The sequence below is a fragment of the Cupressus sempervirens genome, chromosome 5, assembly GCF_028749045.1.
Source record: "Cupressus sempervirens isolate cs-2001-9-10 chromosome 5, ASM2874904v1, whole genome shotgun sequence".
Taxonomy (NCBI): domain Eukaryota; kingdom Viridiplantae; phylum Streptophyta; class Pinopsida; order Cupressales; family Cupressaceae; genus Cupressus; species Cupressus sempervirens.
This window is the reverse complement of record NC_143122.1, coordinates 980647000-980719088: the sequence shown is the minus strand read 5'-3', so window position 1 is coordinate 980719088 and position 72089 is coordinate 980647000.

Sequence of the window (72089 nt, the reverse complement as noted above, 5' to 3'; positions counted from 1 at the left end):
GGCTCCTAGGATCCCTAGAGAAATATTAGAATCGTTCTTGTGGATCAAAGGGGGTCATAGGTTGACCTATGACCCCCTTTGACCTATTAAATGATGACATATGTCCCTAGGGGTCCTCTTAGGGGTTGTAGGACCCCTAGGGGCATATTAGAATCGTTCTTATTAGTCAAAGGGGGTCATAGGTTGACCTATGATCCCTTTCAACCCATTACATCACGAAATATGTCCCTAGGGGTCCTAGGACCCCTAGGGACATATTAGAATCATTCTTGTGGGTCAAAGGGGATCATAGGTTGACCTATGACCCCCTTCAACCCATTAAATGATGACATATGTCCCTACGATCCTAGGACCCCTAGGGACATATTAGAATCATTCTTGTGGGTCAAAGGGGGTCATAGGTTGACCTATGACCCCCTTTGACCCATTAAATGATGACATCATTTTTGTGGGTCAAATGGGGTCATAAGTTGACCTATGACACCCTTGACCCATTAAATGATGACATATGTCCCTAAGAGTCCTAGGACCCCTAGGAACATGTTAGAATCGTTCTTATGCGTCAAAGGGGGTCCTATTACATGATGGCATATGTCCCTAGGAGTCCTAGGACCCCTAGGGACATATTAGAATCATTCTTGTGGGTCAAAGGAGTCAAAGGAGGTCATAGGTTGATCTATTACCCCCTTCGATCCATTACATGATGACATATGTCCCTAGGGGTCCTAGGACCCCTAGGGACATATTAGAATTCTTCATCTAGGTCCAAGGGGGTCATAGGTTTACTTATGACCCACTTCGACCCATTAAATGATGACACATGTCCCTAGGGGTCTTAGGACCCCTAGGGACATTAGAATTGTTCTTGTGGGCCAAAGGGGTCATAGGTTGACCTATGCCCACCTTCAACCGATTACATGATGACATATGTCCCTAGGGGTCCTAGGACCCCTAAGGACATATTATAATCATTCTTGTGGGTCCAAGATAGTCATAGGTTGACCTATGAACCCCTTCGACCCATTAAATGATGACATATGTCACTAGGGATCCTAGGACCCCTAGGTACATATAAGAGTCATTCTTGTGGGTCAAAGGGGGTCATAGGTTGACCTATGACCCCCTTCGAACCATTACATGATGACATATGTCCCTAAGGGTCCTAGGACCCCTAGGGACATATTAGAATCAGTCTTGTGGATCAAAGGGGGTCATAGGTTGACCGATGACCCCCTTCAACCCATTAAATGATGACATATGTCCCTAGGGGTCCTAGGACCCCTAGGGACATATTAGAATTGTTCTTGTGGGTCAAAGGGGGTCATAGGTCCCTTCAACCCTTTAAATGATGACATCGTTCTTATGGGTCAAATGGGGTTATAGGTTGACCTATGACCCCCTTCGACCCATTAAATGATGACATATGTCCATCAGGGTCCTAGGATCCCTAGGGACATATTAGAATCATTTTTATAGGTCAATGGGGGTCATAGGTTGACCTATGACCCCCTTCAACCCATTACATGATGACATATGTCCCCAGGGGTCCTAGGACCCCTAGGGACATATTAGAATGCTTCATATGGGTTAAAGGGGGTCATAGGTTCATCTATGACCCCCTTCGACCCATTATATGATGACATATGTCCCTAGGGGCCCTAGGACCCTTAGAGACATATTAGAACCCTTCTTGTGGGTCAAAGGGGGTCATAGGTTGACCTATGACCCCTTTCGACCCATTACATGATGACATATGTCCATAGGGGTCCTAAGACCCTTAAAGACATATTAGAATCATTCCTGTGGGTCAAATGGGGTCATAGGTTGACCTATGACCCCCTTTGACCCATTACATGATGACATATGTCCTTAAGGGTCCTAGGACCCCTACGAACATATTAGAATCATTCTTGTGGGTCAAAGGGGGCCATAAGTTGACCTGTGACCCCCTTCTACCCATTACATGATGACATATGTCCCTAGGGGTCCTAGGACCCCTAGGGACATATTTGAATCGTTCTTGTGGATGAAAAGGGGTTATAGGTTGACCTATGACTCCTTTCGACCCATTAAATGATGACATATGTCCCTAAGGGTCCTACGACCCCTAGGGACATATTAGAATTGTTCTTGTGCTTGACCTATGACCCCCTTTGACCAATTACATGATGACATATGTTCTTAAGGTTCTTAGGACCCCTAGGGACATATTAGAATTGTTCTTGTGTGTCAAAGGTGGTCATAGGTTGACCTATGACCCCCTTTGACCCATCACATGATGATATATGTCCCTAGGGTTCATAGGAACCCTAAGGACATATTAGAATCATTCTTGTGGGTCAAAGTGGGTCATAGGTCGACCCATTACATGATGACATATGTCCCTAGGGGTCTTAGGACCCCTAGGGACGTATTAGAATTGTTCTTTTGGGTCAAAGGGTGTCATAGGTTGACCTATGACCCCTTTCAACCCATTAAATGAAGACATATGTCCCTAGGGGTCCTAGGACCTCTAGGGAAATATTAGAATTGTTCTTGTGGGTCAAAGGGGGTCATAGGTTGACCTATGACCAACTTCAACCTATTAAATGGTGACATCGTTCTTGTGGGTCAAATTGTAAGGAAACTCAAGTGCGGAAATAGCTTGCTACACTAATCTCATAAGAAAAGTATGATGCAAATCCTGTTAAAATCTTCTACACTTATAGATTCAATATCATGTAAACAATAATATTGCAGCCAACCATGCATACGGGAAATAGATAGAGAAAGAAACACATAACACAAAGATTTGTCGATGGGGAAAAACCTTTCGGTAAAACAACCCCACCCCTTCAGAACTTGTAAAATGTATTATCTTCAACAAAAGGTTACAATACACTTGCAGTGCAAGCTCAACAGTGACAACAAAAGACTCCAATAGCAACTCATAGTACCAACAACACACTCTCTCGTATCATCTCTCTTCGCAACCCTAAAATTCTTATAACATGCGCTTCACTTTAGGGCTACTTCGAAAGGTAAACTGTATTAGGGTTTTACCCCACTATTGGAGTAGAGTGTATAGTACTCAAATATCTTAGTTGCCACATGTCTTCAGCTATCATTGAATCTTCCTAACATAGCTCTTAGTTTTCATAGGAATCCGTCATAGCCGTTTTAGCCATGATCTCCTTACACACAATTCAAGATGTCGACACATCAAAATTATTTGCAAGAAATACATTTTACAAAACAAATAATAAGAATAGGAATTATACAAGGTTGAGACACCTTATTCCTAACACAAATGGGGTCCCATCAAATGATGACATATGTTCTTTGGGGTCCTAGGACCCCTAGGGACATATTAGAATCATTTTTATGGGTCAAAGGGGGTCATAGGTTGACCTATGACCCCCTTCAACCCATTACATGATGACATATGTCTCTAGGAGTCTTAGGACCCCTAGGGACATATTAGAATTGTTCTTGTAGGTCAAAGGGGTCAAAGGGGGTCATAGGTTGACCTATGACCCCCTTCTACCCATTACTTGATGACATCATTCTTGTGGGTCAAAAGGGGTCATCGATTGACCTATGACCCCCTTCGACCCATTACATGATGACGTATGTCCCTAGGGGTCTTAGGACCCCTATGGACATATCAGAATCATTCTTGTGGGTCAAAGAGGGTCATAGGTTGACCTATGACCCACTTCGACCCATTAAATGATGACATATGTCCCTAGGGGTCCTAAGACCCCTAGAGACATATTAGAATCATTCTTGTGGGTCAAAGGGGGTCATAGGTTGACATATGACCCCCTTCAACCCATAAAATGATGACATCATTCTTGTGGATCAAATGGGGTCATAGGTTGACCTATGACCCTCTTCGACCCATTAAAGGTTTATATATTTCTTTAGGGGTCCTAAGACCCCTAGGGACATATTAAAATCATTGTTATGGGTCAAAGGGGGTCATAGGTTGACCTATGACTCTCTTCGATCTATTACATGATGGCATATGTCCCTAGGAGTCCTAGGACCCCTAGGGACATATTAGAATGTTTCATATGGGTCAAACAAGGTCATAGGTTGACCTATGACCCCTTTCAACCCATTGCATGATGACATATGTCCCTAGGGGTCCTAGGACCCCTAGGGACATATTAGAATCATTCTTGTGGGTCGAAGGGGGTCACAAGTTGACCTATGACCCCCTTCGACCCACAAGAATGATTCTAATATGTCCCTAGGGATCCTAGGATCCCTAGGGACATATTAGAATATTCTTGTGGGTCGAAGGGGGTCATAGGTCGACCTACAACCCCCTTTGACCCATTAAATGATGACATATGTCCCTAGGGGTCCTAGGATCCCTAGGTACATATTAGAATCATTCTTGTGGGTTAAAGGGGGTCATAGGTCCCTTCGACCCATTACATGACAAAAAATATTCTTAGGGGTCCTTGGACTCCTAGGGACATATTAGAATCATTCTTGTGGGTCAAAGGGGGTCATAGGTTGACCTATGACCCCCTTCGACCCATTAAATGATGGCATATGTTCCTAGGGGTCCTAAGACCCCTAGGTACATATTAGAATTGTTCTTGTGGGTCAAAGGGTGTCGTAGGTTGACCTATGACCCCCTTCAACCCATTACATGATGACATATGTCCCTTGGGGTCCTAAGACCCCTAGGGACATATTAGAATGCTTCATATGAGTCAAAGGGGGTCATAGGGTGACCTATGACCCCCTTCGAACCATTAAATAATGATATTTGTTCCTAGGCATCCTAGGACCCCTAGGGACATATTAGAATCATTCTTATGGGTCAAAGGGGGTCATAGGTGGACCTATGACCCCCTTCGACCCATTACATGACTACATATGTCCCTAGGGGTGCTAGGACCTCTAGGGACATATTAAAATTATTCATATGTGTCAAAGGGGGTCATAAGTTAAGCAATGTGGGAAAGTGCCTGAGGGACACGTATCCCAGTGGGCCTAGCCAAGGTATTAGCATGATGGAAGTGCGATTAAGGTCGCGATTTCCTGTGACCTTCATGATTAGAGTTTGAGGAGTTGGTGCAGTTAGTAAAGAGGGACGTGGTCAAACTCGGGAAGACCCTGCTGAGTGGGAAAATGAAAAGAGATTGTTGGTCCACGTGGCTCATCCTAGTGCTAGGGTTATGTTGACTTGCTGACCCTGCTGATTCACAAGCTAGAAATAGAGGGATTTTAGTTTTTTGCATGAATCTAATCTTATGATCAATTCCAACCACCTTCAAATGAATGTTGAATGCAAGAAAACACTCCACCATCTCTAATCCAATCCATCTACCTGGTCAAAGTGATTTAATGGCGTTGTTTCTGTCTTCTCAGGGCCCTATTCCAACAAAGATTAGATATTATTGCATATGGATCCCCATGATTATTCTTTGCAGGACTTAATGGTAGTAGTTGTGAAGTAACTTCAATTAGAGGAAATCTCAGTTATTCCTGAACTATAAAGGCAGATTTTGTAAATTTTGTAAAGGTCAGACTTTCTCTGATTTCTCTAATATTGCTCTGTAATTTTTAGTGTAATTTCCCTCTACCTGTGAACTGTATCACATTCTGCCTTATCTCCTTCAGCCATTATGCATCACATCCAGGCATGAGTCTACTTTTTATATCTATAATTATATTAAAAAATATATTATCATTTGATTTTGATTAAGGTGGTCAAACATACAGCTACTTTTTATTTTCGCCCTGAAATTTTTGTAGTACTGCATTAAAATCCAAACTTTTGACTGATCAATTATTTTTCTCTCCTGATAAGGCCTAGTTGTTTAGAAACTACATTCAATTTCCTACAAATTATTTTCTTACAACTTTTTGATATAAAGTCCATAACCACTTTAAAATTATGTGTCAAGTTGACATAACCCTGATTTGCTAATTTTTCACTGCCACTTAAGGCTATAGTTTGGTACACCATGATCCTGCACATACCCCTAGATGATATGTCATTGCACAAAAAATCCACAAGTTTCAAGTGACACATAAAAGCACATTCCACATCATCATGACATTTCCCTAATGCATCTTTATGACTAAACATTTCCACATACAAGAAAACTTACATTCATGAAACAAAATTCTTTCACAATGAGGCTTTTGAATCTTCCAAAGATTTGTCTTGGTTAAACTATGTTCACATAGGTTTGGAGCTTGTTTCCCCCACAAAATTTTCCATGGTTCCACTTCTTGCACATTAAACTCGAGCATTAGTAGTCCAAGGAGGTCATGTAAAATATATATCATAAATGCATATAATTTCAATGTTACATAATCCATATTGATATATTTCAATTAAATTTCCTTTCCTAATCATTTCAAATAATTCATTCAAAATGTTAAAATATCAAAATCTGTATATCATAAATCATCATAATCAAATTAACATTCATCTGCATATCATAAATCATCGTAATCAAATTAACATTTATTTGCATATCATAAATCATCATAATCAAATTAACGTTTTGCATCACATCATAATCTAATTCTATCATGTAATAAAGTTGCATCCATATGTGTTCGATCATTCCATTCACAATATCAAGTTCTTAGTATATATCATAGATGCAAAACACTATTGTAATGTCAAAATCAATAGAGAAGACAAGCCACTATCCATTTATATCTCAAATAGGTGCCAAAATATCAAAGTCTTGAATATCAAAATGCAAGTAAAAACATCTATGCTATGACAGGTCAAGATGAGGCCTCGCATCCTCCTCCCTAGGCATGAAATTCCTCCTAGAGTTCATCAAAAAGGTATGGGTACTAAGTTTTCATCTACATTGCATCCTCCCATGAAGCCATGACCTCATCATAATAATCACACTAGAATCTAACCTGATTCAGCTCTCTGCTTCAAAGTGTGAGGGTTCGTCGAGCCAAAATGTGAATGGGCTCCAATGTTATCTATCCATCTAACTCCACCTGTAAAGCATCCAAATCTATGATGTGAGACTCATCATAAATATGCTTTCTTAATACATATACATGAAATACATCATGGATGTGTGACAAGCTAGGTGGCAGGGCTAAACAATAATCAACTAGCCCTATCTACTCCAAAATCTCCAAAGGACCCATGAAGCGAGGTGCTAACTTAAAGCCTTTTCCAAATGTATTGGGCTCTTATGTGGTTGCACTCTCAAGAATACTCTCTCACCAACCATGTACTCCCTATCCACCCTCTTCGCATCTACATATTTATTTTGTCTATCTTTGGCTTCTCTAAGGCATTGTCTGATCAGTACCACCTGCTACTCCATATCCTTGACCAGCTGTAGCCCTATAGATATCACATCTTCAATCTTATCCCAACTTAGGGGTGTCCTGCAAGGCCTACCATATAAGGCTTGATAGGGTGGCATGCCTATGGAAGTGCGATGCCCATTATGATAGGAAAATTCTACATGATGAAGGTACTCCTCCCACTTGGACTGGTGGTCCATCACATACATTCGTAACATATCCTCTAGGGTCTAGTTAACTCTCTCTATTTGCCCATTTGTTTGAGGATGACAAGCCATGCTGAAGTTGAGCTTGGTACCTAGTGATGTCTGTAATTCCCTCCAAAATGATGAGGTAAATAAGGAATCTCTATCCGAGATTATCTTATGAGGAATACCATGGAGTCTAATAATGTCTTGCAAGAACACATGTACTACTACAGGTGTTCTGAAGGTAGTGTGAATGAGTGAAAAGTGAGAAACTTTGGTCAAAATGTCAACTATCACCATGATGGCATCATGACGATGAGAAGGCATTAGAAGACCAACAATGAAATCCATAGAGATAATGTCCCACTTCCATTTAGGTATCTCATGCGGCTGTAAGAGCCCACCTAGATGTCTGTGTTCTACCTTAACTCTTTGACACTCTAGGTATTTGGCATTAATGCAGCAATCTGCATTCTCATTCCTGGCTAATGATATAACTATGTTAAATCTACATGAAGTTTCTTGACACCTAGATGTGCTACAAAGGGTTTTCTATGAGCCTCCAAAATGATGAATTCACGTAAGTCTCCCGAGGAAGGTACATAAATACACCCTTTATGGCATAGTAATCCATCCAAACCTAATGAAAAATCAGAAAATCTTCCCTCTAGGGGTCTCTGAGAATGGACTAACTGACAAACTTCTGCATAAAATACATCTTTGGGAAGGTGGTGTAGTATCCACTTTCTTAAATCTGTCTCAGTAATCATAGAAGATATCCCATGAGATCTCCTACTCAAGGCATCTACAACTACATTCTCCTTTCCCTTAATGTAATGTACATTGAAATCATATTCACATAAGAACTCCATCCATCTCCTCTATTGGGCATTCAGGTTTGGCTATGTGAAAATATACTGCAAACTTTGGTGATTTGAATAAAGCTCAAAGTGATGTCCTAGAAGGAAGTGGGGCCATCTTGCTAAGCCATGAACTACTGCTGCAAGTTCCAAATTATGGGTGTGATAGTTGAGCTCATGAGTCTTAAGTTTCCTAGACTCATATGCTATGACATGACCATTCTACATGAGAATGGCTCCAATACCATCCAGTGAAGCATCTATGCATACTACAAAATTTGATGAAGGATCATGCACTACTAGGATTGGTGCACTAGTGAGTGCCCTCTTGAGTCTTGGAAGGCCCTCTCACACTTGTTTGTCCATTCAAACTTCTTTCCTTTCCTCTGAAGGGAAGTGATCTGATGAGCTACTCTGGAAAATCCTACCACAAACCACCTATAATATCCTGCTAATCCCATGAAGCTTCTTACTTTTGAAACATTTGTTAGTGCTAACCAATCCATGATGGCCTAGATCTTGGATGGATCCAATGTGATTCCATCTCCTGATATCACATGACCTAAATAATGCACTTCCTTTTTGAAGAGGGCACACTTGGACAAACTACCATATAGTTGATTTTCCCTTAAGCATTGTATTACCTCTCTCAAGTGTTATTCATGTTCCTTCTCATCACATGAATATATCAATATATCATCTAGGAACACTACTAAAAACTTATCCAAAAATGTACAAAACACCCCATTCATAAGACTCATGAATACCGCTAGGGCATTTTTAAGACCAAATGGTACCACTATGAACTCAAAATGACCATACCTAGTATAGAATGCAGTCTTATGGATGACACTTTTTACAATCTACAATTGATGATACCTAGATTTCAAATCTATCTTGGAGAATACTTGGGCACCCTACAACTAATCAAATAGGTCATCAATTCTAGGGAGTGAGTATTGATTCTTGATAGTTACCTTATTCAATTCTTGGTAATCAATACACAATCTGATTGATCCATCCTTCTTCACAAAGATCACCGGTGCACCCCAAGGTGATACACTAGGATGGACATGTCCTTTCTCCAAGAGTACCTCCAACTGAATCTTAAGTTCATTAAGTTCAAGTGTAGCCATCCTATATGGAGATCTAGAAATGAGCTCAGCTCCTAGCACTAGATCTATGTGGAAATCAACCACCCTAGGCAGTCGCATAACCAGAAGCTATGAGGCAAACACATCCTTAAATTATTGTAGTATCAGGTAGTCACCTAGAGAAGGTTCCCCCTCATCTTCTTCCTCCTTGTTATTGATAGATACTACAAACAACTGACATCCCTTTCGTAGACACTGCTTGAGCTGCATGGCAGAGATCATATGAAGAGACACTGGTCTTTGCACCCCTAAAATCACCATAGGAGCACCACAATCATCAAAACACTCAACCTTCTTCTACCTGCAGTCCATCTTAGCATTATGTGTACATAGCCAATCCACACCAAAGACTGCATCATATGATCCTAGGGGGGCAACTTGAAGATCTGAGGTTGTACTCAAGTCTCCAATTTGAATCTAACAATCATAAATAAGGGAATTAACTATCACCTTAGCCCCAAAAGCCAATTCAACTTCCCAATTATCATTCTACCTAGTTGCCACTAGCCCATAAAACTCCACTAAAAAAGGAGATACAAAAGAATCGGTGGCTCTAAAATCAAACAATATACAAACCTTAATACCTTTGATTATACCTGTAGCCTTAATAATTGTGCCTTGATGCTCAGCTTGGTGGTTGTTGACTATTGATAAAACCCTATAGGATCTTCCCATGTCTCCTACCATGGGCTCTGAAGTGGCTCCCCACTAATTACTAATTATCAATCCCTGTGGGCACTCTCTGGCTATATGACCCATGTCACTGCAAGTATAACATGGCCCATGAGTCTGAATCTAAACTCCCTATGGCCTAGACTATTGCTGACCATTTGTCCTATTGGCCAATTGTAACCACCACGGGAGAACTCTTGAGCCCTAGTTAGTTGTGCATATGGAGCTTGTGGCCTCCGATCTCATCGGGGCCCTTGTGACTACCACTGATTGGGTTTAGAGCCCGAATACCCCCGTGCTGACTTTTGCCTATTATCTTATTATGACTTTTGTTGTACCTGTGGGGCCTTAGAGGACCTTCCTAACTAACCTTGATTACTCTTCCATGAGGGTTTATGTTGCCCTAAATTCTACGAGTAATTCTAGTTGTGGGACTCATCTCAAGATTCTTGTTTGTTGCAAAGTTCTTCCACAACCAATGTTGTCTCAACTACCTCCCTGAAGGTGCTTGAAAAAGCTAGGTGTACTGAATTCTAAAGAGACAAGTTAAGACCCTTGGTAAATTGATAGATTTGTAGCTTCTCATCCTTCATGTACTCGACATAAGGAAGGAGCTCTAGAAATCTACTCTCATACTATGCTATAGTAAGGCCCCTCTACTAAAGATCATGGAACTCCTCAATCTAACTCTGTCTGAAATGCTCTAAAAGATACCTATCTCTTAACCTGGCCACACATGCCTCCCAGGTAATAGTGTCTACTCTCACTCTACCTATGGTCTCCTCCTATTTCCACCAATTGGAAGCATTATCTCATAATAAGTGGATAGCAAGTTGTGCCTTCAGATTGCTCCCATATGACCACAACCTGAAGCACCTCTCTATGCTCTATAACCATGCCTCTTCCTATGTACCATTTGTGGTTTTGATGAAAAGAAGTGGGTTGACTCAAATCAATTCCATAATCTCATTCCCTATGTCTCTAGGTGCTCTCACTACTACTAGTGACTCTATGACTGGTGGTGGTTCAATCTAATGAACTGAGGCCTCTTCCTGGTTACCTTGTCCCTCTACATCTCTAGGTGCAGGACTCATACTTCTTTCCCTATTATCAACTCTATGTTCCCCTATTCCTTGTTGTTCAGGCTATGGGATTACGGGTGGCATTCTCTCTTGAACTACTCTGATAAGGTTTTGAATAGCTACAAAGAGTTGATTAAGATCTTGAGGTTGCTCAGGTGGAGACCCACCAATTCCATGTCCTACCCCTCTAGATACCACTTGTACACCCCTAGGGACTCTAGCCCTCTAATGACCATTTTGGGTAACAACAAGCATCCTACACACAAGTTATAGTTTTAGTGAGTTAAGTGTAATGTGCTAGACTCTAGTGTTGTAATCAATTGCTCTGATACTAGAATGTCATGCCCTAAATTTAACAAGGAAAAACACAACCAACCAATTTTTTTGAAAGGTGAACTAAAGATAATATGTATAGAAATATACTTGTTACAAATGTTTTATCAAACTATGAGGGGTCTGGATAACAATTCATATTTCCTCGAGGATGTTATAAAATAACTAATTCGATCATTGAGTTTGGAGATGATCAAGTTAGTTGGTGTAAAGGAATTTTTTTCATTTGAAATCATGTACTTCAAGTTTCCACGATTGTGCCAATTTATTTCCTAACATTTATTGAAGATCTAGGTTATAACATAAGAGGTGGGTTAGGTTATCATTTTGATTCTATGTCCAATCCTCAAAATAAGACATTTCATGTGTAGATGTGAAGTACAAATTGTATATCAATGAGGCTGCAATAATTCCATCGCTTCCAAATGTGACTTTGTTTATAATTGTCCTAGATGTTTTGACCTTAAGTCGTAAAACCTTACTCAATATGTTATATGTTCAATACTAATATGGTATGGTTATTACTATTTTAATGACATACTTACATTTTATCCTTTATTAGTTTTCAACTAAGTTGATGTCTTAGACCTAGGTATTTAATTATTTATTCTCCAGATTTCTTTAATGTGCTACCTTCTCATAACCCATTTATCCATAATTGTTATTCCCATTTTATTTTTAATTTCTAAATTTTGATAATTCCTAAATAATCAATAACTAAAGATGCCATAACAATCCCCATGTTCTGTCTAAGAGCCATACTCAAATTATATATGTATATACCTTTATATACATCCACAAAGTGTTATACATATTAGCTAATATTTTTACATGTCTTAGCTGACTTTTCTTTTTTTTGTCATATTTTACTTTCTCACATAATCCAAGTATACTATGTTCATTGGTTGTAACTTGTGGGAAGGATTAAGTATAATACATTATTTAACATATAGATATATAAAAGCTCTCATTGTCTCTTAAAATTGAGTATATTATTTATATGAAAGAAAATAATTAAATGAAGTAAAACATAAGAATGATGTGCAATACATTCTCTAAACCCAAAATTTAATTATAATCCCACTAATTTAATACTTCCATGGATCTTAACTATTAATTCAAGTCTAATGTGTTTCTCAAAAATAATCTACCTAGTACACACACTTAGGTGTTAAAAGCTAACATCTAATCTGACCTTCCTAACCCCCCCCTTAACACATGATTCAATATATGTTAATCTACCCCAAACTAAACCTAACTAGCCTTTTTATAACCTAATCTACCCATCCTTCCCTCACTTTTCACCCACTTCCCCTAACAACTTTTACCCATGCTAAAGTATTAAATGTAATAAACCCCCAACATGGTTTCCTAACACCCTTACCCCCCTTAACACCTAGACTATCTTCTTTTTCCCTAGGTGACTAAGTCTTGGTCCACGTGCTTCACTTATCTCCCAAGATGTGGGGTGGTTGGTGGAGTGTTAGAGCCTAATTTTTTTGCTTATTTTCAAATGTGTGTTGCCTAGGTAGTGGGAAGGGGAGGCTCTAACTTATCAAAACAAAAAGGGGTCATGTGCCCACCTTCACCCCTTCTAAGGTGATGTGGACTTGTTCCCATCATCCTCTTTTTTGGTGGCTAAAGGGAATTGGGTGGCAAGCTTTAAGAGAATTCAGTTTGAGGTGAGGTGGCCTATGGTTATGAACTGGCATATGTCAGTTGGGAGTTCCCCATGTCGAGCACCTAACGACTTCCACTTGGGGAAGTGCTTAGGAGGGTGGGGGCCATTGTCCCCTTCCCCATGTAATTTCATCTTAATCCATGCACTTAGGTGTGTTAATTTTAGATTTTTCTTTGTTTGAATTTTATTATTAATTGATGGTGATTTCCTTTGAGTATTACCTAGGTCTAATGGATAGATGTCCTTGATTTTACATAGTCTTAATTTTTCTATATATATATATATATATATATAGTGTTGTTTTCTAAAATAGTGACACAAGGGTCACATGATTTATAAGAGTCCTCTCTTACAATAATTTAGGAACTAGGTGTTTATTATTGTTTTGAGTCTTTTTCTTAGCACATGCATTACTTTATTACAAGAAGATCGAGGAGGAAAGCCAAGAAAATTACATGAACACAACACACATTCACACCATCACAACACAATACCAAAATGTACAATGTAAAGATTCACAATACAATGCATGATCCCATGAACAATACTCCATGCTTGCAGATTCTTTATGCAATACTAAAATAAATAAAATGATCATGGTTTGAACAGCAACCTTGGTCCAAGCTAAAGGAAATGATAGTTGTTGTGGAGCTCCCTTCATGTTCCTCCAAACCCTAACTATCTCTAAACTTATAGAGTGGGTAAACAGCCCACTAGTTTGTCCAAGACTCTCTAAAAAGGCTTTCCCACTAACTATTTTAGCAAAGACACCAAGCGACTTCTTCTTACAAACTTGTCTCCCCCTAATTTTTCTATTTTTGACTTAGTGGAAATATGGAAGAGAACTCATGAGACAACTCTAATTTCGAATTGGTGGAAGAAGGCATTAGTAAAGGGGGCCCCTAGACTATCTAGGCATTAACATGGTCAAAATTAGGTCCCTAACATGTTATACTATCATATGTGTAGCTCATTTTCACATAAAAGACACTTTGGGACCACCTAATGACCCCTCAAAACCCTAGCCAAGTCCAATTTCGAATTTCTTTTGATTGTGACCCATTTTACCCCTTGTCAAGTGGGTTTACTTACTCATAAACAAGGTAAGTATTTTTAGGGTAAAATGCCACCATGACAAAAACCCTAGATGAAATGTCATTGCACACAAAATCCACAAGTGATAAGTAACACATAAAAGCACATTCCACATCACCATGACATGTCCCTAATGCATCTTTATCATCAAATATTTCCACATACAACAAAACTTATATTTACAAAGAAAAGTACTTTCACATCAAGGCTTTTGAATCTTCCAAAGATTCACCTTGGTTAAATTGTGTTCACATAGGTTTGGAGCTTATTTACCCCCAAAATTTTCCATGGTTCCACTTCTTGCACATTAAACTTGAGAATTAGTAGTCCAAGGAGGTCATATAAAATATATATCATAAATGCATATAATTTCAAATGTTACATAATCCATATTGGCACCCCGCCAAGGGATCCAAAGGAATTAACCTAAAGTTTTACTAAGTTTGCTAAACATTTTTTTTTTTAACGTAAGGAAGTATAACATACACATCAAACACATAGTAGTGGAAGCAATAACATGTAATCATAAACAAACATACATAATAGGTTACATTCCTTAAGGATCCCAAGACATTGAGTCACATTTAAATTTAATCATTTCTATGTCTAACAACTACCACATACACATGAAAGAATAATAAGAAAGTCCAATGTCCATATAATATACATTTTTTCCGAATGCCTCTTCGCAAATTAATTCGGAATGCTCATTTATCCACACTACATGTCACAGGGTATGAAAGGCCTAAAAGAATATACATATGTAGAAATAAAGATACATCATCCTCATCGGATCCATGATACACGTGCAATAAAATAAATGAAATCATTCACCATACATTATACATCCATTCATCCATAATGATAAAACATCTATCATAAAATCTAACCATCCATCATAATAATACATGAATGGAATGAAGGTATATGTCATCAAGAATATTCTAGCCACGGTGTCTCGGATGGATCTCAATGGTAAGAGTGAAAAAGCACTACCACCCGACCGCATGGAACCTAAATGGCCCACTCCCACCACGCTAAGGAGATAGTCTCAAGTCCCAAATAGGATATCAAACCACATAACACAAGTACTCTCTAAGTCCAGGAAATACTAAAAGTATACTAACTCAAAGGTTCCAACATAGATAGACATCTAGACCCAAAGGCACACAAGACACATAGGAAACCTACTATGCAACTGGGAAAGTGTCATCGCACAAATCACATTGGAAGTTACCTAAGCAATCCCTCAAGAATCTCAGGTCCCCAGTAATCCTGCGGCCACTAGCATCCTCTCGTACTGACGAGGCATACTATGGAATGTAAGGTCACAACAAAGCATTCTCTCAACTCCCATCCTAGTCTGTACTAGCACTCGAGGCATGGGTGAGAACATATAATTATCTTATTAGGTTCATTTAAGTTAGTATTTAGGTGAGATGTTTTCACTTATTAAAACAAACAACTTAGAATGAGTCATCCCCAGAGCCACTTTTGGTCTCATGTTCCTCATTGCAAGCCACTTCCTAACACTACACATAGATAACCTACCCTAGGCTCATGAAATCACAAAAAAAATCACCTCAGCCCTATACAAGCGACTGAAAGCACCCAAAGATAAGCCACAATAGTCACATTAGTTCTCCACGAGAAACTGGAAACCATCAAATGATAATCATAATGATCACAAATGTTCTCTATCAGCAACTGAAGGCATCAATGATAAGTCACAATATCCAATGGTTCTCCAATGAGCAACCAACAAGTATCCCAATAATAGATCCCAATACTAATCGAAGACTCAAAAAAATAGTTAAGTCAGGTATCTCATAACCATACACCTCATCTTTACGCAAGGAAACTGGAAAGCAATAACAAACAATAAATACATCCATATCATAGAGCATATCAACACATCACCATGGTTGGGTTTTAAAAGATCAAGACCAAAACATCATATTACCACAATCGCATAACCCCCAAGCCTCTGGTAACAACCTAAGATTGTTCAACATCTAATCAACCCCAAAGCATAGACAATACAAACAGAATAGTACAGTTTCATGTTTTGGTTTGTTTTCGAAATCACATGGTTAAGTTATATATGAGATTTCAATTTTTGTTTTCAGTTTAAGTTTCCAAGTAGATAAGAATCACAATTTTACCCTTGCAATTAGACTCATTCTTGTCTATAAAATCATATCATGATTTAAAAATAATCATTTATTTAACATAATAATAATAGTTGATTACTAAATAAAAATAAGCCCAAACCCATTAAAAATCAAATTTCTAAATGATAAATATACTTAACATTATTAAATGTTATTTATCATTAGCTCAAATCAGCTTCAATATCCATTTACAATTTTCAAAATTAATAATTAATAATTATTTAATAATTATTAATAATTAATTAACAATCATTAACAATTTTCTCAAAAGCAATATATGTATATATATTTATATCATTAATTAACTTAATTAATTAACAACAAAAAATTTAGAATTTAATCCTCTTAATAATTATTGTAAAACTTCTTATTAAAATAATAATAAAGTTATTATAATAAAATTTATTAATAAAATTATAATTAATATTTTAAAATTTATATAAAATAATTACAAATTTATATTATTAAAACTTATAACAAAAAATTGAATTTTTTTATATAACAAAGGGCATATAATAAAGTTTTTGTAAAACAAATGTTACAAAGCGATTTAATAAATCGCTACTTGCGGCTTTAATTGCAGTGCAGGGACTGCTATGCACGGTACTGCTACATCAATAGTACCTATTGTCACAGCAGTACTGTTGTTGTAGCAGTACATCCTGCGACACGCAACCCGGTAGATGGTAGGGGGTGTGGGTCAACGACCCCCCCCCATATTATTTATATATATATTTTAATATATTTTTTAAAAAAAAAACTTTCAACTTATATTAAATTCGCTCCTTTATAAAATAATTTTGTTTATTAAATCAATTTCCCCACTCCCATTACATGCATAGGTTTAATTTTTTTATTTTTATTTTTATTTTTAAAATATATATATAATATGTATATATGTAAAATCTATAATGCAAATCTTTTCCCCAAATAAGTATATAAAATTTTAGTTTGAAATTGTCTCTGTCTTTATTCTGATAGAGAAAAATACTATCAACCATCCAAATTCTTAATTTAGAATTTCATCTTTAAATTCAAACCCTTCTCGTTTAAATCTTATGTATACAAAAGTTAATTGACAAGCATATGATAAATTCCAATTTTGAAATGTTTAAACTTTCATCACAGAGAATCTACAGGCACAAAGAAGATAGGAAGTAGGGAAAATTGCATAATTAATTAGTGATCACAAGACCCTACCTGATCTTGATGCTAATTCGAAAACTCTGAAAAACTGTGAGAGAATTCGCTCCTCTCAATAACTTTCCTCTGAAAAACTTTCCTGGAATTCTCCTTCTGAAATTCGCTGCCAAAAGATGTCTCCCAAAATTCCTGTTTTGCACCCCCCCCCCCCGCCCCCCCCCACCCAAATTCTTTCCCAAATTTGCCCCTCCTTCAAAAATGAACCCTAAAGTTGTGATAAGGAGTTTTCTCCTCAAATCGGGGCACTGATTGTGCATTCACCCGAGAGAACTCCTTGCTCACCAGACTCAAACTCCAATTTAACTTTATTTATCTTTGCTTTATCTTTTAATGCACATTAAATGAATTATTAAATAATTTTATTTAATTTTCTTCACTTCTATTTTAATCGTTATTGCTTTTAATCCCATGTGCACTTTATGAAATTAAAACAACATTATTATTTTTACTTATTTTATCTTTTAATTAATTTCTTTTATTTTCAACTCATGCTCGCATCATGCGATCTAGAACCCTTAATAATTTAATATCTTTTCCACTTATAATTTATTTTTAAAACTTAATTGATAAAATATTTATTAATTCAAATAACAATAATATTTAGAATTTATTTTAAAATGAACTCTAAATATATTATTAAATTAAATAAATATTATCACGTTCTAAATTTATCCTTAAACTTTTATCTCCAAATTCAATTCTTTTTATTTAATTAATTTCTCAATTAATTAAATATAATTAAATATTAAAATGTCATAATAATTTTCTATTAAATTAAATCATTAATTAATCTTTTAATTAAACTTAATTAATAGAAAATACACCAAAGATTCATAAAGACAACATACGAAAACCCATCATAGCAAAACACACACTAAATCAAACAAAGGGTTATAATCACAAATTAACGTCATTCGACACATTCGGAGGGTACTCAACTCAGATACTTGTTCTAATTATCAATTAGGACAAATGGCTAAAGGGTTTAGGATTTGGACTTAAGAATTTATCTCCCCTCTCTTACCATTGAGATAATGTGATAGAGTACGCTCATCCTGGCAATTCAAGGAAGTCGATACCTGGTACCTACAACCTACATAAAATCCACACATGTACAGACACAATATTCTAAACTAAACAAGCAATGGTAGGAAGTGGTGCATCGTGTAGATCCTGACTAGCAAGTGACTACGACTCCCTTCCTTAACCACATTAGAAACACCATAAATAAAGAAAATAAACGTGCACACCATACACATGCAGTATGGGGTAAGTATCCATAAGAAGACACATGTGATAATAAACCATCTAACTAATCCTCATCGATAATTGAAAACACTGAATAATCATCATACATGCATGAAATATAGAGTACCAAGTAATCTCATCATATAATCAACTAAGTCTGAAACAATATGTAAAAATCTGAAAGTAATGCTACTAAACATCAAGTATAAAATTGACCTAAAAGAATTTGGCAATGATAACTAAAAAGTGACTTAGGGGCAGGCACTACAAATTTCCTTTCCTAATCATTTCAAATAATTCATTAAAAATGTTAAAATATCAAAATTTGCATATCATAAATCATCATAATCAAATTAACATTCATTTGAATATCATAAATCATCACAATCAAATTAACATTTATCTGCATATCCTAAATCATCATAATCAAATTAACATTTCACATCACATCATAATCTAATTCTATCATGTCATAACATTGCATCCATATGTGTTTGATCATTCCATTCACAATATCAGGTTCTTAGTACATATCATAGATGAAAAATACTACTGTAATGTCAAAATCAATAGATAAGACAAGCCACTATCCATCTAAGTCTCGAATAAGTGCCAAAATATCAAAGTCTTGAATATCAAAATGCAATTAAAACATCTATGCTATGTCAGGTCAGGGCGAGACCTCACATTAAGGGATATCATTCGTAGCTAGAGATAAGGATTGGGTCAAGTGTGAAGAAATCCCAAGTTCACATCTCTTTTTCTACATATATTCCTTCCATTTTCAATTCTTGCTGTTAGAAAATGAAGTTGTTGTCTAGAATGAAGCTTGTGGATTGAGTACTACTTTTAGTATGTAAATCTTGATTATAAACCCTTGCTATTGAAATGTAAGCTCTAAATTCAAAATCAAGTAGTTGATTTAGCTGTATTTCCTTCTTCCATGTTCGAGGCTTTTGGTATAACTATTTTGAGCTATGTTCATCAACCATATTATAGATTGACCAATTTGTGAAACCCCAAAATGTAATACTTTATTTTGTTAACTATCAAGTGTTTTATAGGAGTAAGATTTTTGTAACCATAGAAAAGGAATCCTATAGACTATGTTCTTGTTCACAGAAGTAGACAAGCTATTTTGTTTTATTATGTAGATGCCCAAATTATATTGCATGGTCTCTAAACAATTTATTCAACATGTTAATTTAATTTGTAATTGTTGTATGACCTTTTCGATTATTGGGTTTTTTAAATCAAAAAAATCATAGGTTATAAACTCTTGTATTGTCAGAAGATATTACACATCCCAAATCGCTTGTTTATACTTAGAAGCATAGATGCTGATTTAAACACCATTAGATTATAAGAGGTTGTGGAATCTATGGTAAGTATGACCCTCAAATCTGTAACTGATTGTGACTTTAATATTACTAGATGGATTAGTAAATTTGTTGTTGCATAGTTGGTATTCAATATAAAATATATTCATGGAAGGAGAATTCGTGCTTGGTATACTTCTGTAGTGATGAAATGTGACATAATAAGCTTTGGGTTAATTTACTACTGAACCAATGGATATAATCCAATCTCTTCTACTAACTTTACTATTATAACATTAATATTGACTCTTAGCATTTGTTGAAACTTCATAGATGTTGATAAACTAAACTAGTGCTTAACTTTTAAAGAGTTAAATCTTGTATCTTAATGAGAGTTCATAGATTTAGATAAGTACAAGATCCTTACAAAGAACTTACTATTCTTTTGTAGATGGTTGAATGAGCATACTTTTTCAATTTCATCTTAAAAACTTAACTAGTTTGTTCAACAATTCATGAAACATCTTAGATGAACCTATATACTCATTTAAGGGTTGTTTAACATTCTATTTATATTGTTGCTACTACTCTTAGTACCATCTTAGTGTTTAAATTACTTATGATGAATGTGAACAAGTAGAATCAGAGATAGATAGTTGTTGATTAATGGGCTAAGTGTTGAGGTTTAATCCTTCATGGATGGGTGTAATGTGGCATAAGGAGAGGTAGGGTTGGATGCATTAAGTTTTGCTTCTCTCAGCCTGTCATAATTCTGTGAATAGGACTCATTTTGTTTTGTCTCTATCTTGGTGTTATTGACAAATTAAATGCTTGGCCAAACTATTTAATTTATGCATTTAAATATACTAATCTAACGTGTAGCATATGTTTGTGACTATGCTCATTATATCTTGCATATGTGAAGATATGCTTTATTTTTAAAAGAAATGTACATGTAGGTAGATGTGTTATAGTTTTTCTTTCACTGCATATGGGTAGAGATGTAGTGTTATTTTCCTTTCCCTACCACATTCTGTAATTAGGCTGCTAGGCACATGGATGCATGTAGTATGTTTCATGGTTGCATTGGATCCATTTGATCCATCTTGTTTCAGGAAGCTAGGCTTCTCGTGCCAAGGTCGAGGTATTCTTCATGTCAGGAAGAATCCCAAGGGAGTAATCACTCCATGTTTGGCAAGGTAAAAGCGTCTGGGCCACACTCTCACCGCAATTAGTAGATGCACTATGTCTGAAGGCTTGGGAGACTTGATGTACTTTCAGAAGGTATTATATTTTCATCTGAGCAATGATGTACGGTATCAGTCTATTCATGTAATCTTGATTATTGGATATTGTAAACTTTAAGTTAGTAATGTATCATTCTTCAAGTTGTGATGAACATGTGATGTTTAATCATGGTGTTTCAGCACCTCAATTCATATGATGTAATGATTCTTTCATCAAAATCATAGACTTCATTTTTTGCTGAATTATTTATTAACTAATTGCACTCTTATTTATGAACATCATTGTGTTAAGAGTTGTACTCTAAGTTAACAGTTGGTTAACCTTGATTAATCATTTTTATATACTAAGATGCTTGAATTATCTTATTTTAGCATTGTATGATGTGGTATTTTATTCTAAAATTTTAGCTTCTTGTGTGATTTGGCAAATTAGCTGTAGGGATGGTTCTTTACACCTTTTGTTGCCAGATATTGAGTAGTCTCCAAGGACTAAAAATGAGTCCAACATGAGCTAATTTTATTGCATTATTTTCACTTGTTAAGAATATACAAATTCAGCAAAAGCTGCACTATAATTACTATTGTCTAATATGTGTGGCCTGGGGTAGATATAATGCAGCGGCTAGTTCAAAAGATGTGATTTAACTTTTGGATTTGCAGATGAGATAGAAAAGCTTTATATATCTCTACAAATTCGGCAAAGATGAAACATTTCAGTTGTTGATCAAACTTATTCTTGAGTTTGAGAGCTGAGAAAAAGATACCAAAGCATTAGAAATTAGTAATATTATATATTCAAGAGTTTTCCTATTGATATTAATTGACAACTACAAAGAACTTTCATCTATGATTACTAAGCAGACATTCAATGAAAATGAATTACATCCCTTTTTTTCATAATTGTTAAATACTATTAAAATCATTTGGATTAGGAAAGGCATATCCTTTGAGAAAATAAAAGTAATATTTAAAAAACTTTAGATTCATTAGAAATAAAATTGATGGTCTTTATCAAAATGAAATATAATCAATTTTAAAGAAATAAAAAGCCAAATAAATATGGTTGGAAAAAAATTTAATTTCAAATCTCAAATTTATTTCAATTGACTGTAATGATCAAATACATATATAAGAAAGCTAATAATTAATTGTACAATATTTTTTTAATCCAACTTAAAAACATTCACTTTTTCATTAGGATGATGGGAGTGCGATTCAAAATATTAATGATAAAAAAACATACGCATTCAAATTCATAAAGCAATTTTCATTAACAAATGATTTTGGAAATCTCATAATGTTAAATAATTAAGCATATCCTCATTTTAAATCAATGTTTATGAAATAAAAATTTCTCAGAGTAATGAATGAGAAGTTACCTAAACTAAATTGTATTTCTTATTTTACAAAGATTATTCAGTTTGGATTATTTGTTTAGGACATAATTTTGGATTGTTCATTTTGGACTTTGCCATCTTAACTTCAAGGAAATGAAAATTTTATGCCATCTTCCACCATATTCCTAGCTTTTTACCTAGATATTTTTGTGAGAGAGTTAATTAAATTAATTGTGGGGAGAGAGAGAGAGAGAGAGAGAGAGAGAGAGAGAGAGAGAGAGAGAGAGAGAGAGAATTTTTTTTCTTCTTCTCAAAACATATTCTCTCTCCCCATACTTTTCTCTCTCCCCATACTACCTCTCTTTATGTACTAAAACTTCATGAAAGAGGTTTGAATTTGGATTGTTTTCTCTCACACAATCTTTCTCTCTCCACGTGCTCAATATTTCTCTCTCCACATACTAAATATACTCTCTCTCTCTCTCTACGTACTCAAAATTTTTAATGTAATCCTAAACCAAACTTTCCAACCCAAAATCCAACTTCAAAACAACCACCAACTAGAAATAGAGTTCACAGATATAATCTAGAAGACTAGTTTTATTGGTAGGGAAAGCCATCCTTACAATTATATAGCTATTTGATAGAATGTTTTAGTTCCTAGCTTGTGACACATTTGAAACCAGTCAAGGTAGAATTTGGAGTCTTTGCAGGTTGCACCAAGATCCAAGCATCATCTTCTAATATGCGACATCATTACATTGATCTTGAGAAGATGTAACCAAAATTATATGTGTTGGAAGCATATTAGAAGAATAGTCTTTGATAGTATTATAGCTCTTGTCACTCTAATGTCTTCATGCTACCTTGATACATATAAACAACGCATGCAAAGTATTTGAGAGAATGATCATTGGAGTCAATATTATATTCATGGGGTGAGTCCAAGTTACTTCTTTGAAATCACATTGTCAAGCCATGATTAGAAGAAAAATATTCAATGGAACACACAAATGATCATGTTTGGCCCATCTTCTACTTCCCTCCAACCCGCTGAATTCAGAATGGTGGTCAACCATAGATAGGATATATGATCTATTTGAAAAATTGTCTTTCATATCTCCTGCCACAATAGCTAATGGAAGCACAGATGTAACACATGAATTTCTTGGTGCATTGGAATATACAAATAATATGGTGGGGGGCACACAAGACAAGGCATATGAACTATTTAATCAAATACTCTCAAGTCAATAAAAAAAATGTAGGCATGACCATGCACGTGATATGTTTGACATAATGCACCATTGTTATTCCTTCTGTGAGATGTTTTATGGTGGTTGTAAGGGCTTGAACCATAGAATGTAGGTAGAAGGAAAAATATCTGAGTTTTATCAACATATAACCATGCACATTTGAAGGCCCTCATAGATCCATAATTTTGACAAGACTTAGACAAGGCATAGGAACAAGTTAATTCCAACCACAAGTAATGCACATGAGCTATTTAATAGCAGTGTGGAAGCCAAATCATTGATGTAAGTTATAGGTGCAAAGGATACATTAAATATTGTTTATAAGGTATCAAGTAGAAAATTAGATCCAATCAAATACATGACAAAGTATCATCAGGCAGGCTCATCATTAGTGTGAGTTCTCCTCCAGTTGGGCAGATTTAAACAACTTCTTCAAGTGAGATCAATCATTGGTTGGAGATCAGAATCTTAGTCAATCATTCCTCATGCTATTGAATTCATTGGGTGCCATGATATGTTTGATCAAATGCCTCATGGATGTTCCACTTTGCAAAGTACAATGATTTGGTGTGAAGCATCTTTGAGCACAAGGACCTCTCTTGTGAATATGTATGGTAGCATGGGAATATAGAAGATGTATCTCGACATTGAGATATTTGACTTCATGGAATACCATAATGACTAGAAAAGCTTGATTCATCAACCTGATAGAAGAATTTCTATTTGTAATTCATTGAAATTAGCAAGAATGATGAAGGAATTGAGTTGTGTACCTAGTGCAAGTTTTGTATCAGGCAATGTCAAGGGAGAATAAAAATAAATAAAGGCTTTTCTTTTACTGGATTTGATAGTCTAAAAATCATGAAGTCATAAGAACATTGATCAAGGGATTTGGTAAATGTTACTATGAGGTACAAATTCCAAGGCAAGGAGCCTCCCATGATATTAACAAGAACACCTCCTAAGATATTAGATACAAAGATGGGACATATGGAAATGGCAGACTTTTGGAAGATGATGACAAGAGAAGATAAATCACATCTTGTGAAACAAACATTGGAAAGTGTTCTAGCCCATGTAGGAGGACACCCACTTGCAGTTCAATGTGCAGAACTAGTTTTGGAATGTATTAAGGTGTATGATTGAAATTCCAAAGACATCAAGACCTCAAGAGGTAATATCGTGGTAAGGCTAGATCCAGTGTCTATCTCCATCACATTTAGATTGCTAGTAAGAAAAGAATTCATAGAAATATATAAAGAAGGTGCCCAAGGATACTTCCATCAGAATAAAAAAACATGTCTGAATGTCATTGCTAGGAGTTGGCTATATCAACCTAGAAGAGGACACTCATAATTACCAAGAGTGTTACATAAAAATATCTTTAATGAAGACATTTCTAATATGAAAATTCTTCTCAATAGAGTAGTGAGAAATCAAACTACTAAAGATTTTTCAGAACTGCATGTTTTTGTACATTAATACCATCACTATAGGAAAATAATTTATAGATTGGGGAGAAATAATTAGTGATGCCCTTCATCGCCAGTTAACTGGACTAGACGCAAGTTAGGGGTTTTACATGTCCTCGTACCTAATGTACACAATTTCTAGTATGAAGTCATGGCCTAGTCTTCATGCTTATGGGGAGTATAACTTAACCACACAAATTTATAACTATTATCCCCAATTGCAATTAAAACAAAGCAATGCACACTTTCACAAGGTGAACAATGCATTTTCTATGCTCACAGCTAGGAAGCGACAAGGAGATATAGGACTTGAAATTTCTCCTAAAGTTGCTAGTCTAGCTAGTACTTATGGAAGCTTCTTCATACAATACCCCTGATTCGCTTACATCCACATTGGAGGTTTTCAAGATTGTCCTCTCAGGTTGCCTTGCTTCGTAGATGACAGGTTGTTGCTTTTAGAAGTTTGTAGGCAAATTGGTTAGATAAACAAAAAGTGCATGAACAAAAGATCAATTCCTTTCCCAATTGGTATTGAGGATTATAGTTTTCCAGATGCTCAAAATATCGAGAGATCCATGGTGAAAATAACTTTTCACTCTTTCCACAGTCGATTCCCATTTGATGGAAGTTGGTATGTTTAAAATAACTTGGCACTTGGAACCATCTATCTCCATTTCCCTACAATGGAAGATTATTGGGAGAAATGTGAAAATGACTTCGAAGTGAGGAGAAGGGATTGGATGAGATTCACAGTACAAAAAAGCATTGATTACAAAATGGGATGGGATGTGACAATCATAAAAGAGGACAAGTCAAACTTGATTGATCCTTTCTTCTTCGAGTGGATACAATTGTTAGAATTGTCGTATATTAATTGGTCTCTTCCAAAATTGAAAGATCTAAAGGAAAGAATCTTCTTTTTTATTCAATGTACTAAAAATTGGTTAAAGAATAAAGTCAAAGAAGTCACGGCTACTAGATCAACAAGAAGAGGCAATACAAAGAGAAATACTAATTCTTAGGAAGGTACCTTAGTTTCAGCCATTTCGTCTTCTATCCCTACTTCCTCTAGCTCTTTATATAGCACACTTAGTGGAGATGATGGTGAAGATCTGGATAAAGGAGTTGATCTAGTTTCAGCATGTGAAATCAATGTAGTCACTAGGAATAGGAGATCAAAACCCAAGGAGAAGACTTGAAAATCAATTCAAAAGATGAACTAGATGAATGCTTTACCATATTCATTCATAGATGAGATTATTCAATCCATAACATCCCCTACATGCTCATTATCTTCTAAAAGTACAGAAGCAACTCAAGAGGTGCCAGTTGTAGAAAATGTACATAACTTGGATCTATCATCTACAGTCCTATAGGTTCCTTCAATAATCAACCCATCTACCAATACCTCAACATCATGGTTAGAAAAAAGTTTGGAGAGGAAGAAGAAAATGATGATCCAATTGGAAGCACCAAATGTGGATGTCGTGGCTAATTTAGTGCATAAAGGTGTGAAGATAAAGAAGACTAGAATGGAGTTAGACTGGTAGTGAATCCAACCTTAGGAAACCTATTTTTTGAAGTTGCACAAACAATCATAGAGAAGGACATAAATGAGGCAAAAAAAGCTGATTTTAGCATAAATAAAGTGGATCTAGGTTGGATCACTCATGAGGGAAGAGAGAATAATTTTTAAGTGTCAGTTGCTACTCTGATGGAATAGTCAAGGAGAGATAAACAAGCTAAGAATCAACTCAAGTGTCAAGTTTGAGCCCCTTCTTCATGCATTTGATTGATGGTCAGTGATTCCTTTCTGGATCCTAGCTCATCTAAAAAAATTACAAGAGATCCCAAGAAGATGTTTGATGAAGAAACCATCCAAAACATAGAAGAATGCCAAACTTATGGTAAGATGGTGAAAGCATGGATAAAATGCATGAAAGAATGAGCATCAAGCCTATTTCAAGAGGTCAAGGTTACATATGCTACGGTAGATCATATACAACAAAATATTAAAAAAGAGTTAACAACTCTTAAGCAACAAGAAATAGTCTGGAGAGAAATTGATGCTAATTTAGTAGAGATTAAAGGCATGGACAGTGATATAGTCAAATCATTGAAGTTAGTCACTAGTTGAGAAGAAGAGAAAATTGACATATGGCTGGAAAACATCAAATGGAAGATTGATAACATGAATCAACAATTAGATGAAGGAGAACAATTCTTAAACTCCTACAAGCTACTGAAAAAGAAGGTCTTGGGGAATATATTGATGATTGTAGAAGGCATCCCTATTAGTGAGCACACTCAAAATCCAAATGTGTCTTCTATTTTGGAATGCATAGAGGTAAATATCAGCACTAAACTTAGCAGTAAACAAAGTTTAGATGCTAACATTATGATGAGATTAAGCAATCTCTTAGTGGCATTGGACTCCTGTATTCAAAACTTACCAGATTATGTCCTAGAGTTGGATGAAGTTAGAATGAGACACGATCTATGCAAGTTGAAAATGTAGAGTTTAATCATGATCAGAAACAAGGCTTTGGCACAAGTCATCAAATCATTTAAAGCATACAAGGCAAACTTTACTCGGCTACTCACAACACCTACAGATCAAAGAACAAACTTAGGAAATATCAGTGATCATAGTTGAAAGTTAGAAGTGGATATGTCTAAAGTTGTCTCAGATTTTTGTTTATATATTTTGTAAAGAGGTTACCAAACTCTAACTTTTTAAGTAGTTACAAACTTGAAAAGTTAGTTATTCTAGAATAGCTATGAATTTATGAACCTCAATGTAATAAGGGAATTTTTGGACTTGGAGACAAGGAACACTTATGTTTTGATTACAAAGCAATTTTTGGAAAGTGTGCACAATTGTTGTTCTTGTAATCATTCATTTCTTACTTTCTTGTTGCTAAGAAATAAAAGAAAGTACATTTGGCATTCTCTTTTCTAATGAATCTAAATTTTTGAAGTGTTGATTCATCAATATGAGTATTTTCATGGTATGGTGTGAGTATTCATGAATTACTAAATTAGCATTATGTTAGTGATAGCCCTCAAGCATAGTTCTTGATTGCTTTTATTAATAGTTTACATCGATTTTATGGAAACATTGAAATTGTGTAGTGCATTCTCTATCAATGGTTTCCTTTTTATATTCTAAGTTCTAATCATCTTTATTGAAAAATCAAAATTTTATTTGATGAGGGAGCTTCCCCTCTAAACATAGAGGAAGGCCAGATATCAAGGGCCTATCCAACTATTGGAGAAATCAATTTGCCACACACTCCATTTGGCTAAATTGTGTATTTCCTAAGTGAAAAATATATTTACCAATAGATTTTTTGTGACTCTACTGGGGATCAAACAAGAAAAAATTGACAATCACCTGTGATGAAGCACGATGGTGCTACTACATGAGAACATTTTTTTGGTTCTCCAACCAAACCTTGGCTTCCAAGACACCCAGGAAGATATTATTTCAGACTTGAACACTCTAGCCTAGAGGTGTAGACAAAGTTCTCAGCAATATCATCAAGTAAATCAAGTTCTTGAAGAAGAAGAAGAAGAAGAATTTGAGGAAATCATGTGAAGAGCTCCTATTGGTCAGAATGTTGTAGTCATCGAAAGAATATTTGTTATCCCAAGAAGAAATAAGTAGAATCTTGGTCACATCCAAGGGCAAGTAAATAATAACCAATAAACTAGTTGACAAACCATACACTTGAGTGGACAAACAAAAGGGTCTTCTAGACAAATATTTTGAAGCCCTTCAAAAATTAGATTTCAAGCCAGTTACTCCTAAGAGGAAGACAACAATTAAGTCTATTAGTAGGCCATCTTCACTACCCAAGGCTACTATTTCTCCTACAGCCTTTCAAGCTCTGATCCTATGAGGTAACCTTGTACCCCTATCCATCAACTTGCAACCTTTGAACATCATTCTCCCAGCCATGGCACAACAAGCACCCACCCACTAGTCCCATGGGGAGCTTCTATTGGTCCTTTAGCTTTAGGGAATGAATTACATGACATGCATGTTGGCTCCCAAAAAATTCTTCCTAAGTTTTCTAGTGACAGAAAAATCACTACTGATCAACACTTTAGTGCCTTTTTTATAGCAAGTGGGATTCCTACAATTCAACATGAAGATGTTTCTATTCATCTTTTTCTTGAAACATTCATAGAATCTACAACTAAATGGTTTGGTCAGCTACCAATTGGATTAGTGATTTGGTCAACCTTGATTCAAGCTTTTGAGAGGAGATTTAAAACTATCAAAGATGAACATCTACTTCTCTCGTAGTTAACTCAAATGAAGAAGGAAATCCATGAACCAATGTGAGAATTCATTTCTCATTTTAATCAGATGGTAAATCAAATTCTTGTCAACAAAAGACCCATTGAAGAAAATCAATGACCTTCTTTACTAGTGTTTAACCTTTTGATGTAAGCTTTCAAATATGAAGAGCAAGAGCTACTAATCTAACAGAGGCACAAACTTTAGCCATCAAGGTGGAAGATGACTTGCTTAGTTCAAGTAAGTGGAGTCGTGATCTAAAAAAAGGGAAAGGTCAACAAACTCCTGTTACTACCATTGACCCTTTATATTAGAAATTGGCTAATGATTTTTTGCAAATACAAAAGCAATTGCCCCATAATCCTCCACCTTTGTATCAAGATATCTCAAGGAGGAATTATATGCCATATCAACAGAACAAACAATCTAAATGGCTACCCCAGCCAACACCAAGATTAGCCATCGAGCATCTTGTGTCATCCAGTAATCAAGCTACTATATGTGATTTCCACCTGACAACAGAGCATGATGGTGCAAGTTGTCCTGAGATGGCCAAATTCATGCAAATGCATTTGATGGTAGAAAAATAGAAGAATATGTGGCCCCTAAAGATGTAATAGAACCTACTATTGGATCCTCTTCCATAAACTTTCTAGAATATGAATCTGATGGTTAGAAAGCTAAAGCTATTAACAATCATTCTTGCAATATGTCTACACCAAATTGGAGATAAATATTAGAAGAGAAGTGGGGAAAAGAAGCAAAGGATAAAGCCTCTAATGAGACTGCTAAGAAAATTATATCTCATAAGCATACTCTGAAAGAGCCTTCACGAGTAAAGGAGACAGATAAATTCAAATCCTCTCCCATTGTTGAAGACACTTTTGATTTTATTAATTTTTGTAAGAATACCAAAGTATAAATTTCTTAGTTGGACTACCTAAAATCCAACCCACATCTGTTAGAAAGGTTGATTCAATGTGTTGGCAAAGGAAATAGTTTGCCTAATATCACTATCAACCACGAGTTAGGGATTTCTCTAGAGGAAGAAAATCTAGAAGGGCTCATGACTGAGAAAGAATCATTTGTTGCAACTTCTCTATTAGATAAACCTGATACATTCTATGTTTCCCTCTATATAGTTGGATACAACTTAAGCAATTGTATCATTGATTTTGGTGCATCCGATAATGTTATGCCTTTGAAGGTGTCCCATGCCCTAGATCTCTCTCTAAACAAACCATCAAGAAAGGTGTATTCTATGGAGGCAAAACAAGTTCTAGTGATTGGCCAATTAAAAGACACTCAAGTAGCTCTTGTAGCACATCCAAAAAAGAAGTTAAAATTGAATATATTGGTTGCTAATATCCTAGCCAATTATGGGATACTATTGAGTAGTATTTGCAAAGATCTTGGTGGTGAAATCAAGATGGACATGTCTCATGCCCTCATCCCAATTGGAGATAAAAAGGTTAAACTCAATCCTAAGTCTTGAAATTGTATGATCCAAGCGCTGAAATATTGTATGTTGATACCGGACATGGAAAATATATGATTACATCCACTGAAGAAAATTTAATTGAGCCTCTTATGCCTAACATAACCAAAGAATTATGGTCAATGGATTTTGATGGAATTTCTTCTTCATCTAGTTCAGGTGTTGGGATAGTATTGATGACACTGAAAGGAGAGAAGTTCCTGAAAGCTTATAAGTTGGTTTCTAAAACCACTAATAATACCATAGAATATGAAGCTCTTCTACTCAGTATTAGTAATGGCCTATAAAGTTATAAGAAACTATTTTTACTAGATTGGAATGTTCAAAGATGTAGAAGAATGGGTCAAGAGATGTGAATCTTTTCAATATTTTAAAGGAAGAGTTCAATTAGCGGCACTCCCATTGAAACTAGTAGTGATTGAAGAACCCTTTCAACAATGGGGCTTAGACTTTATTGGTCCTATCCATCTTCCATCGACTGTTAGACATACTCACATTTCAAAGGCAACTGATTATTTCACCCATTGGGTAGAAGCCATTCCAATCAAGCAAATAACTTTAGAAGTGGTGTGCAGTTGCATCAAGCAAAATATTTTGGTTAGGTTTGGAGTTCCTAACAAGGTTTTTTTTGACATTGCTACAAGTTTCTCTTCCATGGAAATATCAACCTCTTGTTATCAATATGGAATCATCTTCTCTCATTCCTCATATTATTTTGCACAAGGAAACAGTCAAGTAGAATCAAGTAATAGAAATATTATGTCCATTGTGCAGGAATTGATAGATGTTAATCAGAGGTCTTGGCACAAACACTTGTGTACAATTCACTATGGGAAGATCATACCACTAAGAAGAGAGCAATAGGGCTATCTCCCTTTGAGATCCTATAGGTACTAAAGCAGTTTTCCCCCTTCCTCTAGAATTATCTGCTTTGAAGTTACAGAATGCTATTGAAAACCATGAATTTAAGGATGCTCTTGAAAAGAGAATATTATATTTGACCAAACTAGAAGAGGAAATAGAAGAAGTTGTAGATTGGATATGGGAACATCAGTCCCAAGTTAAAAATTCATTTCATAAGAAAGCTAAATAGAGGGTGTTCTAAGAAGGTGATCTTGTCTTACTTTCGGACAACCATAGAGAGCCAAAAGGTCTACATGGAAAGTTTGACTCTTTATGGAGAGGCCCATTCTAGATTAAAGAAGTATGTGGAAAAAATTATTTCATCTTATCATATCTAAGTGGTACTCAGTTTCCCTTTCCTTACAATGGGCAACAGTTGAAGCATTATCATCAATAAGACATACAACCTGTTGTCTTGTACATATCTTAGGAGTTTTTGTTATGTCTCCCTTTTCTTTTCTATTTGGTCATATTCCCATTTTTTTGTGCTTAGTCCCTTTTCATGGATTCATCTCCTATTTGGGTGACTCTATAGCCATTTTGATAAATCACTACTCTTTCTTAACTCTAGGTTCATTTAGTGTCTTGTACAATCCTTGTCCCTAGATAGAGCCAACTGTTACCCAGATATTTTTGTGAGAGTTAATTAAATTAATTGTAGAAAGAGAGAGAGAGAGAGAGAGAGAGAGAGAGAGAGAGAGAGAGAGAGAGAGAGAGAGAGAGAGAGAGAGAGAGAGATTTCATTTCTTCTTTTCAAAACTTATTCTCTCCCCCCATACTTTTCTATCTCCTCGTACTACCTCTCTCTACATACTAAAACTTCTTGAAAGAGGTTTGAGTTTGGATTGTTTTCTCTCAAACAATATTTCTCTTTCCACATTCTCAATCTTTCTCTTTCCACGTACTAAATATAGTCTCTCTCTATGTACTCAAACTTTTTAACCTAATCCTAACCCAAACTCCAACTTTAAAACAACCATTGGCTAGAAATAGAATTCATAGATATAATCTAGAAGAGTAGTTTTATCAGTAGGGAAAGCCATCCTTACAACTATATAGCTATCTGATAGAATTTTTTAGTTCCCAACTCGTGACACATTTAAAACCAATCAAGGTAAAATTTAGAGTCTTTGTAGGTTGCACCAAGATCCAAGCATCATCTTCCAATTTGTGGCATAATTAAATTGATCTTGAGAAGATGTAACCAAAATTATATGTGTTGGAAACAGATTAGAGCAATAGTCTTTGATAGTATTATAGCTCTTGTCACTCAGATGTCTTCATGCTACCTTGATACATATAAACAAGGCATGTGAAGTATTTGAAAAAATGATCATTGGAGTCAATATTATATTCATGGTGTGAGTCCAAGTTACTTCTTTGAAATTGCGTTGCTAGGCCATGAGCAGAGAAAGTTTCAAGTAGAAGAAAAATATTCAATAGAACACATAGACTATCATGTTTGGCCCATCTTCTACTTCCCTAGACTATCATGTTTGGCCCATCTTCTACTTCCCTCCAACTTGTCAAATTGAGAATGGTGGTCAACCATAGATAGGGTACATAATCTGTTTGAAAAAAATTCCTTCATCTCTTATGTTGCTACATCTAATGGAAGCATAGACATAACACATGAATTTCTTGGTGCACTGGCATATAGAAATAATATGGTGGGCAGCACACAAGACAAGGCATATAAACTTTTAATCAAATACTCTCAAGTCAATAAAATAAAAAAATATAGGCATGACCATACGCCTAATATGTTTGACATAATGCACCATTGCTATTCCTTTAGTGAGCTATTTTATGGTAGTTATAAGGGATTGAACCATCGAATTTAGGTATAAGGAAAAAGAGCCAAGCTTTATCAACATATAATCATGCATGTTCAAAGGCCCTCACAGATCTATGGTTTTGACTAGACTTAGACAAGGGACAAGAATAGGTTAATTCCAGCCATAGGTAAGGCACATGAACTATTTAATAGAAGTGTGGAAACCAAGTCATTGATGTAAGTTACAAGTGCAAAGGATACATTAAATATTTTTTATAAGGTATCGAGTAAAAAATTAGAGCCAATCAGATACATGACAAATTATCATCGGGCAAGATCATCATCCATGTGATTTCTCCTTTGGCCGAGTAGATTTAAACAACTTCTTCAAGTGGAATCAATCATTGGTTGGAGATCAAAATCTTTGTCATTCATTCTGCATGCTATTGAATTCATTGGGTACCCATGATATGTTTGATCAAATGCCTCATGGATACACACTTTGGAAAGTATAATCATTTGGTCTGAAGCATCTTTGAGTGCAGGGACCTCTCTTGTGAATATGTATGAAAACATTGGAATATAGAAGATGCATCTCAAAATTAAGATATTTGACTTCATGGAACACCATAATTGCTAGAAAGTCTTGATTCATCAACCTAATAGAAGAATTTCTATTTTTAATTCATTGAAATTGGCAAGAAAGATGAAGGAATTGAGTTGTGTACCTAGTGCAAGTTTTGTATCAGGAAATGTCAAGGGAGAATAAAAATAAATAAAGGCTTCTCTTTTAGAGGATTCAACAATCTAAATATTGTGAAGTCAGAGGAACATTGATCAAGGGATTTGGTAAATGATACTATGAGGTACAAATTCCAAGGCAAGGAGCCTCCCGTGATATTAACAAGCACACTTCCTTAGTTATCAAATACAAAGATGGGACATATGGAAATTGCAGACTTTTGGAAGATGATGAGTGGAGAATATAAATCACCTCTAGCACAACAAATATTGGAAAGTGGTCTAGCCCATGCAGGAGGACACCCACTTGCAGTTCAATGTGCTGAACTAGTTTAAGAATGTATTAAGGCATATGATCAGAATTCTAGGGACATCAAGACCTCAAGAGGTAATATTGTGGTGAGGCTTGATCCAGTGCCTATCTCCATCACATTTAGATTGCTAGTAAGAGAAGATTCATAGAAATATCTAAAGAAGGTGCCCAAGGATACTTCCATTAGAATAAGAAAGCATGTCTGAATAATATTGCTAGGAATTGGTTGGATCAACCTAGAAGAGGATAGTCATAGTTACCAAGAGTGTTACATAGAAATATCTTTAACGAAGACATTTATGATGCGATAATTCTCCTCAATAGAGTAGTGGGAAATCAAACTACTGAAGATTTTCAGGATTGGATGTTTTTGTACATTAATACCATCACCACTAGAAAATAATGTATAGATTGGGGAGAAATAATTAGTGATGCCCTTCATCACTAGTTAACTAAATTCAATGCGAGTCAGGGGTTTTACATGTCCTCGTGCCTAATGTATGCAATTGCTAATATGAAGTCATGGCCTAGTCTTAATCCTTATGGGGAGTATAACTTAACCACAAAAATTTATAATTATTATCCCCACTTGCAATTAAAACAAAGCAATGCACACTTCCACAAGGTGAATGATGCTTTTTCTATGCTCACAGCTAGGGAGCTATAGGGAGATATAGAACTTCGAATTTCTTCTGAAGAAGCCAGTCTTCTTGGTACTTATGGTAGCTTCTTCATACAATACCCCCAATTCACTTACATACACATTAAATGTTTTCAATATTGTCCTCTCATGTTGCCTTGCTTCATAGATGTCAGGTTGGTGCTTTCAGAAGTTTGTAGGTAAATTGGTCAGGTAAACAAAAAGTGCAGGAACAAAAGATCAATTCCTTTCCCAATTGGTATTGGGCACTACAATTGTCTTTCTTCTCTAGATGCTCAAAATTTTGAGAGATCCATGGTGAACATAACTTTTCACTCTTTCTATAGTCCCTTCTCATTTGATGGCAGTGAGTACATTAAAAATAACATAGCACTTGGACCCCACTATCTCCATTTCCCTACAATGGAAGATTATTGGGTGAACTGTGAAAATGACTTTGAAGTGAGGAGAAGGGACTGGATGAGATTCACAGTAAAACAAAATTATTGATTACAAAATGAGATGGGATGTGACAAGCATAAAAAGGACAGATTAGACTTGATTGATCCTTTATTCTTTGAGCAGATACAATTGTTAGAATTGCCCTATATTAATTGACATCTACTAGAATTGAAAGATCTGAAGGAAAGAACCTTCTTTGTGAATCAATGAACTAAAAATTGGTTAAATAATAAAGTCAAAGAAGTCATAGCTACTAGATCAACAGGAAGAGGTAGTACAAAGAAAAATAATAATTCTCAGGAAAGTACATTAGTTTTAGCCATTTCGTCTTCTATCCCTACTTCCTCTGGTTCTTTACATAGCACACCAAGTGGAGATGATGGTGAAGATCTGGATAAAGGAGTTGATCTAGTTTCAGCATGTGAACTCAATGTAGTCACCAAGAAGAGGAGATCAAAACCCAAGGAGAAGACTTTAAAACCAATTCAAAAGATGATAGATGAAGCTCCTGAGATGAATGCTTTACCATCACCATTCGTAGATGAGATGATTCAATCCATAACATGCCCTACATGCTCATTGTCTCATGAAAGTGCAGAAGCAACTTAAGAGGTGTCAGTTGTAGAAAATGTACATAACTTGGATTTATCATCTACAGTCCTATAGGTTCCTTCAATAATGAGCCCATCTACCAATACCTCAACATCTTGGTTAAAACAAAGTTTGGAGAGGAAGGAAAAAAGGATGATCCAATTGGAAGCACCGAATTTGGATAATGTTGCTGATTTAGTGCATAAAGATGCGAAGGTAAAGAAGACTAGAATAGATTCTAGACTAGCAGTGAATCCTAACTCAGGAAACCTATTTGTTGAAATTGCACAACCAGTCATAGAGAAGGACATAAATGAGGCAAACGAAGCTAATTTTTGTTGGAATGTGTAATTTCCCCTAAAATAAAATGTAAATGCATAATAGAGGATTCTAGAAGTTGTTGGATTACTGAATAGGGTTAGGTCAAATTAATATTTAGATTTGTAGAAGTCATTTTTGTGTAGATAGTTCTAGAAAAGTCTATTTGTTCTATGTCAGTCAATTTAGATGTTTACAAAAATGATCTAAGACCTCTATGAATAGAAGCATCATGTAATGTAATTGATATGGACAAAAAGGTTAATATATCAGTGCTGCAACACATTGAGTATTTTTCTATTTTAGTTTATTTTGTCTATACATCATTCACAAGGTGTATTAGAGTTGTCTTGGGTTTCTACAATTGGAGAACCCTATCATCATTTGTGATAGATGAAGCTATTGAGGGGTAGCAAAAAGAAGACATGAATTTCATCAAGTTTATTAGTGAATCCTATCACTAGCATTTGTGATAGATGAGGAAAAATTATCTGTGGATCCTATGAAAAGAAGAAATTATTGGCAACCAATTGTTGACAAAATGTCTATAGAAATTAAAGGCCATAGCCTTGGAAGACACTATTCATGAAGGCATTAATGGATAAGAAGATTATTGGAAACTAGCTTTTGGCATTAGGTAGAAGAAAGGATTTGGATTTGTATACAACAAAATTTGAGGTTGAAATTAGAGGGGAGTTTTGGAATGTGTAATTTCCCCTCAAATAAAATGTAAAGGCATACTAGAGGATTCTAGAAGTTGTTGGATTAATGAATAGAGTTAGGTCAAATTAATATTTATATTTGTAAAGTTATAGAAGTCATTTATGTGTAGATAGTTCTAGAAAAGTCTATTCATTCTATCTCAGTCAATTTAGATGTTTCAAAAAATGATCTAAGACCTCTATAAATAGAGGCATCATGTAATGTAATTGATATGGACAAAAAGGATAATATATTAGTGCCACAACACATTGAGTATTTTTCTATTTTAGTTTATTTTGTCTATCTATCTTTAACAAGGTGTATCGAAGTTGTCCTGGGTTTCTACAATTTTAGCATAACTAAAGTGGATCTAGGTTGGATCACCTGTGAGGGAAGAGAGCATAATTTTCAAGTGTTAGCTGCTATTCTAATGGAACAGCCAAGGAGAGATAAAAAAGTTAATAATCAACTCAAGTGTCATGTTTGAGCCCTTTCTTCATGTATCTAATTGATGGTTAGTGATTCCTTTCTAGATCCTAGCTTGTTTATAGAAATTACAGGAGATCCCAAGAAGATGTTTGATGAAGAAACCATCCAAAAAATAGGAGAATTCCAAATTTATGGTAGATGGTGAAAGCATGGATAAAATGCATGAAATAATGAGCATCAAGCCTATTTTAGGAGGTTAAGGTTACATATGCTAAGGCGGATCATAAACAACAAAACATTCAAAAAGAGTTAATAACTCTCAAGGAACAACAAACATTCTAGAGAGAAATTGATGTTAATTTAGTAGAGGTTAAAGGAATGGATAGTGATATACTCAAATCATTGAAGTTAGACACCAGTGGAGAAGAAGAGAAAATTGACATATGGCTAGAAAACATTAGATGTAAGATTGATAGCATGAATCAACAATTAGATGAAGGAGAACAATTCTTAAACTCCTACAAGCTACTAAAAAAGGCGATCTTGTGGAATATACTGATGATTGTAGGAGCTATCCATATTAGCGAGCACACTCAAGATCCAGACATATCTTCCATTTTGGAAAGCATAGAGGTAAAGATCAGCACCAAACTTGGTAGTAAACAAAGTTCAAATGCTAACATTATGATGAGATTAAGTAGTCTCTCAGTGGCATTGGACTCTTGTATTCAAAACTTACCAGGTTATGTCCTAGAGTTGGATAAAGTTAGAAAGAGACATGATCTATGCAAGCTAAAAATGTAGAGTTTAATCATCATCAAAAACAAGTCTTTGGCATAGGTCATCAAATCATTTAGAGCATACAAGGAAAATTTGACTCAACTACTCACAGCACCTACAGATCAAAGAGAAAGCTCAAGGAATATCAATGATCATAGTTGAAAGTTAAAAGTGGATATGTCTAGAGTTGTCTCATTTTTTTTATATATATTTTGTAAAGAGGTCAACTTTAGAATCAATTTTGGTTTTGGTCAATGTCTTAACTTTTCCTAACTACGGTTAAGCATTGAAAGTTAGAGTTTGTTACAAACTGTCTTCGGAGTAGTCCAAACTCTAACTTTTTGAGTAGTTACAAACTTGAAAGGTTAGTTATTCTAGAGTAGCTATAAATTTATGAACCTTAATGTAATAAGGTACATTTTGGACTTGGAGACAGGGAACACTTATGTTTTGATTACAAGGCAATTTTTGGAAAGTGTATACAATTGTTGTTAGATAGTCATTTTTTATGTTCTTGGTGCTAAGAAATAAAAGAAAGTACATTTGGCATTCTCTTTTCTAATGAATCTAAATTGTTGAAGTGTTGATTCATCAATATGATTATTTTCATGGTATGGTGTGAGTATTCATGAATTGCTGAATTAGGAATATGTCAATGATAGCCCTCAAGCATATTTCTTAATTGCTTTCATTAACAATTTACATTAATTTAATGGAAACATTGAAATTGTGTGGTGCATTTGCTATCAATGGTTTCCATTTTATATTCTTTAAGTTCTAATTATCTTTATTGAAAATTTAAAATTTAATTTTATGAGGGAGCTGCCACTCTAAACGTAGAGGAAGGTTGAATATCAAGGGCCTATCCAACTGTTGGAGAAATTGATTTGCCACACACTGCATTGGGCTCAATCACATATTTCGTAAGTGACAAATCTGTTTGCCAACATAGCTAAAAGTCACATCAAATATTTGGGAAGAAATTTCAAATTTAATAACGTCTTCAAGAATAAAATTGCTTTATAGACCAGTTAGCGAATGATTTCCATTTCTTGCTAGTTTCAAGATGGAGGGTCAAGAGTTTTGAGGTTTCAAATAATAGTGACACAGTCTTGGGATGAACTGAACTCAAAATTTAAGAAGTTGGTTTGTTTACTTAAGAACTCTTGATAAAGGTTGACTCCCTGACAATATATGGTTAGAGGGGTTTGAATTTTGAGGTAGTCGATGAAAACATTGTAACAATAGAATATGAAGATTATTAGTAATAATATGAAATATATATAAATAGATAAAAGTCATATATTAAATTTTAAATTAAAATCTAGTTTTCACACATTAATATATAAATAACATATTAAATTAATATATTGTTTAATTAAATTAATGTGGATAGTATATTTCTTTTTATTTAATTGTAATTTTATTTGATTAAATTATTTATTAATATGAATTCTAATAAATATTACTTAAATAAAGTAATTTTGATAAAATTGATAATATTTTACTAGTTTAATGAGTTAAATTATTATTAAATAAATATTTAAAAGTCAATTAGAAGTATAAAATGGATAAAACAAAAAATATATTAAAATTGAAAAGATTATAGATTTTTCTTCTTTAAAGTATAATATTATGCCTTTAATAAAGCTAAATTGTGACTAAAGTTGTGTACTCTATTTTGGACAAAGGGTGATGCAATAAATGAGTGAAATTTTCATTTGGGTGGGACAATTTCTATCTTCTTACATGAAAATGGGGCTCACAAAGAATATTTTGGCTTGTGATATTGACATTCTAATTTTAATGCACACTTACATAGACTAAAATAATGTACATTTAAAATTTTGGGTTTAGACATTTGATTAAGAGTTCAACAACTTAAGATTGTGAAATACAAATAGTCAAAAAAATGAATTAGATTAAGAAAATATAACAAGTTTAATACATACTTTTTTTAATTGTAAAATATTTATATAGCTTAAATTTGATAACAATTGTATCTAATATGTAAATATTCCTTTAGTTTTCAATAATATTAAAGAATTATTAGTCGATTGATATGACATGTAAATATTCCATTTTGTTTTTATTAGTCGATAGGCTATTTTATTTGGAAATGACTCTCCTTGAATCATACTATCTCATGCTGACAATTAAAAAAACTTTTTGGTCGTAAAATGCCAAAAATAAAATTGCAGGAATAAAAAAGTCCTGCAAATCAAAGACATGTATTGTTTGCCCACTGACACATGAGCCTCCACTTCCCATCTAAACACATCAACTTTCTTCCCCACCTTGGTCTTCCTTCATTTGCTTTGCCTAGAGAGCTCACTCCATCAATAAACCAAAAAGACCCTCCAGTGTAGTCCAAACTTCATTTGGAATTGTGCATGCTTCAATATGAAACAATAATTCAAGAGAGATAGTTAAGCATAGCATACCAAAGGCTTCATCAATGTGGTTGAATAATTTAGACTTTTAAACCTCAAAAGTGGGGTCAACCTCTATCCCCATAACTATTCAATACGAGCCTTTTACTTCTATGATGAAGCTAAATCAATGGCTTCCATTTGAAATAGTTGTATGGAGTAAGAAACACAAAAGTTGGAAATTCCATGTCCAAAAAATATTAAATTATTACTAGTAGCCACTCACAAGAAACAAGTAAGCCAAAATCAATTGGTAGGAACACCATTTTTTTTGTTATGAAAATTTATTTTGCATTGTCATCCATGGTCAAAAGATTTATATCTAAATTAGATTAAATATACCTTAAATTTAGGATGATGGGTTACTTATATTTTAAGATTTGCATAATCTCAACTTCCAAATGATTGATTAATGATTGTATATAATCAAGTATAAAGTTATTTATCGATTTTGAATTTAGAGCTACGTTTTGTATTCCATCAAAAAAGACTATTGAAAATGGTTAATTAGAAATTTTATTTTAATCAAAATGATATTAAATATTTTTTTTTAAATCAATTATAATTACAAACAATATATTATATTATACTAATAATAACCATTACCTTATAACTATAATATATGTATACTCAACTAGAAACACGATAATAATAATAAAATACCAAGAGAATATGGTTAATATTTAATCATTCTACTACTAATATATCAACATAAAAATATATAGATATGATGATAAATACATAATTATTATTGATACAATGTAATATTAAATTACAGTGCAATACAAAATAATATAATTTTAATGACTAGGTTTATGTGCAGTAGTTCTAATCATTAAGATTAAAATCACATTGGGAGACTATAACTAAAGTTTTACAATTGAGATTAGATTTAAATTATGGTTAGCTTTGGTTGTAGTTAAGGATTAAATTATTAAATTAGGGATATTGTTAGAATTAATAAGGACACATTTAATTTAAGGGTACACAAATAATGTTATAAATAAGTAAGCACTATGAAATTAATTATGAATATGGGAAAAACTCTTGTATGATAGATAATACATGCAAGATTTACTGTATTTGTAATAGGCAATATACTATTATAATTGCTTGTCTATAACTAGTGATTAATCTATTCGATCTCCACCAATTAGGTGTAAATACTTTTCTTTTTAATGTTTAATTTCATCATATTAACTTTTCTAATACTTCAATTTGTGAAACATGATTATTGAAGGTTAAAATATAGTAAAATTATTTTATAATTATTAAAGGCTAAAATTAGTTTATAATACTTAATACTATTGGGATATTAACTAGTGTATTTAATTAATGAAAAGGTAAAATATTATATACATTTGAATAATTAGTAAAATCTTACAAGAACAATATATTCTATCGTCATTTGCATTCAAGAATACATCAAGGCTTTACAATAATTTAACTTTTTTAATGATTAATAATATTTTCTTTTTAAGGTTGAACTAATTATCTTATCATTTAAATTCTATACTAATATTAAATTATATGGATAGAAATACACATTGTGAGTTATTGTACTTGTCATAGGCTAGTGCTACTGCATTCAGTTTGCACAATTACTCATTTAGTTTGAAATTTATCCACCAATCACAAGGAATAATTTTTGAATAATTAAAATATTTCTAAAGTTTTTTTATTCATTTATAAATTTTATATTTCGTGCAAATTATATGATTTACTAAACTCATTTTGTGTTATACGAGCCCTTTTTTCGGAGGTTCTCCATAATGCAATATTTTCAGCTAGATTCAAGCTAAAACAAGTGCCACATAGTGGCCAAGTACTTGCCTTTAGTTGTGTAGCTACCTACAGTTTGAATTTTATATGTATATCATTTTATATAATTTATAATGTCATTGATATGCAAAGGGTTCATGTTATGATAAGGTCTTATATAATACAAAAAGTCATATGTACATAAGGTGAATAAATGTGATATCACCCTTGATAATGTTTAATTTTTAATATAAAGTCATTTGATAGGAATCTTGAAAGCAATTGATTTATTAGAAAATGATAAATAAACATATCCACATTATATTACTTCTTTGATATTTAATGTTAATATAAATTTCTAATTAATTAATTTAATTCTAATATATTTTTAATATATTTAAAGGTTTGTTTTAATGTACTTTCAAATGAATAGATAATATAGAGAAAATATGGCCCTACAATATAGATACATGTGTTGAAAATTAGGGATAAAGAAACTAATTCAAATATTTAATAAAAATTTATATCTTTTAAATTCACAAATCTCTATTTAAGACACTAGATCATTCATCCAATCAAAATGTACAAAATTAATATATACAAATAATAGAGTTAAAAAATTAGCATGTACTTAAAAGAAATATGTAATATTTATAGAAAAATATTAAGTAAAATGAATTCTAATTGGTAAAGAAGAGCTCATTTAATAATTAGTTATTAATTAAGATTAATCCAAAATATGTCAAAATAATACTTAGCCTACTAGCAAGTACTAATAAGAGATAGTTGCCTAAGTTTTAGTTTCTCTTTGCATAAGTTTTGCTTAATGCAAATTTACACAAAATCAAATACTACTATAAATGTTTGAAATCTTAATAAATGTAATAACACGATATTACAATTTCACGTGTGCTATTTCATCAAAAAGCATATATATAAGTGAAATAGCACATGTGAAATTGTAGTTACATGAGGTATTTTTCATATATGAGAATATTTTCCCAAGATGTATGAAGCATCAAAGTAAAATGTATTTACAACTACCAATAAGATAATGAGAGTATAATGATTTTTTACACTATTCTCTTTATTCATTTATTATTATAGTTAGAGAACTTAATAATCATAATTTTTCTTCACTTTTCACAATAATTTTTTTTCACTTTTCTAATATTTTAATTATATTAAATTGAATTTATTTTAAAAATTACAATTTTTATTCAATACTTACAAATACAATTAATAACAAGTGCCACATAGTTGCTTGTATTTGTCGTAAACTATAGTTCAATTAATAGAATAAAAAATATATATTAAATACATATATTAATATAATAATATTTAATTAGTTTTTAACATTTTTAAATGGAACTTTATAAAACAATAAATCTAATTTTTAATTTTGAAAAATTAAAGAATTGTCATTCTAATTTAAATATTTAAATATTTAAAAATAATATGAAAATATAGAAATATAAAAAAATTTATAATTAACTTATGTCGATGACAACAATTTGTAAAGGAAATATTATTCATTTTAATTTATAATTTAGAAAGATTAATAAATTATCATTCTATTTTAAATATTTAAATGTTTGAAAATAACATAAAAATATTTATAATTAATATGTGCAGATGGAAAAACATTTGTAATAAATTATAATTATTTTTTATATACAATATTACTCTTTTACAAATATAATCATTTTGGACACCAAGTTAAAATGTATAAATTCTTGTATTTTCTAATCATAAAATAATTGAATTATATTATAACCATAATATAGTGTCTTCATATTTTTCAACTAATAACTAATTATTTTTATCTTTTCATTTGTTTATGTATACAATAGTTAATAGCATTAATTATTATCAAAGTCAAATGATAAATGCTAACATGATCCATCCTTAGCTAATATAAAATAGTTGTACTATATTTTAACTCTACTAAAGTGACTTGATAATTACATTTTTTTATTAAAAAACTATATTTTTTCATTTTCACTTCTTTATGTACACAATAGTTTATAGAATTAAGTATTATCAAAGTTAATATGATAAATACTATCATCATGCTAAAATATATACAACTCAAAAAAATGTTTTCATACAATGTTATTTTATTTATTAAGGAAACATGCTAAAATATCGGGCAATGCTTGTTTAAAATTTACTTCTATAAGACCCCAAATATATGAGTCAATCAAGTTTAAGTAAATTAATTTTTAAAAATTTAGAAATTAAAATTTTCAAAAAAACCATTACAAAAATCAAAACTTCAAATTAAAAAAATTAATACTTACATCTGATTAGTTTTCATTGAAAGGATTAATCGCTAGTTAAATATAGGTGATTGCAATAGGATATTGCCTATGGTAAATACAAAATAAGGCAAGTACATGCCACTATGTGGCACTTGTTTTAATTATGTTTGTCTTACCCTTTCACTTTGTGATTACTTCAAATTTTAATATGTCAATGAAATATAATGTTGGGAAAAATAGAATTTTCAAATAGAGATGAATGACCAAATCACCAAACAAACAAGTGCCACGTAGTGGGTAGTATTTTCCTAATAGTTTATTGTAGTTTTAATATTAATTAATTTAATAAAAAATAATAGAATAATATTTTCCTAATAGTTATTCATAGAATAATAGAATTATAGAATAAAGTAGTATTTGCCTAATAGTTATTCATTTATGAGGTCATATTCTATTTTATTAAATTAAATATTCTCGAAAAGGGATTAACTCCTTTTATCACTCAAAAAGGAATCAATCATCTCCTTTTATCAGTCAAAAAGGATTTAGTTAACTCCTTTTATCACTCAAGAAGGAATCAATTAACTCCTTTTATCGCTCAAAAAGGAATTAGTTAACTCCTTTTATCACTCAAAAGGAATTAGTTAACTCCTTTTATCACTCAAAAGGCAGGCAATTAACTCCTTTTATCGCTCAAAAACAATAAGTTAACTCCCTTTTCATAAGGAAGTTTCCTTTATGACTGGTTCTCCTCTTCAATCTCAATCATCCATTCTGATTAATCTCCACCATCGATCACCTCTTGGATTCTATAAAAGAAGCTCTCCATTCCTCGTTATAGAGGTAGAAAATTGGAATTTTCATCGAACTTATGCTGAAATATCTACTCAATTTGCTCTTGCATTCTTAGCTTAAATTCTTACATTGCAATCTCATATTAACTTAAAATGCATTCATTTAGCATAATATGTTTCTTTATTTCTTAGCTTAACAATGCATTCTCATCTAGATTAATCTTGCATATCTCATATAGCTTAAAATCCTTCATTCTAGAGGTCTAGTTGTCCGCTTCTCATTCTAAGAGCAAAGGCATAATCCTTCTAGTTAGAAGGCAACAAGTCGATTTGTCAAACTATTTCAGATAAACAATTCAATGTTCATTCTGGCATGGTTTTGCATATAATGATAGTGTTGAAGTGTGTGAGGATCTAAGGGTTGCATTTCATGTACACATTTTTGGTGCCCACCGTGGGGCCCAAAAAATCAATTTTTTAGGCCTCATTTTCTATTTTTTCTACATTTTTTATTGTTATGTCACATTTTTCTATACAAGATTCCAAATTTTCGTGTGAGAAATCTCATTTTTCAATGAAGACCTAAAGATTTGGTGTCTTCCTCTACACGTTCTCATGTGAAGAAATGCATAAAGGCATATTTTCTCACGCAATGCACTCCATTTCCTCACTCGGGTTTGTGCAAGATTTTGCACAAAATTCTACAATAGCACAATTTTTCAGATTACAATTTTTAATGATGTTTGATTAATAATTTTTCTCTAAAGCATATCTTTCAGATTTCTATTTTTCTACAACATAACTTGTGTTTGTAGGATGCTTGACAAAGACACCTTTTATCTAAACATTTCATACATATACTAACTATGTGAATGTAGGATGCTTATCAAAGACACACATGATGAAGACTTATTTCAAACCCTCTTAAATGGTGTGCCTTCTTTTATTGCTTTTCACACAGTGTATAAATAGGGCTTGTGAACTTCGTAGGGTGCAAGAAAGTGGAATAGGGGAGTATTCTCTTTACCACTTGGAGGTCATGACCAAGGGTAAACCAAAAACCTAGAGGCCTCTAAAAGACAGCATCTAAGGGAGGCAACCAAGGTAGTGGTTCTCCAAAATGAAGCCTTTAATGAAGAGATGATGATTTCCTTTTAGGGGATCAAAGTCTTGGAATAGGCCAAGATGAGATCAATAAGCTAACTTAGTTATTAACATGTCTTGCATGTTTGGGCAAGGAAATGAGGTAGAGGAGTATGTATGCTCCTTCCCCTTGAGAGAAATCAGAAACTTGGACCCTTAGATCCGAACCACCAATCCAAGTCATCCTTTAGAGGGCCTACCAGAGCAATCCAACCTCTGAGAATGACCCAAGTGAACACACTCCTTTTGTCAGAGATTCCACCTCACTCTAATAAAGAAGTTTTGTTGAGAAAAAGACTCCAACGTCATATTAATTTCTTCCTCTCAAGTCTTGATATCGTATATCAAGATGAGATCGCTAACTTGTTTGTCTAACATTACTCTCACAACATACAACAACTAGTTAACATTTGAGATTTGTGCAACCTTAAATAGAGAGTTTGGGAACCTTTCCTCACATTCCTTTAGAGATGGAGACAACTGTACACCAAATACTCACATAAAATCCTAGAAACAGAAAAACTTGACATCCTTATGGATAACCTCCTACCTGATTTTGGGTATAGAGTTCAACTTCAAGGTCCATGTACCTTCAAAGACATGGTCACTGGATAGAGGAATTCATGATAAAAAAAGGGTGAAATAACCCTTCAAAATGACACTAAGCAAGGATCAACCTCTACTAAAGACAAGTCCAAATATGTGAATAAAAATTGAGAGGTTGTACATGACAGAGTTGTTGACAACATTACTCCTAAACCTACTAAGGTAGCATTCAATATTACAAATAATCTTAGAGCATCCAAGAATTTTGATAAACCTCCTCCTGATAGTAAGACATCTGAGAAAAGCCCAAGGAATTAATGGACAACTTTCCCTACATGAGATTTTACACCTCTTGGTGAACCTTTGGATGTAGTTTACAAGACCTTGTTACAAAACAAACTCATTTCTCCATTAGAAAATTCTCATCTCTATGATCCAGAATCAATGATGGTGACATTGCTGTGGATGGAAATAACAAGAACTTGAATCACAAGGCTTTCAAGGAGCCATTCCCTCAATATGAAAAGGAGAAAACTAGAAACCAAAACCTAACAAAAAGGTCAACTATACATACTCTAACAATGATGATTAGATAGTCCATATGGTTGAACCAATCAATGTTGAGAACTATGATGTTACCAACATCAAGGTTAAACAAGACAAAACTAAACCTGAGACACCATTTGTCTTAAGAGGTCCTACTTCCAACACATCTGATAACGAGTCATCATAAACTTGTGCCAACATTGTTATGCATTCTCATGCCAAGTTAGTACTCAAAGGCCCTATGCCTTCTCCTCCTGAGATAGAACAACACAAAGACAAATCTCTTTTTGATCCATCTGGAAAAGGAACAAAACTTGCTAGTTATAGTATACTCAATCAATTACAACAAACAAATTCCCAAATCATAATCTTTGAACTACTCAAAATCTCACCTACTCGTAGGCAAATTCTTGACAAAGCCCTCACTGAGGCAAGTGTCCCTCAAGATCTTGATCTTGAGAGGTTCCAATCTATGGTAGGTCATCTGACTTCACCTTGCTAAATGTCTTTTTCTAAGGAGGACAACAATTCACTCAATCATCCACATAATCAACCTTTACACATTGAGGTCATGATACACCATGAACATGTCTGACGTGTGCTTATTGATAATGGAGCTAGTTTGAATATTGTCTCTACTACTTTGCTCAATCAATTAGAATATTCTGAAGAGTCTATTGATCCCCACGACAAAATCACTATCAAGGAATATGAAGAAGTTGAAAAAAAGTCTTTAGGTCTTGTGGTGTTGCCTCTCTAGATTAGTCTTGGAGAAAGGGATGTCACTTGTCAGGTCCTCAACATTCCCTTGGATTACAATATTTTTCTAGGAAGACCGTGGCTACATGAAATACACATTGTACCATCTACTTACCATTAATGCATAAAATTCCCATTTCATGGATCTAAAGTCACCATACCTACAAGTACTAGCTATACCTATAACATGTTTAAATCTACTAAAAACTTTGTACCTACTAATAGGGAATCTACAGACTATCATGATAACAAATTGAGTATTCACTCAAGCTAAAAGAAACTGGAATGGGTGAATATCACATAGAACCAATTCTATCTCCGACATCTCTTCCCAAGTCTCCCCGTCACTATGGGAGACCATCTAAAGTGAAGAGACCTTTTGTGTTCACACCTTAAACCAAGTATAATGGTACATCTATCAAAGCTATAGTCCCTCTCAAGGAGGAAAGTGAAAATAGAGCTATTGTTGCATGGATCTACAAAGAGGAAACTCCAGTTGACCTCATAGAGGAGTCTCATGAAATTACTCAAGAGAAGTATGGCCCAGCTCTTAGACTCATGAAATGCTTTGTCTATAAGAGAATTGGTCCTATTGGATGCAATAAAAATAGTCTAATTGATCCGATCAAAGCAATAGCTAGGAGGAATTGAGATACATCTAGTCTAGGCTTCAATAAGATTCCCTTTCATCTAAGGATCAGAAAATTTGTACAAAAACTTGAAAATTCATCTAAAAATGAGTCACAAATTAAGTTAGATGGCCATGAAGACAATGTTGATGATGAGGATCCTTATCCTTAATCCATTCTTGATGATCTTGCTAAATTCTTTGTTGAACCTGATGATTTTTTACCATGTGTCAGCACCATAGATGGTGATAGTGTTTCCTCTAATGATACTAATGGTTCACATCATAACCAACAAGAACAAGCAGAGTCTAGTCATGCTTTACACATTGAGTATCTTTGTAAAAATCAAAATGATGAAGGAGAGTTTGTCCCTATCACTATTGGAGAATTCTACAGTTTGTCACCATGTAGCACAAATTCTAAGGAATATGAATTAGACTCTCTCTTAGAGGCAACAATAGACAAAGATATAGATGAAGTTCATGCCTATAAAAACCTCCTTGAAGTAGGTGAAGTGTCTAGGGTTAGGTCAGATGAGCCTTATCCAACTAGTGTCATTGAATCTTCAATTAATGATGTTAGAACTCAAAGGCATTTGAAAACACTTGCAAACAAATTTGCTCTAGGTCTTGAATTGCTTGTCCAAGTATTTGATGATTATACTATGAATGCTATTGAACCTATCCCTTCTCTTTCACTCACCTATCCCAACCTCATAAAATAGAATCCTAATGCATCAAGAAAAGTCCCTATATTCCAAAATGACTATGCTCTTGCCTACTGCTTAAACACTATCGAACTAGTAACGTCTTCCACCAATGAACAAAGTATCAACATGACTTATGCTAACATCAAATATCTCAGTCATACAATCTAAAAGAAAAAAAAAAGGTCTAATGGTTAAATCAAAACCTAGAAAAGTAAAAATAAAAGACATATCCAAGGGTGAAAACCTCTCTAAGGCACCTATGGATGGGGTATTTGATGCACTTCCTAGTCATTTCCAAGAAAGATCATTAGTGTTGAAAGAGCCAACACAACTGGTCAACTTGGGAATAGAAGAACATCCTCACATGATACATCTTCTAGAGTCACTATCTTTAGAAAAAAAAGAGGAATTCATTGCTTTCTTCCAAGACAAAAAGATAAAATTTGTGTGGACATACTCAGACATGTCAGGATTATTTCCCAATCTAACTATGCATCACTTGTCTATTGCACCAACAGTTAAACCAAACAAAAAGAAACTTAGGAAAATGCATCCTCATGTTGCATTTCTTGTCAAAGCTAACCTAGAGAAGCCTCTGAAATCTAGTTTCATCCACACTATTGATTACACTAAATGGATATCAAACATTTTTCTAGTCTCCAAGCATGACAAATCTATTAGAGTTTGTATAGATTTTTGGGATCTAAACTTAGCATGTCTAAAGGATGATTTTCCACTCCCTAACATTGATATGATAGTGGATATGATGGTAGGATATGAGATGTACTCACTCATGGATGGTTTTTTTGGTTATAATAAGATCAAAATTTCAACAAAAGATCAAGAGAAGACAACTTTCACTTGTGCATGGGGAAATTTCTATTGGAACATGATGCCATTTGGCTTGAAAAATGTTGGTGCTACATATCAGAGAGATTTCACTACAATTTTTCATGACATGATGCATAAGACCATGGGGGATTATGTGGATGATACCTTGGTTAAGAGTGTAAAATGTAATACTCACCTTCAAGATTTGGGACCTATCCTAGATCGCATGGAAAAATTCAGTCTGAGACTTAATCCTAAGAGATGTGCATTTAGTGTAACATTAGGGAAATTACTAGGCTACATTATGTTTTTAAAATGAATCAAGGTGATTTTTTTCTGAGAGAAAACCCTAAGAATTAGCAACAACAAGTACAAAAGGGGAAGTTTGAACCTAACTAGCTTGGTCCATACATTGTCACTACAGTGTTTGGATCTAGTGCTTACCAACTGAAATGTCCCTTTACTAGTTTTGTATGATATTTCCAACCTCTAATCAGATTTTCAAGATCAAAAAACTAATATCACAAAGATCCACCAAATTTCTCAAGAAACCCCAAATCGGGTATGCCAGAAATTGTGCCAAAAGCTTCACAGCTTCACCTATTATTAATAAATCTGAAAGTGGACATTTTTATAGAAATTTCAGCAACATAACAGCCTAAAAAATGACATTTCCAGATCTGTATAGCCTTTACACAACAGTTCTCAAATGTAGGACAAAAACTATGCTCATTGGGCTCCCGAAATTAACACAAAAATGCCCGAAAACACCACAAAAACACTAATAATCTATCTTAGAAGTTTAATCATGTCCCAATACATATATTAAGCTCTATTTTAACACCTTAAAGTCTGAAATACAGCAGTAACCCAAACTGATGTGAAATACTCAACTGAAAACACCAAACTCATACAAAAAACACACCCGAAAACCCACAAATCTGCACTGTTCAGCACAAAGGCAAACTCTGTATGAGCATGCACATGGAATGGCTTCAAACTCCTGTCCTTAGCCTTCCTAGAAACCTAAAAACTCCCATTCTTGGGTCTCCATGGAAACCTGTAAACTCTCGTTCTTGGGTCTCCTTCTCCACAGGTTTGGCAGCCTCTGAAGAATAACAAAGAAATGAGCAAAATCAAGTTCTTGAATCAGCCCAAAATTCCTCCAAACCCCTTAAAAGAGGGCATAACCATAACTCATGTCCAAGAGAGGTTAATGAAACATATTTTAATAATAATTTTCATTTATTAGTCCAACAGTTTCCAAAGATTAACCCCCTTTTTCCGAAACTTCACTTTCTTGGGGTTGCCTGCCTTAGCAAAGATTATTATTTTTTAATTATTTGAAAAGGGGACATGACACCAACTTTTTACAGCTGAAGGAGAGGTGCTCAAGGAGCCCATCAACACTTTCCACTTGAAGTGGTTCTACAACTAATTTAATCTTAGAAGTTCTCTGTAAATACTTAAATGTCCTAAAAAAATTCTACAAATTGCAACAAGTCCTAAAAAAAATGGTTACCTTGGTGAAAACCTAGCAAAAGGCGCCTTGGTAATACCAAAAAAATGGAAAATACAAAAATACAAAAAAGATCAAAAAGAGAAAAATACAAAAAAAAATTGACAAACAAAAAAGTGCCATTAATGGAAACTTGGAAACAAACATCATGGTAGCAAAAATAGAATTTCTGTCAAGAAGGCGAAAACCTAGTAAATAGGTGCCTCTTGTTCCCAATGCTATATCTTATAGCACATCTTCAAGCTTATGTATAGTTGATTTCCTACTTTAGTTTTTTGCTTTCACTCATGTATCCATAGATATAATCTTGTCATAACTCAAGGTCAACACCCTACAATGTCATAGGAATCTCTAACAATAGTCACCAGTTATTCTAACTGTGTCTGCCTACTGTCACTAGTGTTACTTTTTGAGATTCCTCTCATGGAAGATCTCTCTCACGTTAGTCACTAGTTGTTCTAACTATGCCTACCTACTATTGCTAGTGTCACTTTTTTAGATTCCTATCACAGATAATCTCTCAAACATCAGTCACCAAATGTTCTAATTATGTTTGCCTATTATTGCTAGTGTCACTTTTTGAGATTCCTCTCATGGAAGATCTCTCTTGCGTCAATCACCAATTGTTCTAATTGTGTTTTTCTACTATCAGTTAGTTCCTACCAAGGTTCTTCTTACTAAAGATTCCTATTTGACTTCAGTCACCAATTGTTCTAATTGTGTCTGTCTACTATTGTCACCCTAGTGCAGAGATTTCTTTCAAACATGTTATGAACATTGACACATGACATCAATCCTATAACACAAAAAACACTGAACTCAAAAATGCTGAATTTTTTTGGGATATGTTGAGATTTTCTTTGTTTGTTTCACTTTTTCTTTATCGTGTCTCTTTGAGCAACTCGACGAAGTCACTTTCAACTAGAGAAGAGAGGACTAGGGGCATGATCTTTTCTTTGCTTTCTATTTGTGGTTTAGTTCCAATGATCTAAAGTAGCCATATAAAGAGGGGTGTCCACTATAAGAGCCTCCATCTCATATTGGATGGTTGTGTGTACTTCGACTCCTTTTATATGGATAAATCAGTGAGGATGGTTCTTCTCCCTACTAATTTGAGTGAATTCTCTATAATATAGTAAATACTGATACTTGTCTTGGTAAGTGAACATATAGGTCACTACGAGTATACTTAGCACACTTCTATCTCAAGTTATGAACGTAAGGTTCATTGCAAAAATAATACTTATTGATTACTTAGTATAAGAAGGATCTCTCATGTGTCTAGTGTGTTTGCACACAGGAAACATTTTGGTCATCCTAGTGTTTATGCTTTGATGCTTATGTTCACTTGCTATATTAAAAGGGACAATTTTTTGGTCATTCTAGCTTCTTGTGCCTCAAATGCTTACATATAATCCTAACAAAACTAGAACATATGTCCTATTCATATTTCCCTGATTGCAATGTCAATGGGAATCATATGAGGTATGGGGTTACACTATATGCTCAGTGATGAAAATTTTCAAAGCTTGGCAACCAGACCTAGGGTTGCATCTAGTTGAAGGTTGCATCTAGCATATGGTTGCATTACATGTTCTGCTCGCATAAGTTCAATCATTGATTTAATTGCATCCTCTGTGATGAGGAATTGTCATCTTCTTTAAAAGTATCATGTTTCTTCACCACTGCACAAGTGTTCAGTCTTTGGTTTTGTCCTGTTGATCTTCATGGCATCCTTGTTGCTTACAACAAAAATAGAACACTACATGAGATATTAGTACATTCACATTTTGCATTTTATACATAATTTCATAATCCATCTCACCTACACTACATTCATACATTAAATCAAGTTGGCATTCATACATCACATCATAATTGCATTCATAATCATAAGCATAAACATCTCATGTACAAAAAACTATGAAGACAAAAAGTGACACATGTGATGGTACTCGAATCAAAATCTCATATATATATATATATATATATATATATATATATATATATATATATATCAAAAGTGTACATTTGAGGCAAAAATGAATGCTACTTGAGAATTGTCGATATCAAAAATGGTGTAAAATGGTGCTGACACACCAATGGATACAGAGCTAGATCAAAATTGGAGAAAATCAAAATAACTCTCTCCTACTCCCTCACCTCCTAGAGGAGGAGGAGGTGGTGGAATAGGCATATCTGGTCTAGCTACAGGATGCATGCCTCTTGACTCTCAAGCATACTAGGAAAATCAAGGCACCTTCTTAGCCTCATCTAGCACTATTGCTGCATATGCTGCAAAATAATATGTTGCTCAAGTAGACTGCAGCTAGCTCTCATCTTGTTGCTACTCTAATCTCCTCTTTGCTTTCTCTGGCTAGTCTTGCAGCCTGTGGATCTCACGGTCCTGCTCAGCTATCTATGTATTCCTCATAGCTACCTAGATCTATAGCTCTCCTAACTATCACGAGGCATGTTGTATCTGCTCTCTAGCCCTCCTCAAGGCCTCTTGAGTTCCTATAACAGGCTGCTCCTACATCTCCTCATCTAATTGCTTAGGCTATTGCTCGGCTGGCTGTTGCTCCTCTGTACGAGGTCTCTATCATTGACTATGCCCTATTCTACTACCACCTGCACTTGGATTTGCCCCTATCTACCAAGGTGGGATCTACACTTATCAGACCCATTGTCTCACCTACTATGGTCCCTGTGGTGGCTTCTATGGTCTAGGAGCTGTAGACACCTAAAAATCCTTTAGAAAATAAAGTATTTTTATTTTCTGAAAAATTCCCGATGACATCATCATTTATTAATTAATTAATTATTTAATTAATTAATTAATTTTTATGCCATTAAATCCTTTTATCTTAATTAAAAATATTTAATTAAGGAATCCCTCCCAAAAATGTTTAAATCTTATTTAAACATTATTTCCTTATTTATTAATTATTTAATTAATAAATTGACCAAAAATCTTAAAATAAATAAAAAATTTATTTTTTGCCCAAAAGTTGGCCAATTTCCTTATGACCAATAACCTCTTCCAAAATCTTCTAATCCTTCTTTAATTTTGATTAAAGGCTAATCCCATCATTTCCTACCCCTAATCCCAACTCAAAATATTTAATTAAAATTAAATATTAATCCTCATGTTTATTAAAATAGTTTTAATAAATATCTCCTCAACCCAAACCCTTGAAATAAATAAAACTTTATTTATTTCCTAAAAATCTAATTTATCCTCATCCTAAAAAGTTCTAGACTCTTCTAGAAAGTCTCCATCCTCATCCTAGGAAATTCTAGACTATTCTAGAAAGTCTTTATCCTCCTCCAAAATCTAGACTCTTCTAGAAGATGTCTTTAAACCTAATCCTAATCCTCTCTTAACCTTGTCACATTCCCTAAACATGGGTTAAGACTTACTAACCCAAGCCAAAGCTAACAAATATCTCCTCCTTTACCCACCCTCATTAAATGCCATCCACTTGCCTATCCCTAAGCTAATCCTAAACCATCCTAATCCATCCTCTAATCATTTGCACAAGCCTAAGCAAGCTTAAAACCTTCCTAATCAAGTCCAAGTCGAATTTGCTCTCATCACCCTCAAAATATCTCAACCATAAAACTTTATGAAGTCCACTAGGTCATAAATGACTCTTACAAGCCCTTTTATTGCTCTTACAAGTCATTATGAGGGTCTTTATGAAGATTTTATCTCTTGAGCCACCTTTGTTGACTCATCCTTGCCCTTTCCTCCATCCTCTCACCATGTGACATGTGTCACTCCTTGATTGGCTATAAAGAAGCACAATCCATGTGCTCTCCTCTCATGCAATCTAAGCCTTCCATAAGCTTTTTCCCATCCTTGCATCTTAGCCCTCAATCCCTCAAGCCTCTTGCCTATAAATTGGATCCTTCCCCTTTGCAAAATAACACAATCCATGAAGTAAAGTTATAATGCTATTTTGAGAGCCAAATCCATACTAAAGCCATTTATCCACACCAAAAATCCACAAGCATCCATTGAAGCCCTTTTTGAAGCATAAAGCTTGAGCATACATCCTATCTATTTAGACAAAGCTACTCAACAAGAGAGCTTCTTATTGAGAGAGCCCATTAATGGCTCATATTCTCAATTAAGAGCTCATCTTAGTCTATCTTGAAGTTTATGAATTTTGTTTAGTTTGTAGAAGCTTTATTTAAATTTGGTTTCTATTAGCATACTAACATTTTCTCATATACAGGAGCTACCATCCCATTGGATCTATATAGTGCGAGAAGGGATGGCTCATAAAATACGCTTGGTAAGCCAACATAATCCCTTCATCTGCCACTACTAGTAGGTAGTCCCATTGTGTCAAAACATAGTTGATGACATCTACCATGGATCTCCCTACATCCAACCTCTGCGACCACCCACGGCCCAAATCTCTGGTTAGTCATGCATACGAGTAGTATTCCTAGGAGATGTCCTAAGGATGACCATACTGACACCACACATGAGTAAGAGGAAATCTCTTCACTATTTGTATAGAATGACCTATTAGCAGTCGTGATGCAAACATATAACTCAGCTCCTAGGGTGCATCATCCCTGTCCTTGGTCTCTCTCTAGGGCCACCATACAATGGATACCAAGTCATTGAGATGTGCCCTCCACTTCTCAATCTTCCCCAGAGCTGCCTAGGTAAGTTTGCCTCTATATCTACAAATATAGGGCTCCATCGGCTACCTTTCATCCTCAAAAATGGGCCTTATAATGGGCAGATGCTCCCATGCCTAGATCTGGAGAACATAGACTCTGGTAGCCATGCTCTTTCGCTCATGATACACTATCTTGAGCATCTCATGATACATGTGTGCAAACATGCATTGTCTCCACCCATATCTATCTAGGGACTCTAACATCCTTTGGAGCATCTTGCCCCATCCACACTCTAATCTGTGATGGCCTCTATCAGGAATCAAGAAATAGCTAATGAAAATCCCCAAAAGTGACACTAATTTTTGAGTGGGACCATATGTATGCACGAGCTCATCCCATGTGATCACTTTGCTTATAATCAGGTCCTACTGAAAAATGGCCTGCACTGCCTCTATACCCACTCATGGAACTGTGTCATAAACCACTCTCAGCCCATGTTAATGGATCCTCAATATCTAGTAGATGTCCTCTAGGGTAATAGTCATCTCCCCCTCTGGAAGATGAAAGGTGTTCATCTCTGAATGGAAATGCTCCACCAATGTAGTCAACAATTCATGATTCACCAACACTGGTGGAATCCAGCATAGATATGATAACCCCAATCTGTCAATATGCGCCATATCTATGTCATCGAGCTGTTGCAACAAAGCTCTATATGGCAGGTAATAGGATAAAAATCTAATATCATCAAAGGTAACCTACACACACGAAAAAATAAAACATGCAAGCAATCAATCTTCACTCGACAAATGAATATGATGAAAATAACCATAAAAATTACAACAAAAAATCAAAAATTCAACTTTAGAAACTTGCAAAGAACACCAAGATTTCACACGAAAACACATGTCCTTGTACAAGATTATGCATCTTCACATGAAGAAGCAACTATCTGTGTGGGGAATGATCAAATGTTAAGCAAAAAATGCCTAAAAGCTAGGGCTTCTTGTGTGACATGTGGGCATCTCACATGCAATAACACTAGCTAAACTGGGTGAAGAAGTACAGGGTTGGTACTTCTTCGCATGAGGAGAGACATCCTCGCGCAAGAACTAACACGAAAAAACTTAAAAAGGCCTAAAAACATGCTAAAATGCATCATAAAGCATGAAAAAGTTAATGTGGGGCAAGGTTATCGACCACTCACCGGATGCCCATAGTCCATCGGCTAACTGTGTCGTCAGGAGTGCTTGAATTGATGAGAAGACACAAGGATCACCATTTTTCCTTAGAGCTCTCTTCTTCACTAAAGAAAAAAATGCGAATGATTTGAAAATGACCTTGTGGGCCCTTATATAGGCTTTTGTCCTAATTTTGAAAAGTGCTCCAATTTGAATGAAAATAATCCCCTGGCTAATTTGACTGCTCTGAATCCATTTTTGGGATCGAATTTGAAATCTGACACACTTAAACAACTCAAATTTGTATTTTAAAATTTTGGGACCGATGCGATCGAACGCTTGTGTAGTCCATTTTTTGATACTTTGTGAATTTTGGAATCTTTTCAAATCACATTTTCTTCAAATTTTCCAATAAAATTTTGGAAAAAGTCAACTCTAGTCAAACTTTGGTCAAAATTGGTCTTTTAGACCTCAAAATCACTTCAAAATTAAATCAAAATTTCTTCTGATTGTTCTGATCCTTTCTATATTATTCTGAACATTGGATATCTTTAGTATGTCTTAACATACTATGTTACATTACATTTCTAGTGTGTCATCTTTCCATTTCACTCCCGAGGGGGCAGGATGATTACATCATTGAATCTACATTTCAGCTCAAATATGAATCTCATGTCCTCATTACTCGTGGCATCTTGATACTCAGGAAATCTCACTCTCTTCTATCTAGCATCTATGTCATCTTTTGATCAACTAATCACATCTTATAACATTGTTTTGTCAGAGTTCGAAGAATAGTTAGACACTCTAAACCCTAAATGTTGAAAATCAAGCCTCATTCTAGTGATGATTCTATGACTCATGATTAGATCTTACTATCTTTTGTGGACTAGTATTAATGTGTTCTATCTGGACTCTGGGGGATTAAGCTTCATTCTGGAGATAATTCCAAATTCCTACTAAGGATTAAGCTTTGATCTAGAGATAATCTAACTTTTGTTGAGGATTAAGCCTCATTCTAGGGATAATTCTTTGAATAGTCTTTAATCTTGTCATCTTTTAATGGATAAGTACCAAGACAATCTAACTCTGACTCCTAAGAGTTGAGTCTCATTCTGGGAACAATTCAATTAAATCTGACAATCTTTGTGCTATCAACTTCAATATCTAGGTGTTTTATCTGGATATCTTAAGGTTAAGCTTCGCTCTTGAGATAACCTTTAAAAGCTTATCGATCTTGGTATTTAGGTGTTCTACCTAGATCCGTTATGGTTAGCTTCATTCTGTAGATAACCTTTAAAAGCTTATTGATCTTAGTATCTAAGTGTTCTATCTAGAACCCCTAAAGTTAAGGTTCATTTTGAAGATAATCTTAAAAAGCTTATCAATTGGTCTTTGTATCATCAATTTCAGACCAATCTCATTTCTTGATCTATGCATCATACTTCTGATTTCGTTGAATCGAACATGCTACTTGCACATTCATTCAAAGAGGGGAAAATGTAATACCCTAAAATTGGCACATTACCATATTAACCAACTTTGGTTTATTCAACTATTCCTAAGTCCTATTTTACTAGGCAATTCTAATTCTGATAATCACTACTAGACCTAGGTGTCAAATGCAAAAAACCCTAATTGGCATTAATCACACTATTTATTTAATTCTTAAGTATCGGCTCAAATTAGAGCTATAAGCCTATTAATTTAATTCAATTTAACTATAAGTGTTCTACGTTAATTAAATTAAAATTAACTATTTAGCTAATATACAAAGGAATTAAATACATTTAATTTAATAAGATATCTCCTCTTTTTAGTTATTGAATTTAATTATTCAATTAATTAAAGTTATTCATTTATGAGGTCATATTCTATTTTATTAATTTAAATATTCTCAAAAAGGGATTAATTCCTTTTATCACTCAAAAAGGAATCAGTTAACTCCTTTTATCACCCAAAAGGCAAGCAGTTAACTCCTTTTATCACTCAAAAGCAACCAGTTAACTCCCTTTTCATAAGGAAGTTTCCTTTATGACTAGCTCTCATCTTCAATCTTGATGATCCATTCTAATTAATCTCCACCATCGATCACCTCTTGGATTCTATAAAAGAAGCTCTCCATTCCTCATTTTAGAGGTAGAAAATTGGAATTTGCATTGAACTTATGCTAAAATATCTACTCAATTTTCTCTTGCATTCTTAGCTTAAATTCTTACATTGCAATCTCATATTACCTTAAAATGCATTCATTTAGCATAATATGTTTCTTTATTTCTTAGCTTAACAATGCATTCTCATCTAGATTAATCTTGCATATCTCATATAGCTTAAAATCCTTCATTCTAGAGGTATGGTTGCCCACTTCTCATTCTAAGAGCAAAGGCATAATCCTTCTAGTTAGAAAGCAACACATCAATTTGTCAAACTATTTCAGATAAACATTTCAATGTTCATTCTAGGATGGTTTTGCATATAATGACCATGTTGAAGTGTGTGTGAGGATCTGAGGCCTGTATTTCATGTACACAAATATTGCTCAAGAAGTTGGTATGGTGGCAAGATTCTCAGCAAATCCTAGAGAAAATCACATGATAGCAATCAAGAAATTCATGAGATATTTGAAAGGTACTGACGACTATGGCTTATGGTATAAACTTGGAGGCAATTTGGACTTGAAGGTGTTTATTGATACTGATTGGGTAAGGGGTCTTGATGATAGAAAAAACACTAGCGATGGAGCATTCTTTCTTGGTATAAGACTAGTGTCTTGGAAAAGCAAGAAACAAAATTGCATCTCTTAATGCATAGCAAAGGCAGAATATGTGGCAGAAGTAATTAATTGTTCTAGCATTGTTTGGTTCAAACAATTGATGGAATGAATGAAGATAGAGATCAAGGATCCAATAGTAATATAGTGTGATAACAGCACTGCAATCAATATATCAAAGAATCCAATGATGCATACCAAAAAAAAGCATATTACTTCTTAAGAGAGTTGGTGCAAAATAAAGAAGTTAGATTGGAATATGTAAATACAAGATAACAGATTGTAGACATATTCACTAAGCCATTACCTAAGGATGCATTTATGTATGTAAGAGGTAAGCTAGGGGTCATTTCCCTATCTAGAGCTCACTAAATAAAGTTTAGTGATGCATCAGCCTGAGCAAGTTGAAGATCAATAAGTTGGTGTAGAATGGACAAGGGCATATTGAAAATGATTCAGTACTTAAGTTACTTTGATATGAGAAAAATTGTTGTATTTGACATGTTTTGTCAAAGAGGGAGAAGTTTACTATCATATCTCTAAGAAATTTTTGTTATTCCAAAGAGGAGAAGTTTGTTGTAAGAGGGAGAATGTTTTGTGAATGAACTTTGTAGAAGTTTTTCCAAATAGAGGGAGAATCTCGTGAAAGAAAGAGCTCATACTAATAGAGGGAGTTCTCAAGAATAAATCCAAAATTTCATTGTGTTATGACATATTGTGTTGCTATCAATACCAAAGAGGGAGATTGTTGGATACAACTGACTAATTGTGTATTGTCTTTGATGTTACACAAATGTCATATCACTATTATTCAATGTATGCCAAGATCACTCAAGTAGTAAAGAAAGTTTTATGTGTCTACTAAGCATTCTTGATTTTTCCAAGCTAAGATGATAGTGTCTACCGAGTTCACTCAAGTGTCGAAGGTAATTCTACAGAAGATGAGTGTTAACTGAACTCACTCAGTAAATGAAGAAAAGTTCAATGGAACTAGTGTTAACCAAGATCACTGGGTTGCCAAAGGATCTTTACAAATTTACAGTGTTAACCAAGCTTCTATTGGTTAACACAGGAAATCATTTCTGAGTTAGTGTCTACCACGCTAGGTTAGCTAACAAAGAATTTTCTAATTTTGGCATATTGAGCTTAGTTGATTTATCTATTGGTTTTAGTTGAATTTTGTGATGAATGTTGGTTATTGTAAATTGTATATGAGCTGAGTTGACAATATGAAAGATATAATTATAAGGTCAAGTTGCAAATTCAAAAGAGTGGAAGTGTACAAGTGCAAGTGTGAAGATGCGATGAATGTTTAATGACAAAGAGAGGAAGATAATTTGAAGGATAAGCAGAATATCCATATGAAGCATAAAAGCTATATTGGATCAGGAAGGATCAAGTACAATCCAAAATAGAGATCTGTAATTTAGTTGCATCCAAATCAGGTCGTCTCATTGTTAATCTCTAACCATTATGGCAATGATCTAAATCTCTTAATAGGGTTGGCTTAACAACTATTTGTAAATCTTCTAACAAGGTGGAAGTTCTATTGAATTGTCTTAAGACCTCTAACAAGGCCACTCCTAACAGGGTGATTAAATCCTTTAACAAGGTCACACCTAATAGTGTGTTTTGTAACCTTTAACAGGGTTGGATCCTAACAAGGCTCACTTTAGAAGAGTGAAAATAGTAACTAGTTGCAATTTGTGGTTTTTCCCAAATTGGGTTTCCACGTTAAATCCTTGTGGAAAATGTGTTCATGGTATTTTCTTTTATGTGTTTGCAACTAAGATAAAGTAAGGATAAACACAGATAACATTTAAAGATTTGTATAATCAATAACTACAAAGTTATAGCATTTTATGTGTGTTTATCGAACATCACCAGTATTCTATTTTTAGACATTGTTTTGTACTAACATCTAAGGTATTTGAGATTTATTTTAATAGTAGCTAATTCACCCCTTCCCTCTTAGTTACTCCTCTTATATTTCCAAAAACATATGTATGGGGAAGCAGCATAATATTATACAAATACATGTATGTTAGTTAATAAAAAAAACATCTCTTACAAAAGAAAATTTGAAAAATCTCAAACACAAAGTATGTTACCAAGTTGAAGACATAGGATAGCGACAAAAGAATTTTTTTGACTTGAAATTTTGATTCATTTTTTTTTATTGATAAGTGTTTTTGTCACTAATTCCAAAAGGGGAGTTTTTGATATTATGTTCAAGTTTGTTTATTAGTGACTCGCACTTAGTCAAATGGTTAGTAGCTACCAAGCTTATCTTGTAGTTTACAATGTTAACCAAGTAATCTAGGTTCTACTAAGTTCTACAAGTGCTACCAAGTTCTAGAATCAATATTTAGTTCACACTAAGTAGTATCTATTGAGTTGATAAGTAACAGTGCAAACTGAGCTTCATAGTATTAACTGAGTTGCACAGTGTTAACCATGGTCTCTAGTGTTTACTAAGTTCTTAGTATTAGTCATGTGAATCTAGTGTTGACCAAGCCAAGAAGTGTCAACCAAGTGATTCATTTTATATCAAGCTCATAGTATTAGTGTTGGTCGATCCATGTAGTGTCAACCAAGTGATTTAGTTTATATGCCAAGTTTCACAATATTCACCGAGTCACTAGTGTTGACGAAGTTCAGACTACTTGAAAGTGATTAGTATGAACCAAGCTTCTATGTATACCAAGTGCATGATGATACCAAGTGTTGACAATGGTTTCTGAGTATTAGAACCTCACCAAGTTTATCTTCAAAACTCAAGTGCCATTAGTTGAGCCAACTTTGTGTATTTTGGTGATACTTGTATTGTAGCTGACTTCGATGAATTGTAATTTTGATTGGTATATATGAAATGTATTTTATCACATCCAAAAGAAAAAAAATATGTGTGAGATATAATAAGAGAAAAAGTGTGAACTGAGAAGGCTACAAGCAATATAAGGAGCAGAAAAGATTTATCTATCACAACAAGGTGATAGTTACCTTCAAAGGAATCTCAACCAAAAAATTAGAGTTGTAGATCAAAGATCAGCGACTAGTTCATCCTAATAAGTGGAATAGTTAAATCATTTCACAAGGTAGAATTAATAGTCTTTTGCAAATCTTTTTGCTGAGTGCATACTTCATTGTATGTTTTGTAAATCCTTTAACAAGGTGGACCTAGTAGTCCTTATTGCTCCTAACAGGGAAAATCATCAGAAATGATCAATCGTAAGCCTTAACTGACCAACTTTATACTGTAGTACTAAATCTTGTGAGTATAATCCCTACCCAAATTTTACTTTCTATTTGGAAGGTTTCTAGGTCACTATATCTTGTGTGAAAGTGTTATGAATGTTTTGATGCTTTCATTTTTTCATGCATGCAATTAGATTAGAATATATATGAAGGATTAATTGGTGAAACAAGAATAAGTTTTATTGGTTCTTGATTCACCCCTCCCCTCTCAGTAACCTAGCCCATCTTATATTTCCAACACATAAGATCTAACTCTACCTCTCTAGAATCTACCTCCTCTACCTCTTTTTCTTTGTCCATGTTTCTTTGTCAAGATCTCCTCAGCTTTCAAGGCATATTGGTATGCTTCTTCCACACTTTCCAATTTAAAAAAACTTGTTTCATATTGAATTCTAGATCTCAATCCATTTAGATATCTTGCAATTTTCTAAATATCATCATCCACATGTCCAAATCTAATGTCCAATCTATAGAATTCCTCAATATACTCCTTCGCAGTCATGTCTCTTTGTCTCAAATTTCGGATCTTTCTCAACAAGCTAACATGGTAATTATCAGGAATGATTTTTTTCTTTACCTTGTTCACCATCTTCGGCCAAGTCTTGATCTTCTCCTTTCCTCTTCTTTATCTATCAATTTGCAAATGCTTCCACTACAATGAAGCATGACCTTTCAACCTAGTAACTGTAAGTTTCACCTTCCTATTATCAGGAGTGTTTTCATACTTAAAGAACTTCTCCATATCAGAGATCCAATCCAACACAACATTGGTGTCCAACTTTCCATCATAAGAAACAATTTCTATAGTAGCCTTTGAATGTGCCTGAGCCAATACTCTCAACAATCTTTCCTCATCTTGATCTTCTTTAGGTTCTGGATTAGGGTTTGGTGCTACTAATTCATCATCACTCACATTATCAAGATGCACTCCTCTCCTATGGGTTATCTCCATAGTATCTAATCTAGCTGCAATTTGTCTCAATGTATCCAATATTGCATTATCTCCATTTCCTCTACCTCAAGCCATCTTTACAAATTAGGTTCCTACAAGATCATAACCCTCTATAAGTTATAGGTCAAATTTGTAGATCTACAACCCTACAACCAAATCCACTTAGGTTTCTACATGATTTAATCCTCACAAGGATGAACCTCAAGCTCTGATACCACTTGACACAAGGAGGGAAGAAGAACTAGGGCTAAAGGCACACCCAACAATCTAAACCACCTTATAGAGTTAACATAATGGAAGAAATCACACAAAGAGAACAACACCAAAGAGAGAGAATGAAACACTTTTATTGATTCTTCTAGTAATCAGAATACATGCCTAGCTATAAGGCCTTCTCAGTTAAGGCTAGATACAAAATAAGTTCAAGATCCATGATCCAGCTTCAAATTCATACTTCTGAAACTTCTCTCCAATTTCTCCACAATTTCTCTTCCTCTAACCTTAGCTTAAACACCATATTTATGCTTGTCAAAATGACTTATAGAAGATTCTAGAACATTATATAACAAAGAAGTTGATCTAAAAATGGTCTACACATATTCCAAGTTAAGATCATATCAATAAATTTATGATCAAAATTAAACACACAAGTTGGCTCCCAAAATACAAAGAACTCAAAAAGAAGAAGGAATCAAGCATCAATAAATAGCAGGCTCACTGGGCACATCAAGGAACACTCGGCCAATACTGGATAACTTGGCACACATTGGATAGCTTGGCACACACTATAGAACTTAGCACACATTGCAGAGTGAAATGGGATAACACACTAACTTGAATGTTAACATGACTTAGGATAACTGCAACTCAATTGATACTACAAAATTACTCACACTCAACAATTGTTGCAACTTGGCAACAACTAGTAGAATGAACACAAATGAGTAGGATAACATTTCAAACAAGGATGCTCCTACATCACTTTTTGATGGGACAAACTTTGATTATGGGCCCCAAATAGCTTTTTTGGAATCTCTAATACCCCCATGTCATTTCTACTTCTACCAATGCATTTTCTCATGATACACACCATCTTTAACAATAGCGGCTATAGAGGCACAAAAAAACATCCATCATACGAAGTGGGGACACAGGTTTTTTTAGGAAGTTGAGAAAAGTGATAGAAATAAAAAAAATTTATGTGCTTGCATAGCCATTGGCATCTTTAACGACCCTCTTAGTGGTCATTACTGATGTTTTTTTGGGTGGAGCACTCTTGGAAGTGTTGTTTTTCTAGACTCTTTGCAAGAGTGGGTAGGACAGGTAGGCCCTCTTTGTTTTGGTCCACACATTTTGGTTTTGAGTGCTTTATGGGAGCACTTTTCTCAAATTGTTTGACTCATTTTTCTAACATTGTGTAGGTCCCATCTGATATCACGTCAGATACTTCGGCCCCATGCATAATTTTATCCTGGCCCCATTTGGAGGTGCGGTTCAATGGGGTCAACCTTTGACCTCAAAGCCTGCCCTTTCCCAAGTCCCACTAGCTACAAACTTGTCCAAGCTTATACCTCCATACAATGCCTTTGGATTTTTTTGTAGCACCCTATTTGGGCCATCAGAAGTAGTTTTTCATGTTTCAAAACAACAGTTTCTATTTTTGACCACCTGATTCTTCATTTACATGATGCTACTAACATGTGTTCTATTTGGCACATATGGAATTTGGCCACAAAAATTTATTTTTCAAGCCACAAGCCTCCTTTATTCTAGCATCTCTTCCTTTTTCCAACACATGTATTTTGCACATGCTATTTTAGCCACTAGACTTTATTTTTCAGCACTAGCTTGTTTCTCTAGAAGATTGGATTTTTTTTTAGCAAGTATTTATGATGACTAGATATTTTTTAGGCATTTTTTTGCCACAATGGTCAAATGGCCATAAAAGTTATGCACACCATTTTCTAACATCAGCAACATGTCGGTGCCTACATCAGTGACCATGTTTTCTCTTTTGGCACAATTTGTACCTACCTTCACTTTTTTTCTCATATCTCTGGCATATGGAATTTGTTTTTTGTAAACAAGATATTGTCAGAAAGCTAGTTCTAAGCTTGTCATATTGATATACGTAATTTTCAGTTTTCATGCATCATTTAAGGCTTTTTCTATCAAATTTAGGAGTTCTATTTTGCACTCAGGAGACATATCTTGAGCATCTGATCTTTGATATGGGAATTCTTTATATATTTGGAAAGGTCTTTCAGATAAATTTCTAGTGATGTTAGTTGTTTTTCTAAATTCTACTTTGGAAATATTCTATTCATTTTTTTGCATCTTTGCATTTTGGAGGATATCTTGTCTATTTCAAGTTTGGGGATTGATTTAGTTTATTCAAATGATTCATCACAGGTTGTATTATCTATTTATCATCCTTATATCTCTTTTGGTCTTTGTAGACATTTATTGTATGCATTTTTGCAAATGCACTGAGATAAAGTGTCATATTGCATCTATATTTTCATTTTAGTTGTTTTGCCTTGTTTTGCCTTCTAATTTGAGAAGTGTCATCTGACACTCATACATATTATTGTATTCTAGGGATTCACCATATCTTGTGTCATATTGTACATGTAATACTCTGATTAAAGTATCATGGGGGATTGATGTTTTGCCTTTGTTTGTCATCTCCCTTTTTCAATGAGTATTACATCCATGACATTAGCCTCATGATGTGTTTGATTTTGATCACCTTAGTATACACATATGTATCCAATGTTTATTCCTATGTACTAGGTGGATGCAGTGGGTGGATACCTATGCATTTTGGTGAGATGAATCATTTACCATATAGACACTCTTCTTTCCATTCCTACTTTGGTTGCATCCTTCCATGTTTGATTGATCAACCCTTCCAGCTTTGGTGTTTTATGTCATCTATATCTTCAAGTTTAGTTATTTTCTTTTGTGTGCCTCCTAATTTGAGTAGTTTTTTTTCTAAGACTGCTCATGCATATTATATTCTTCTCTACTTAGTTAGGTTTTATTACAGTGGAGGTTCTTAAGATCAGCAGTTACATTTTGACAAATCTCTGCAACTTCTACATGCTTCAGAGGTGCTCTTCATTAATCATCTTGTGCTCCTGTCTTCCATGACATTCTCTAGTTTGGAGGCATCTTCAGTCCTTCACTAGTTTTTTTAGCATTTTTTCTACTTCTTCTTAAAGTAGAGTTTTTTCCCATGTGGTTTTTTCTATTTCTCCTATTTTTAGAGATTTGGTTATGCTTGGGTACCTCATCAAGCTTTGTTATCAAGATCCAAATATACTTTCAATAGTACTTTCTAGGTTTTTAGCTACTCCCTAAGTTTATCTTTAGGTTGGGTGTTAGAGAAATAAGATATTTTCTAATTAACTCTATTTCACTTTAGGCTTATAATAATTAATTCTTTTATTAATTATTATCATGCGAACCTAGGTTAGACATTTTAGGGCTTTGATCTCCTTTATAAGGATTAACTCTCTTTGTAATTAAATTCATTCACTTTTGATTTAAAAAAATTTCTCTTTTTTCTCATCAAAAATGTCTCATCTATGGATCTATGAATTCGAGCCTCCATAGCTTTTGCTACTATCTTTCTATAGTAGATGATTGCATACAAGTGATTCTTAGGAGCTGTGGGGTTGATCTTTCATCAACTTCAACAAATTCAAATTGTGATATTTTTTTGAAATAAAGGGGGTAAAAACTTTATTAAAAATCAGAAAGCATTAATACAAAGCGAACTAGAACCAAAGGTCCCAACAAGAAACACAAGGATGATCCTGAACAGAGATAAAACAACCAACACCATCATCTATCATCATTCTCCACCCTATCACCATCCAAAATACTCCTCAAGTCAAAATGGAGATCTTGAGGAACCAACTCCCATTCCTCAATCCTCCATCCCTCAACACTCTTAGAAGCCCATTTCACCAAATAGTCAGCTGCCTTATTCCACTCTCTTGGAATATGAGAAAAAATCACCAATTCCATCAAAGAACTGATTTGCAAAATTTGTTGCACAATCCTAGCTAATTGCTAGTTAACATTAGACACTTTCTGCTCAATAAGCAAGTTGATCAAAACTTGGGAGTCTGACTCACAAACAATTCTTCTCCAGCCTTGCGCATGAGCTTTCTCAAGAGCATCAAGAATGGCCAACCCTTCCACCAAGTTAATGGTTTGAATCCCAACATAGATCGAGAAGATAAAAACCACTGAGCCCATAGCATCTCTCCTAATCCCACCGATACCAGTCAAACCCAGATTACCCCTTGAAGATCCATCAGTATTGATCTTCAAGATCCCAAAGGGGGGAGGCTACCATTTACCAACCTTGTCAATTTTTTGCTTCTCACAATACCATCTCCTAGCCCTTGTTAATGCCAAAGAAGACTCTAAAGTCACCAATCTCTCCACCAAATTTGTATCACATTTCCCCAAAGGTAATTCCACTTCACACTTAGCCTCCACTATCTCTTGAATCATGCCCAATATCCTCGACCAAATTTGTTGCACTAACCGTTGCCCACCACAAAAAATCTTTCGATTGCGCTCCAACCAAATCTACCATAATAAGAAGATAGGCCCCACAAACCATACCTCCTACAGGAAAGGAGCCACAGATGGAGGCCACCCCATCCCCTACCAAAATTCAATCAAGGAGGAAGCATGGCCACAAGGTGTTTCCCAAACTCCCCACCAAAAATGCCAAAGCTACAGGGCAAAAGAGCATTGAAAAAAAAATGGGAAGAGTCCTCCTCATTAGCCCCGCACATAACATAGATAGAAGGGCCATGGAAACCTCTTTTCCTGATATTATCCCAAGTCAAGCATTTATTCCAAGCTAGCATCCAAATAAAACAATTGCACTTTGGCCAAGATAGTTTATTCCAAACCTTCCTCCACCACTGCACTTCAGGCAAAACCATCTCAAGAGACACCAATCTGTTGTACCCAGAGGCAACTATATAGGTCCCCTTAGGATTAGGATACTAGGCTAGCACATCATCCTCTCAAAGAGAACAACAACTTCTACTAGAAAGGATATTGTGTAGCATAGTACACTCCTCCTGTAAATCAGCAACTAGCCATTCATCTAGAGACTTCCATTTAGCTATTTCCAGCTAACCATAGGGGAAAAAAGATTTAAAATCACTCACCCTTGACCAACTAGCCTCTAGAAACCACTAACACAAAGTCCCTAAGTTAGGAAACTGAGAAATTATATTAGGGGAAATCCATCCCAAGAATCTAACCAGAATTGAGCCTCCACCCCCCTCTTGCAGATCCAAAATAATCCATCCTTAATAAGCTTAGCCCCTTTCTTTAAAGTATCCCAAATCAAAAATCCCTTCCCCCTAAGAGGATACCTAGAAATATCAAGATGAGAAATCCCTAGGAGATACTTCTATGAAAGAACCATCACCTAACTCTTATCCTGCTCATTACACCACCGCTAGTAGAGTTTAGCAGCCAAAGCCTCACCTGACAATGCTGACTGCCTCAAGCCAAGACCCCCATAATGCTTCAGACTATACACCACTTCCCATTTAACCAAACTCCATTTGGAAGTCTCCAAGAAGCCTAACCATAAAAATTGGCGCATCACAAAATCCAAATCCTTAAGGAAGCTTGTAGGAGCAACTTGGAGCATGCATCTATAAATGGGCAAAGCCTATACAACTGACTTAATCATCCGGACACGACCAGCAAAGGATAACCAATGGTGAGTCTAATGATTAACTTTCACCCTAAATTTGTCCAAAATATCCTACCAAGACTCCTTGGGGAGCCTACTCAGGGAGATGGGAATGCCAAGATACTTCAATGGAAGATTCCCAATCTGAAACCTCAAAGTGTGGGCAATGCTTTGTTGAATAGGGCTCGGTGTATTGAAGAAGTATATGGATGAGTTGCCCTCATTAATCTATAGTCCTGAGGTAGCTAGGTACACATCCAAGACTCTACAAAGATGAGATGCCTCCCTCATTGTAGTCATCCCCATCAAAGTCGTATCATCTACAAATTGTAAGTGAGACTACGGAGGTAAAGTTCCACCCCATCTCCAACCTCGTATAAATCTAGACCCCACATTCAGTTTAATCCATCTCCCCAAACCTTCTGCCAAAAGAATAAAAAAATAAGGGGAGAGAGGGTCTCCCTGATAAAGCACCCTTGAGGCCCCAAAAAGCTCAGAATGACTCCCATTAATAAG